General features: G+C 43.7%; 1 protein-coding gene across 1 annotated transcript; it reads right to left on the bottom strand.

Annotated features, from left to right (window-relative positions):
* Positions 1 to 22,607: 22,607 nt before the first annotated feature.
* On the bottom strand, positions 22,608 to 66,234 carry Onecut2 (one cut homeobox 2). Its single transcript, XM_051200957.1, has 2 exons — positions 64,652 to 66,234; positions 22,608 to 22,969 (listed from the first exon to the last, which is right to left on the bottom strand). Exons 1-2 carry the CDS (start codon positions 65,883 to 65,885, stop codon positions 22,683 to 22,685), a joined length of 1,521 nt encoding a protein of 506 aa, XP_051056914.1. The 5' UTR covers positions 65,886 to 66,234; the 3' UTR covers positions 22,608 to 22,682.
* Positions 66,235 to 72,089: the final 5,855 nt, after the last annotated feature.

Raw genomic sequence — 72,089 nt, 5'->3', positions numbered from 1 at the left:
AACATAGATGCTGGGCCCAAATGAGAGTCCTCATAATTTGTGAAAAGAAAAAGGAGTCTGTGCTTGTCTTGTAAATAAGCAGACAATGAGTGCTGCACTGTCCGGACTCCTACTGACAGGATAGCTCTGGTGGTGGGCGTTCTGATACTCTCTATGGCATCATCGAACGAATCATTGAAATTCAACTGCAGTACCAGCACATTTGAAAGAAGTCTGATGAAAATGCAAAGTTTATGCTGTCTCCAGTGACTTCAGCTAAGTAAAATAAGCCTAGAGGGGAAAATAAACCATTTCCTAAAACTTCACACAGGGAGAAATAAAAAACTTTCAGAAGTCACAAGCAATGATGAGTATTTCCAAAATGGAGTTTGATTAGGACCGTTAGAAGCCAGAGGTGGTTATGAAAACTAATGGGCAATTGGGAAGTGCTGGGTACTGTAATCAGCTCTGGAGAGGGAGTGATAGAAATGCAAATCCAAAGCTGCCCCTGGATCCCTTGGCTAAGTGCAAACACCTAGAGGCAGAATCAATTTTTCACTGTTCGATGATAGCTGCCTTTTCTATAGGGTGAAGGCAGAGGGTGAAGATGCTTTCAGGGTTCTTGGGAAATAACAGGCAAGTAGATGATAAGCAATTACTGATGTTGCTAACACACACTCCTTAGCTTCTTTCTCTGGAGAGGGGTTGCTATCCTGTCTTGGTCACAGTTGGCTACCCCAGCTACTAATTAGTTGTGATTGTTTTCATGCTCAGGAGGGAGGGAAGACAAATACAGGATAGTGAGCCCAGGGTGGGCATTTTCAGTGTTGGTCTGGGGACAATAGGGAGAAGTCTGAAGAGGCAAATGAGAGGGTTTTAGTAACCAGCTCTTCCTGCTTGAGAAGTTTTGGTGGGCGTTTGCTCTAGATCACACTGTGTATGAGTGTATGTATATGTGTGTGTGTGTGTGTGTATGAGTGTGAGTGTGTGTGTACATGGACAATATTGATCTGATAACTATGTTTTTTTTTTTTCTTAAATTGAGGGTGAAAGCAGAATTAGGGATGTGGACTCTATTATAAGGGAAGAGGAATTGAGCCAGGTCACATTTCCCCAAGACAGAGCACCTTGCTCCCTTGGCCAAGCTTGAGAAAGCCTAGGGGCCAGCCAGAAGGAGGCAGTGCATCTCCTGGTCACTGAAAACAGGCTTTCCATCTCAGGGGAGAATTACGGTGCTTTGAAGACCTGAAAATCAGAGCTAAAGATCCTGAAATATGGGGGAACATGGTACAAAAGGCGGACAGGAGGAAGGATCTCCCACTTCCGTGTGGAGGTGTCACGTGGAGGCTTATATGCTGAAATCGTATACAGAACAAGGAGGAAGTGACAGTCTTGTCCAAGTGAGTAAGGACAGCATCAACAGTACATGGGTGCTTGTCCAGTGGGTTTCCAGATGAGGCAAAGCCTGCACAAACAGTCTCACTCGGCAAGGACCAGTGGGCTTCAGGACAGCGCAGAATACTGCTGGCACCGCGGCCTACACTCTCTTCTCTCTCCTAAGTTGATGATTCTCTTGGCAGTTTTTAGTATCACTTTGTCAGTATAGTCAGGCACGCATGGGACAGATGTGCTCATTCCTGAAAACCCAACGTTTTTCTCAGATATTTTCCCCTGAAACTCTTTGGGAACTGATGATTTTCAGGAAATACCAGCTATCACACCAGATCCTGTGAACTGTGCTGATTCAGTTCAGACAGAATGGAAGACAATGGAAGTTAATGGGTGGTTGAAATATAAGCTAACTGTACGCAGTGTATGGTAAATCTCTGTAAATATGCTCTGTTATGTTTTGAATGATATTGTAGTTCATGAAAATGTCTGACTGTATTTGTCAACTTCTAGTTTTGTAAAGACAGGATGTATTTGGCTTGATATTCAGCCAAGCTGCAAAATGATAAGTATTGTTTTTGGTTTAAAGATGGTTTGATGTAAAAGTTGGGATAAAAACTATTTGACATATTTGTTTTTTTACTGGAGGTTAAGGTTGGAGGTTGGGAATAACCTGTTAGTACGGAAAACATGCCTCCTCCTCCAACAAGACCACTCTTCCTCCAACAAGGCCATGCCTCCTAATAGTGCCACTTGTTATGAGCTTATGGGGGGCCAAATACACACAACAGCATAAGTAGCAATTAAGGAAGTTCAAATGGAAACGGAATAAAAACCAGGATCTCTGCAAATGAGCCTGTATCTGGAGGACAGCCCAAATCCACATCAGTCTCTAACAGCCTTGGCCACCAACCTCCTGATGCTGATGTGTAGTGCTCTAAGTGGGGAATGCCCCCATGGTCTTGATCATTGGGATACTTGATCTCAGTTGGTGGCATTCTTTGAGAGGTGGCCTTGTTGGAGCAAGAATGTCACTGGAGATGGGCTTGAGAATTTAAAGATAATACCATTGCTTGCTCACTTTCTCCTTTCCTGCTTGTGGTTTATGCTGGTTTGCATAAGAATGACCCTCATAAGCTCATATATTTGACTGCTTAGTGACCAGTGAGTAGAACTCTTTGAAAAGATTAGAAGAATTAGGAGGTGTGGCTTTGGTGGAGGAAGCGTATCACTGGGGGTGGGCTATGAGGTTTCAAAAGCTCAGGCCAGGCCCAGGCCCAGACCCAGGCCCAGTCTCAGTCTCTCTCTCTCTCTCTCTCTCTCTCTCTCTCTCTCTCTCTCTCTCTCTCTCTCCCTCTCTCTGCCCCTCTGCCTGCTGCTTAAGGATCAGGGTTAGCTCTCAACTACTTTTTCAGCACCATGTCTGTCTGCCACACCTGCTGCTGTGCTCCCCACCATGATGACAATGGACTACATCTCTGACACTCTAAGCAAATCCTCAGATGTTTATTTCAGCAGAATTGCCTTGGTCGTGGTGTCTCTTCACAGCAGTAGAACAGTAGCTAAGTCATGGTTCAAGATGTAAGCCCTCAGCTCCTGCTCCAGCCTGCTACTTGCTGGCATGCTTCCCTGCCAAGATGGGCCCTTATCATCCCTTTGGAACCATAAGTCCAAATAGACCCTTCTTTTTATAAGTTACCTTAGTAGTGGTATTTTACCACAGCAGTAAAGGACATAATGCATAGGTGGTGCCATGGAGTGGGCTGTGACTGGCATGGCCATACTGGTTTTTGTTTTGTTTTTTGTTCGATTTTTTTTTTTTTTTGAGGAATTTGGAAGACTTTTTTTGGAACTTTGTGCTAGAAAAAGTAGTTGAATGATGTAATCAAGGCTTCAGGGGTAGGAGCCTAGAAGGTAGTTCTAAGAACAAAGCATACTGGTGTGGGGTGGGGTGGCTGGGTACAGTTTAAGAGATTTCAGAGGGGAATAGAATAGTATTAGCAACTGGGCTAAAGTTCTTCCTTTATTGTGGTATTTTGGAAAGGAACCTGTCTGCTTTGTGCTCCTAAGAAGCTGCCTGGGGCTAAATCTAAGAGCAATGCATTAATTTCTGTGGCTGAGGAGATTCCAAGACAGCCTAATATTGAGTCTGTTATGTGGTTATTAGTAATCACTCCTATGTGTGTCTGCAATGTAACAGAGCAAATGATGCAGAAGGAAACACAAAATAAACAGTTTAAAGAGAATGAGAGTACCAGGAAAGGTAATGTTGTAGCCATGAATTTAGCTGAAGGATATAGAAGATTAAGTAGAGGCTGGATCTACATTAGAATAAAGGGAAGATCTCACCCATCTAAGTTTCCAATTTAGGAAAGGAAAAGGTCTAGGGACCTTCTGTTCTTATAAAGTAACAACAAGCAAAAGCTTCTGACAAGGAGGCTCAAGGGGGCCAGGGTCCATCCTACCTGGTAGTCGAAATTGGCAATGTCATGAAAATTAAGGGGTTATAGTAATTTCAGATTATTGCTGAGGCCAGGCAACTTGTGGCAGGGAAGTCCTTGAGAAAAGATCCTGGGAAGGCAAGGAGCTTTGAAAGAACATTGTCTGGTGGTGTGGAAGTGAAGCCTGGGTTTTGTTACTGACCCCAAGATATGGGAGATGCCAGATTCATGAGGCATCTGCCACTCAAGCCTGTAGTAGCATCCTTGGAGGCATTATCCCTCTCCAGCTGACCTCCATTTGGTTCATTGTCCCATCTCTGCCTCTATATTTTGTACTTTTTAAAATTTCTTGTCTCTTTAGCCTTTTTTTATTAATTTTTTATTTTACATGTCAATCCCAGTTCCCTCTTCCTTCCTTCCTCCCTCCCTCCCTTTTACCTCTATGCACTCTGACCATCCTCCTCTTCCATCCCCTCACCCCAATTCCATATGTAGGGCAATGCCATCCAGGTGGGGTCATGTAGATCTGACAGGTCATGTGAAGTAGGGACTAGGGCTTCTCTCCTGTCTCTAGGTTAAGGCAGTTATCCCTCCATGGGGGATGTGTTCACAAGGTCCTTTTGTGCACCAGGGATACATCCCGGTTCCACTGTCTGAGGTCCCTTAGACTGCTCAGTCCTTCTGGCTGAGACCCATATTCAAGGGGTCTGAATCAGTCCCATGCTGGACTCCCAGCTATCAGTCTGGGGACCTGTTAGCTCCTCCTTGTTCAGGTCAGCAGTCTCTATGTGTTTCTGCAACCTGGTCTTGTCCTCTCTGCCTGCATCTGGGTTCTAGTTCAACTCAGTATTTAGGTAAGGGTGTTTGCTTCTGTTTCCGACAGGTATTAGATAAGGGCTCCATGGATAATTTAGTTGTTGATTTCACTATCTGGGAAGGGCACTTATGGTAGCCTTTCCACGGATGCTCAACTTGTTAGTTGGCGGCAGTCTTGTAGGTCTCTAGACCTTTCTTTAGGTTCAGTTTTCTCTTCAAACCAATATTGGCTCCCTCTTTTAGCCTTTTATAGTCTTTTTGCAACCCACACATAGATTTTCACATTCGCAAACACACACACACACACACACACTATTAAAAAGTTGATGCCTGCTTGCCTGCCTGTCTGTCTGTTTGTCTGTCTCCTCTCTCTCACACACACATACAAACACACACACACATCCAACATATAGTTTTCTTTTTGTTTTTTACTCTGTGTTGTTATTGTACAGAACTACCCTCCCAGCCAAACAGCAACCATCTTCAGGAGTTCCCCTGGGTCTGTTTTCCAAAGCTCATGGCAACTCAGCATTTGGACTCTTTACTTTCTTCTGAGTATCCAGTCTGTGGTCCCAACTGAGTGAATGAATAATGGAGTAAAAGGAGGGCATGGCTACTCTTAACATATGGAGACATTTTTATTGTAGACATTAGGGAGAACACAGGCAGAGGGAAGAGCCCTGGCTGAACATGGCCAACAGACACCTGACCATTAGAGAAGGAGTAGGGGAGGGCCCAGGCCAAGAGACCAAGAGACCAGCATAGCCAAAATGGTTATGAGTTATATGGGGATCAGGCAGGGGGGAGGGAGAGGCTTAGGGTTGGGTGAGGAGTGTCTGGAGCTGTTGGTTGATGATAAAGGGATGATGTAATCTCTTCTGCAACTACTTCCTGCTGAAACAGGGCTATCAATGTCAGGGCCTAGGAAGGCTGGGAAGGGAGAGAGGAATGCAGGCTGGAGGACATCTGTTTTTGCTTGTTTGTTTGTTTGTTTGTTTTTGTTTTTTCTTGCTGCCCGGGGTTTTGTGGATCACCTGGCACCAGTGAGGTTCAGGCTGTTTTGGAGCCATCTGTAGATTTGTTCCAAGGACACTGGTGCAGGCAGTTTGGGAGCACTCTGCAGTTGATTGGAAATTGCTGGGACAGATATAAACTCAGAACAGAAGGTAAAGTTAAGGAGCTTAGGAGGAAATTCTGGGGTGTACATTTGAAACTTCCATGCTCATGGCCCTGGTAGTTGGGGGAAGAAAGTCCCAAGACCAGGGGAGAGAGAGTCAGAGAGAAAGAGAGATCCATTTTACCCTCAGGAATAGACTGGTAGGGAAACTTAGGGATACTTATCTGGAGTCCATTTGTCCTGTGAGAGGTGGATCTATGTTGACTTCCTAAAACTCACATGAAATTTTTAAGTTTACAAAAAGAGATAAAAGTTCTAGATACATTAGTATCACTACTGTGTGTAATCTGTTCTGAAATTCACAGTGTAGAGAAGGCCATAGACTCACAATTTGAGTCGTAGTAAAAGTGTGGGATCCAAACATGATTCTGGCTCATCAGGGTTGACAAGCACCTTCAGCAGCCCTCCATTTTTGCCATGTAGTTCAAGCTGACTTTAAACTTGAACTCGTCCTCTGCCTCCCTGTGACTAGATTACAGGTTGCACCAATACATCTAGGAACTCAAAACTTTTGAGTGGCTACAATTAGCCACCCAGTGAATATGTGTTGGTTATGACTAAATTGAAGCCGTCGGTTCTTGGCAGTTTGTATGGATAGTCTTTATGGGAACTACAGACACATTTTTAAAATTCTTCTGTTAGCTGCATTCCTGTTGTCAAGGCTAATTCTTCAGTGAGGTGGAATGGTGCTCCCTTACTGTCCAGCATTCAAGAGGCTGAGACAGAAGAAGTGCTATAAGTCTTTATTCCATTACTATATTATCTAAGGGTCTGAAATGTCTTTAAAAAACAAACAAACAAAAACCCATAGAACTCAAGGGAGAGATCAGGGGCCATCAATATTGATGGATGTCTGCTGTAACCACAGCTTCCCATTCTGAGCAACAGTAGTAGGTCACAAAGTGAAAGGGTAGCAGATGTGGGAGATTTTCAGTGGTCACTGGGCTCAGTCTTGATGTAAGCCAGGAGGGGCTATGTGATGCTTCTCCTTGTCAACAAGTGCCTGACCCTGACTCACCCTGGTTTGTGGGGGGCTGCTTTTTTTTTTTTTTTAAATTCTAACCTGTATTGGCCCAGTCTAGATGATATCTGCTTTGCAAGTCTGAAAGTTGTAAAGTGTTTCTTCATAAAGTGATTTCATCGTCCATGATGACAACATTTGAGAGATTCGACCCATAAAGGTATGGGTAGGTATTGTACAAAAATAAATGAATAGATAAATGAATAAATGACAGGGAAAAGAAAATAAAGAAACAAGGTTTTGCTGTGTTTGGAAAATTTAGCTGAGTATTTGAATCCATGGGAAATCTTTTAAAACATACTGATTGTCGTGGATTGTAAAACATGGCCACAATCTAAGCCTTCTCTTGGTAATGTGATTTTGCACCATTCCCCACTAAGGAGTCGTCCCATGTCTCCCTTATGAATCTAGGATGGACTTTGGTTTCCTCAGTCAATAGGATATAGCAGAAGTGACTTTACCAGGGCCCCAAGGAGCTTTGGGTGCTTCCTTTGACCCCTGGAATGTGGCTGAGCCCAGCTAGCTAGGAGATGAAAAATTAGACTTTCCAAACTAATGCCACCCTAGTCTAGCCAGACCCCAGTCAAACAGAGAACTAATGGCAGATACATGAGTGAGCACAGCCAAGATCAAAGAACCACTCAGTTGGGGACAACTCATACTGCCAGCTGTTAGAACTGTGAGCTATATATTTTGGCAGAATCACAGTGCACTGTGAGGGCTCCAAGTTCCATATGTGTTGGTCTGTGTGCTTTGATTCTTTCATAGGTGACAATCCTCCTCTTGAGTTGCCACATGTGATCTCACCTGTACAAGGGCAAGGCTAGACAGAACAGGCCATCTCTCAAGTTTTAATGGGTAAAGTATAAGAAAACTGACAGGCACTCTTAAGCGTTCTGTGATCGATAACAAGAATGACAGGTTAGTTGATCATTGAATGTGCTGTGTGTCCTGAACCAAGTAGAAAAACTTTGCTGTTCTCTATGAAACGGCAATGAGAGGAATGGTACTTAGTCCTGTCAATCAAAATGGAAAGAAGGTCCTGCAAGATGGCTCAGCTGGTAAAGGTACTCGTAAACAAGCCAGAGGACCTTAGTTTGATCTCTGGAATCTGTATGCTGGAAGAAGAACACACACACACACACACACACACACACACACACACACACTAAAAATAATAAAGCAAGCAACTGAGACATGATCAATGAATTAAAGCAGTTTATTTGACATTAATTGTAGAATTTACAGCACTACCATTTAATGATAGGAATAAAAATGGAAAGAATCCACTGTAAGCAGTGTTGCAGATCAAAACATTAGGATGGGTAGTGAGTCATCTTGAAAATGCAATCAACATTCAAAGAAATCTATCCTCCAAAAAGAAAGGAAAGGGGACTTATGGAGGGCTGAACATACGATGAATATGATGAATATTCATTCTCAATAATGAAGCAGGATGCTCACTCTCACTGGGATTTCAGGGCAACCACTGAATCTATACCCTGTTGACCATCCCTGGAAAATCTTTCAGCCCAGTGTGACTTAGTGTGAGAGATGGGATAAAAGCTGGGTATAGTATGCTTAGAAACAGAACTCAGGGAGAAAAGAAGGCTGTGATCAGCACTAGGACTTTATTTCAAAATAGGGAGGAATATGTTTTCATGATTTTCAACACAAGAGGTCTTGGTTAAAGGGACTTAAAGGAGGTTGATTAAAATAAAGTTCCCTCCTCCAGTTTCCTGGAGATAATAGTTTCACACATGACTGGGGTCTCTTGGTCTCTCTGAGTCCAGCTGGAGATCTAGGAGTTGGGTTTCCTCTAAAGGGCTAAGAGTCCTGGAATGGGCACCCAGGGCTGGAAACAGAGCCAGGACTGTAGCAGCCACACCCCTCTTCCATAGCCACAGCCCTCATGACACAATGGATATCTTCCATTTTCAAACTTTAAAAAGAGGTGGGGCAAATTCTCTCTTCACCCCTATCTCCCTTTCATGACAGTCACCTTTACGTACCACCATAAAGCAACCAAAAGACTAGAAGGAAGGACTAAAGGCATGCGGGGACAGCATGTGAAACTAAATAGTAGTTTTTAAACCAAAAGTAAACACACTGGGGGCCAAGGTCTAATGTGAGAGTTGGATCATGAGAACCAAACTGGATAAAAGAAAATATATTAGAACTTGTTTTCACTTCTCTTTGGTGGGAGCGGTAAGAATTCACTGAGCAAGAACAGAACGATTCTGCAGATCTATGCTAATGAAGTACTGGCTTGGTAGAACTGTTCAACAGGAAGAATGGGAGAAGGGTGGGGAGGCCTTGCTCATTCTTGGTAATCCACTGAGGAAATAGCCCAGAACTAACTAGGATGTTGGTCAGTTCCTGAGCCCCCTGGCCTGTGCAATTCTTTGGCATCATGGACTTGTAAAGAAGACACTGAACTGTTTGGGGGGACTGAGAGGTAAAGGAGAAGATTTGTTGATTGGACATGGGGATTAAAAGCAACCTAATATGATGGTGTGGTACCACTTCAGTTCCAAACTTCTCAAGCCTGGAGCTTGTGTTCTCATTCTGGGAAAGCCAATAAGTCAGGTGTTTCATAACCTTTCATGATAGGTTACTGGCTCACACTGTTTGGGCTTGTGTGACACAAAGCAACACAACAAAAAAGGGGGAGGGGTTGTATTTTACATTTCAGGAATATTTTCTAATTATGTGACTATCTGTTGGCTGTGTAGCCTGTGTATACTTAACTGTTCCCCTCAGATAGCAGACTCCCTGACCTTATCTGAAAAAGAACCTAGATAGTAAACTGAGTCAAGTTAAATGCCAAATGTAGCCAAAGTAAGGGAATTGGGAGAGTAGCCCCAGGTCTACAACTTTTTTGAAAAGGACTTTCAAGCAGAAATGAAATAGGCCTCAGTGGACCTGAGTTTTTGGTAGACTCAGTAGCCGTGGTTCAACCGGCTCCTAAACACAGTTCACAGTTTGGGTAACCTGCCTGGCACCTCTGAGATGCAGGAAGACAAAGAATCTTTTTCTTGCCTGTACACTTTCAGATCTAAGAACTGTGAAGCTGCAATCACTTAGAAATAACAATGCTTGAAAATCATACTTTTGATTCTTAAGAAATTGCCTCAAAAACTATAGCTGTGCTAGGTAAATAAATGGTATGCAGAGGGTGGCTGGGAAGCCTACTGATAGCAAGAATCTCCTCCTGGCTTAATGAATAACCGAGTCACTTCCTGGAGTCAAAATGGAAGAAAGTCCTTCAGTGAAGGCCCAGGCTTCCCTTGAGTGGAGTCTGGAGTGGGTGGCTACTTAATGACTCATAGAAAATGCAAGATCACCAAGTTCCCTCCTTTCCCTTTCCTGTATGAACTGAGGTATGCCTTCATGTTGAGGTTTACTCATGAGTTCTTAGATCATGGGGCGCTAAGAGATTGAGGCTGGAAAATTTGGGTTCAGGTCTCCTGAAAACTGATGGGCATGGATATCTTTTCCTAGTACCCCAAACCTACCTTCTAAGCCCAGGCATTACCATTTATTTCCCAGGCCAGGTTCACACACTTCCATAGGAGGACAACCCAGGCCAAGCATAGGTAATTCTGTGGTTCTTGTGTTTCCAAGGAAAAGGACATTCATTGGCACAAGATTGAGTAAAAACCCTTTAATAACAAAATAACATTCACAATGTAGCTACTTCAGTTGTCTGGAAAACTCAGCTTACACTTGATTCAACGTATCACTTTCCACAGTTTAAAAAAAAAAGGAAATAAAACAGCATAACAAAATATACCTCAAATTTCATAAGACAAGTCTTCTTGGCAAATTCTAATGAGCCAGACCCTGTGTTGCTTGTAGTTAAGGACAGACATGCTCGTGTCTCACACACCCCTTGTCTGCTTTGGATCAAAAATACATTAGAACGTTGTAGATACTATAACATCTGCATCATAAGGAACAGTGTGCAGGCTTGTGAGTGTGCAGAGAACTTACGGAAACAAATAGTGACTTGACTTATTGCAGAAGAATAGGTAAAGCTTTCCGGAAGATTAAACACTATTACAAACAACTGGCTTACAAAAACAGATTTTAAACTTTTTGTATCCATTCCCATCTTTGTCAGATTAGTAAATGGAAACAAACAGACAAACAAACAAACAAAAAGACTACATTCCAAAGCTTTCGTTATCACAACCTACTTGTAAGGCCGTTCCTTTGCATCAGTAATGAAAGAACATCTCCACCATACTCACTGACAGACACATGTAATGCTTTGTTGTCTGTTGGTGATTTCCAATATTCTGCACAGCTGTTCCCACCGTTGGTTCCTCATCTTCCTTCTTTTCTGCAGAACTGTAGAACCTGGCAGTTGGTTTGGCTTTATGGGGAGCATACTGGTGTAGGAAATAGGTATGAAACTCAAGAATGGATCTCAGAATCCAAATGCAAGAATATGTTTGCCCAATCCACTGGGACAGAAAATACTTGTTGAGATAGAGAGACTTCCAAGCCTGGGGAATTCAAACCAAGATGGTTTTCCTCAATTGGTTCTCAAAATTCTTATACTCCCCTTTAGTATATAGGCATGACTTTGTAAAAAGGAATCTAGAGTAATTTCTGACCTTGAGGAGGAAAAGTATGACAGGGCCATGTATGTGAATGTTCAGGGAATGACCATATACTTTCGTCCAAATAACTGGTGGGGTCATCTGTGAAAGTGTTCCAAAAGGCCAGAGATGAATTCCTGGTATTGAAGCTGCATGCATTTCAACTGGGAGCTGACAACAGAAGCCTAGAAGGAGCCAGTGCCCACGGGAAAATCCAGGAAAGAGAGACCTAGATGAATTAGCATTGTTGTATACATGGCCCAATAGATCTGAGGTCATGAACATAAAACTAAAACTCCTTTTAGTGGAAATTAAAAATGCAGAGGTGAGTTGCTCTCTACTGCTCACTTTCAACTCTCTCAGATATAGTGATATATCTGGGTTATGAGGATTCCCTAGTTGTGGGGTTCGAGTAAGCTAATTCCAACTTGGATGACTTTTCTCATTATAAAATTCAAACCCAATTCAATCTGACTCATTTTGAAATCCCAGCAGATGTAATAGTATTTTCAAGGTAATACATCTCCCAAGAAAACCAGTATTATCACTGTCTGAGGCCAAACTGTGTACATTTTTCACAGTTTAATGTATACACAACTGTTCACAACTGCTAACAAATGATAGGCGCCCATGCATAAATAATGTTCATTGAACCAAAGGGGAGGATCTAGTACAAAATGAAAAATGCTGCTATTAAGACCACAATGCATCACACTGCTAAATTTTTAGCTTCATGCATAAAATTATAGCACTGATTGGCAGTTGCTAATTATAATACTACACTGTCAACACAGAACAATTAGCACAAATGTAGAAAATAACTTTTTTTTCCAACATAGCAAATGAACACAGATTGTTTCTTCAGCAAAATATGAAACTGTAAACTTTGGGCTCATTCTGCAACTTTCCCCAATCCAGAATAAATAAAATCCAAGGGGTGGGGGAGAAGAAAAATAAAAAAGAACATACATTTCCTTCTTAAGCGCACATTTTCATCTATTACAAAAGCACAACCTAAACTGTATAAAGCTTTTTTTTCTTTTTTTTCTTTTTTTAAATCACAGTTACCAAAAGAAACAGTGAATAATTTATTACATACGCTATAATAACATTACTCTAAACACTATTATCTATGAGGTATATCTGAGAAAATTCGGTAAGGAATTGCGCGGTCTGCATTGCCAACATGCCCAGGTTCATATTAAAGCTCTGGAACCGTGAGGACTAGAAAAGGGGGGTAATGGGGGGGGGGAGGCAGAAGGAAGAGACATAGAGAAGGAACCTTTGGTGTTAGTACAAATCTTGTTCTTTGCAGGGTTGCATTGCAAAGCACCGCAGTACGATAAAGCCCACCAATTTACTGTATGGAGGCCCAGTTGAAGCTGAGGTATTCACAGGAAGGATTAAAAAAGCACAGAGAGGTCCAGACTGGCTAAATCGTTGCTTTGGTTCAAGCAAGGCACTCGTCCCGTGGTTATGTCACACTTTGCAAGTGAAGCATGAGGCTGGGGTGGGGGGTTGCTGAAGAGGGGTCTGCCAATTGAGATGTTTTCTGTGTTCAGCCTGGCATTGCGCTTTCTGGGTTCGCTCTCCTAGGGTCTGAATGATAGGAGGGCTGGGAACTACTTTGCTGCTTAGTGAGTTTGTTGTCTCCCAGATGTTCTGAGAATGTTTGCTTCCCATTGGAATTTGGTGATCAACTGCTTGGAAAGAAGGCCTTACAGGCTTGCCTTGTATATGGAGGCCATGAAGTTTTAGTCCCATCTAGGTGGGAAAGGACTTTCACATATACCAGGGTGGAGCTTGCAAACTTCAGAAAGAAGATAATTGGCTGTACATGGTGTCCCACCATTAGGGAACATAGAGGCAGGAGGACTGAGCATTCAAAGCCATCCTTATCTATACAATTAGTTTAAAACTAGCGTGGCCCACTTGAGACCCTATCTTTAAAAAAGAAGCCAGGTGGTGGTGGCACATGTGTTTAATCCCAGCACTAGGGAAGCAGAGGCAGGCAGATCTCTGTGAGTTTAAGGCCAGCCTGGAGTACAGAGTAGGTTCCAGGACAGCCAGGACTGTTTCACAGAGAAACCCTGTATTGAAAAACCAGGGGAAACAAAACAAAACAAACAAACAAACAAAAAAAAAAAAAGAGGAGGAGAAGAAGGAAATGAGAGAAAGGATATGTGTTTCATAGTCTATAAGTCTGTTGTAAATTCTTCTATCAGCTAGACTCTGTTGGTGTATGGAACTGATGAGTTAATTGATCTTCCCTTCTTAGCTTTATCTAATAATCTCTTAAAAGCTCAGTGATAACTATTATGTGAAATGTAAAATCACAGTATTCAATAAAGAGCTCTGTAGACTAGAGGTAGGAATTTGTGTATATATACCTAAATCCCACTTGAGTAAAAGCTAAAAAGGATTTACTGGCTAACATTCCAACCACATTGGTGAATGATCTTAATAGTGATTTAGTCATTTAACAGAGTCTAAAGAAACTTAATGGAGTCTAATTAAGTTTTTGAGAAGGGAAAAAGGAAAGAAGTAATTTTACATAAACATTATTTAAACTGTATATTCATACTTCTGATATTGGGATATTTTTCATTTACAAGGAATACATCTTAGCATCACACTTGTAAGTAGAATTAATCTAGAAGAGAAATGGGAACACTGTTAGGTAAAAAGAAAACAAACAAACAAAAGAGCGGATAGCTAAAATATCCTACCAGAAATTATAAAGTTCCCTTGTTTGATAAATAGTGACTTTAGAATAGCCATAGTAATTAAACTCAGTGGGTCGAGATTGAGTTCTCTCCTTCCACTGATTACAAGCTTATTTATTCACAAAATTTTAAGGGTGTCTTCAAGCCATCTTACTGTTTGGGTCAATATGTTTCCCTGGGCAGAACCCCTGAGTGAGCCCTATAAATTCAAGGCTGGCCACGTTACTAAGCAACAGATCATGCATGACTCTGGATATATAACATAAGATGTAGGTACTGAAGAGTATTCTTAAAGGATGATTAATCCTTTAAGCTACTAATCCTATCAGTACTAATCCATAAGCTATACTTTCTGATCATTGCTAAAGAGTTATTACCTTCCTACTTGACAGCATGTGACCAATGTCAGGCAGAATCCACAGAGCATCATAGAATAGACAGGACATAGGACCTTAAGCCAGGAAGCAAGGGTTGGCTTCAGCTCTGGGGTTACTGGACTTAGATAACTACTTCAACCTGGTCACAGTGGGGGATAGGGTAGTGACTGAATGCATCCTAAGGTCCCTCCCAGCTCTTCTATTCAATGCTTATTTCTGTAGTTGCAGTAGCTCAGCACTCTCCCCTGTGACAGCTCCAGAGAACAGAGGTCACAGCTAGGCCTGCAGGCCACCTCCAAACAGCCTTCTTCCCAAATTGGAACTGGAACTTTAAAGAATCCAGTGACAGCAGCATCCCACCATGCATCCTTGAATGTGTGGGAGGGAAGGGGGAAGCAGGCAAATGCAAGGGACACAGAAAACTTCCCTTTCCAGGTTAGCAGCCGCCTTCGTATACATCATTGTTTCTTTGGGGTGTCTGAGCTGTGGCTGTACATACCATATGTCAGAAAGAAGAGTTCAAATCATAAAAGAGCACAAGCAAAATGCAGACCGCACAGAGAAAGGAATCTTTGGTATCTTTGGTGTCATCAACACGATTAAAATTACAAATGGAAAAAGTCAGTGAGGTAGCCTTCTTTGGTTCTCACTACAAATAGAAAAGTTTTTCCTTTTTTTGGTGTTTTTGGTTTTTGTTTTTTTCCTTTTTTTTTTTCTGCATTTTTTCCCCTTTTTTGTTTTGTTGCTTTACACGCACACTGAGTTCTTTCTTGGAAGCAGCTAGTATAAGGGTTCTCTGTTTTTTTTTTTTTTTTTTTTTTTTTTTTTTAATTTATGTTTCCAGTTTCCACATAGAAGCCCCGAAATCCGGGCTGTTGATGTTGGATCTCTGCTCGAGTGTTCTGAAGCAGATCAGTCTGAGTAGTCACTGCTTGTCCATAAATCTGCTCTGTTGTTCTGACAGCAAACAAACTGCAGTGCTCTCTGCTGTTTTAAATAACAAACACAAACTATACAGTGCATCTGTCACAGATGCTGAATAAGTTAAATAAATAAGGTACAATAGAAAGGCTCTGAGGGGCCCAGTAATTAAGAGGTGAAGTTCGCCTGGCACCCAGTGGCACTGTGAACTTAAATTAAATAATTTAATAACCATTAAACCACTTTGAAAGTTAATCCAAGAGGAAAAATACCCCCAGATTGTTTTTTCATTTTCCCCGTAACCTATGTTTCTTCCCTGTCTGTAACAGAAGTTCACCACTTTGTGAGGCCGACTCCCCAAGAGGGGTACGGCAGCTAGGGTTTTGCATCTCAGATGCATCATTGCTCTACTTTTTGATAAATAAGAACGCGAAGTAAAAATCAAACTAAGGAAAGAGAATTAAATAATTACCCAAAACCCTACATGCTAGTATACAAGAAACTAATTTAAATAAATTAATTGTATTAACAGCTGGTCAGGTCACAGTTGAAAGAGACACATTAAAATATATCTGAGGGGTGGGGATGGGTTGTCTTCATCTTTGCTTTCTTTTGATGGGCAAAATGGGTCGTTTCTATATTCTAAGTTAAAATAAAACAGCAACATAAAATTTCTAAAATTTTATCACATTAAAGACCACTTCGATGTGACAAACATGAGGGAAAAAAACCAACCCTCCCCCCCAACTAATGTATCCATAAGACCATACCACTATTGTTTCAACCTTGGAAAACAGAGCCCACTTTCTCCCACTGATTTGCATTTTGCTATGTATCCCCCAGCTGCCCACCCCATTTTGTTCTCTTTCAGGTCTTTGGATTTAGCTATAGTTGTGAGAGATTCAGAATAAAGCTATTCAACCAAAGTCATCAAACATCTAACACAGACAATTAAATAATATTCAATGTTTCATTATAAGTTGTTTGTCTTGGCTGGACAGACTCAAATGAAAGTAATTTCAAGTATAATGATGAATGATGATGTGGGTTATTTTTGCTTACATTTCTGTACTTTGGTTTTCAGCATTACAATAAATAATAAAGACAAGGTACATTGTCAAAGTATCACATACATGTTGCATGATGATTTGAAATTTATTTATTGTAACAGATTACAATATATATATATATATATGTATTAAGCGTGTCTGTACACACTTGCATGTACACAGTCTAGATACCTTTAGGCAATGAATGTGGATGCAAAGTCAACTATGAGGATTGCTATTGAAATATGTATCTAGATCTGTATACATCCAAGTCCACAGACTGTGTAAGTGTCAGGCAAACTTATCTACCAAGATCTATGCCATGAAAAATGCCTGTTGCTAAAAATGGAGCCATATAGATGATTCCCATTGAATGACCAAACCTATGGTGATATATTTTTTTTTTACACACATTTTTCTCCAGTAAAATGTGTAAACTGCTTTATGTCAATCAACCTAACTCAAAGGCCACAGAGGGAGAGCCTAGACTCCACCTTTCACTTCCCAATGACTGATAGTCATTTGGGTAACTGAGGCTGCTGAGCACTTAAAGTCCTGTGGACTCACAGCATAACCCCTGGGCCTTAGTGAAAAGTTTTGCAGCTGTATATGTATATGAGAGCTTATGTTATTTTAAGAATTAGGAGGTTTTTTGTTTGTTTCATTAGTACTTGGGACTTTCTAAAACAAACCAGTCAACCATCTAGCCCCTTACCTAGCAAAGAAACAAAGAGTAGATAGAAAGTAGGAATTAGGGCATCCATAGTTCAAGCCACAACCTGGGATACTACTCTTCTTAAGTGGGAATTTATTTTTACTTACTTTACAACTGGACTCTCTGGTTAAGCAACTGCATGGAACTGTTAAGCTATCCAGCTTTGCAAACCATCAGAAAGGCTCTAGCCCTTCTCTCACTTGGTGAGGCCAGCAAGTTTGAATCAGAGAATCAACAGAACAGGAAACAGTCAGCTCTGATTGGGTAGGGATCCAGAAGTGGTATTGTCAATGAAGTATCTGGACCATGTAGTCAACATTAACCACAGCTACTATCTACTTTCCTCAGTTTTCAATAGATTCTATTATTCATTAACAACCTTGGAACTTAGTCTATTTGTAGATTTTGAAAATTTTCAATTAGACAAACTCCTGAAGACCCATCTCCTTCAGACATGTATTTCCATGATATTTTGATAGTATCAAGCTAACAGATACATCCCTATATATTTTTGAGAATGGGATAGTTGCTCTCTGTACTTACCAAATAGTGCAAATAGTGACTACTTGTTTAAAAAAAATCTATTCAATTTTAATTTACTGGCACTAAGTATGGATGCCCAACATAGAAAGTATCTGATTATTTAAAATTAAATTATTAATGTTTGGTTTTGAAACTAACTGCTTGTCTTGAAGAGAGAGAAAAATAGATAGAGAGAGAGAGAGAAAGAGAGAGAAAGAGTCTGTCTGTCTGCTTGTCTGTTGGTTTAACTTCCTAGTTTTTCTTTTGCTTTAGTTGAAGTGGCAATGAGATTGGATTTTCAAAGCAGAAGCTAAGAGCCTTTAGAAAAACAGGAGCTGTGTATGCAATTCTGATCATTCCTTCTGGGTAAGACTAGCTTGTACTACTATGTGGCACAAACTAAATGCTCTACATCATGGGGAAAGCTTTTAAATACTGAAATAGAATTTTTATTATTGTTGTTGTCCTTTAAAAAAAGAAATATATTGACTCTCCTTTAGAAGAATTCTGGGAATGAATGAATTGAATTTCCATTATTGAAATCACACTGAAAACAAAAACTTAGTTATGCAAAGGCTTAAAGAAAAACACCTTTCACTCAGTAGTTTTGAGCATTTGGATTTCTGTCACCCCAAGAATGTGAAATAGGGTTGTAAACTATCACTTCATAGTGCCCAACTGTTGCTGATGGCTGAGACAGCCTGGAACTTTTCTTGGATGGACTCTAGGCTATATTCAAGTCCAAATGGTTATTTTATCTGAAAGTATTAATTTAAAATAAAAATGTAAACGCTTTGGGAAAAAAAAACCCTGAATTAAATTCTATACCTTTCAGTATAACACATTTTTCTTTCAGATATATAGCAAAATGATACTTTGTACGGCTCAACATTTTGACACACATGTGTATAGACACATGTACATATATATGTGTATGTATAAGTAACTTTTTTTAAAGCAAGCATTCTCTTTGATATGATCCGAGATATGTGAGACATTTATCAAGAGTTCTGGAGGGAAATTCTTGCCTTTTTTTCTTCATGCCATCATCTTCCAAGGATGTAGAGACCCAAATGCTGTTAATTAGTGTGTCTGTCACCAACCAAAACAAGACACTTGGTTCCTCAGCCTATATTGAAGCAGAAGCACCATTCCCATTGGCCACAAGTCACAAGGACACATTTAGTGTTTGCCCGAGTTAAAATTCATCTGACCAAGATAAAATGGGAGCAATCTCTGCAGGAAATATGCCTTTCTCTTGGTCATTTGACCAAGGGTCCATGGATTATAAGCACGGGACAAAGGGAAACAAGGGAAAAGTGAAAACCACTCCTAGGCAGGACAGATTACAGAATGATACAGAGCCACATTCTCTCAGCTCTAGAAATGATGCCCCATACACAGGATAGCCCACATTGGTCTAGAAATGATGCCCCATACACAGGATAGCCCACATTGGTCTAGAAATGATGCCCCATACACAGGATAGTCCACATTGGTCTAGAAATGATACCCCCTATATAGGATAACACACATTGGGCAAGTTAAAAGATAGTACAAGGAATGGTGTGGCTCTCCAGGATTGAGCTATGTGCCCCCATCAACCCTGTTCCACCTCAGTGGCAGCTATGATTGCACTCAAGCTTGTCAATACAAATTGGTAATTGCTACCCTGAGGACACCTGATCAACCTATTGCAATAGGAGCTAGACTTCCCCATGACAAGTCCTTGGTGGGTCTGCTCACTTAGAAGAATCTAGACTATCCTGATGGATAGGGCATCTACTGAAAAGTGGATTTCCGGGTGCTCTATTCTAAGCAAACAGGAATGGAGCACTAAGTATTCCTGGCCATGATAGAAGATGAATTCAGCATTGCCACCAGCATTGGCTCTGAGTTAATCTGGTGGCGAAACCTTGCTTATCATGGTTGAGACATAGAATAGAGATGACTAAATACAAATAAAACCCATTTATATCATGACTCCATTCATCAACAGATTACATGTAGAAATGTCTAACCTTTTCCATAAATTAACACAGAAATGTGAATACTGCCAGACAAGCTAATGTCAAATTAACTCTGAAATGATATGAGAAATGAGAACAGTTGTGAACCGAATACTCAGTGAATGAAGCAGATGACAAAAGATGGCACGAATTTGGACAGCAAAATTTTTGGGTTGTCACCAATGCAGGTTGGTCTATATATGTACTCATACATTTAATATATATATATATTTATATCTTTCTTTAGAAATGCAACTTTACAGCTGATTTTTTTCTTTAAAAAGCTAATAGAAAAGTAGAAACTGTCAATTTTTTTTTACATGTTCCCCACCCCCAAATGAAGCCCTGTTACTATGTGGCAATCACGTGAAGATGAGGTTGTAAATTTCTCTATAAATTCTTTGGTTCTGTGGCTCTGGAGAAGACTTATCACCCAGACTCCTACCCCTGACCCTTGCTCTCCTCCCCTCCCCTAATGATGAGACTCTGAACACAGAAGCAACCAACTCTAAGGGTTAAGCAAGGAACATTCAAGTGACAATAATAGTATTTCCCATACTCTGCTGAAGAGAGAGGGGAACATCGTTCAGTATCCCAACATCTCAAATTTGAAGTTCATGGAACCTTTGGGGGATTCCATGTTGAGTAGTAAGAAGCCATAAAACAAAACTAAAGGGAAGCAATAAAAATCAAACAAATGGCCCTTTCCTTTTGTTGCTCAAAGAAACAAAATCAATTACCTTTGTACAGATCAACGGCGCTATAAGTATTTTAGCCAGGTAAAAGAAGGTAATGAACTGAGACAAAAGGTGTGAGAATCCTCATCTTTGGTATTGTAGCTGTTGAGGTTTCTGTTGCTCTGTTCCATGTTCTTTTGAAAAACTGCATAGGCACAAATTAAAGACAATCTTCAACTTTAAGATTACCAAGTTGTCAAATGAAGCAGCAGCCATGGAGGCTTTTCTGGATTTTGATTCTTGTCTCAACCCTTTCTTTCAAATCTGCTTCCAAAAAAAAAAAAAAACAAAAAAACAAAAAAACCAACCAAACAAAAAAGAAGTCCCAAGAGGTCTGTTTGAACACAGTGTGTCTTCGGTGTTTTTATTCTAGCGTACTTTTCTTGTTGGTGGTGATTTCCAGTGATTGGTGGAATCATTTATTCAGTTAATGGGACAGTTCTGTTTGTTGCAGAAGTAGGTGCAGAAAAAGTTTCTTTGGTTTCAAATAAGTAATTCATACAAAAGTCAGTCTTAAGTGTCTGTAAAGAATCATTGCAGTGTTTGGCTTGCTTTGAACACCCCATGGTGCCCACCTGGGGCCATTCACTGGTAAGTATGCACATAGTGACCTTTGTAATCTCCCAGAGTTCTGTGGGCCCTCTTCCACTCGCTATGGGAAAGTGACAACCAGAGCTGGCATGATGAAGCCACTGCCTGGATGCTCGGCGAATGTCATTGACATAGCTGGTTTGCTCAGCCAGATGGTGAGCCCATGACAAGAGCCGAATGCCACTCAGAGTTACAGAGGTGTTCTGATCTCTAAAAGTAATCACAGTATTTGTAGGCTAGAAAATGGCAGGTAATAAATGTCTTTGGTTTGCAGTATTCTCTGCTTCTTTGGTGTGCTGTGTTCTTTCCAGATTCAGTCGGCTGTTTTACAAGGATGAGTCAAGGATGAAAGAGAGTTAGGAAGAGGCAACAGGATGTGGCTTATTAAACTCTTTCTTTCTAAAAAACAATAGAAACACCCCAACTAATGGGACGTCAGAGGAACAACACAAATCAGCAAGAGTGAGTATGAACTCAATGGTAGCCCTAATGCACTTAGGAGGAACTGGGTGGCTAGTAAATCAAGGACATGGTAATGATCTAAAAAAAAAAAAATCTAGATATTTTTAGATGATGTGTTTGCTCCTGTACTGTAACAGTTAAGTTGGCCTCCTGAGTGTGTATCTGCATTGTGTACAAACAGAATTTGTAACAAACTGCAAAATGTGCTTGAAGCCATATTCCCAATGATTCCCTAATGACTTCTCAACAGTAAAGGCAGATGTAAACCGCCTTGTCAAACAGGATGCATTGAAACCAGAACCTTCCTTATTTCTGTTTTATCTTCGTTGTGCTTGATACTTTGAGCTCAAGTGAACTGATTTTTTTTCCCCCAACGGATCCAAAAGACCGTATGAAATTTCCAGGAGGTAAGGAAAAGGAAAATTGTAAACTGAAATCAATGTAAAGCTTTCTAAACTATCCAGTGAGAAGATGCCTGAGTTGGAAAAAACCAGGTCCTTGGATTTTTATTGATTTTCATATTTAAAACTTGTGCTCAGTAATTACCATTCTGACTTTTTTTTTTTTTTTTTTGTAATGTTATGGCTGAGAATTTTAGCGTATTGTGATATAAAGAAGCTAAGCACTTGGGAAACAAATGAGGTCTTCCTAGTTGTTAAATTCTTTTCATAACATAGTACCTTGGAATCCTAAACTGCATGTCTTTACTCAGGCCAAATTCCCATTATCACTCATGGGCAATAAATTCAAGAGGGTGACTGGGCCTGAGTGGGATTGTTGACTCTTACAGCAATACTGAGCTTGGTTGACACTATGCTCTAATTCACTCACTCCAAGAAGGCCCCATTTGGATTTCTGGGTTGCCTAGCGTGCTCAGAGGCTACTGTCTGGTTCAAAGAAATTAATTTTCAGCGTGCACTTGGACTCCATAGCCATTTAAAACAAAAGCAAACAAAATGAACACCTGGCCTATGATTACAGCTAGAATAGAAGTTTCAAGAGAATTGTGCTTTCAAGTCACCAGTGAAGGGCCCCAGCTAAGACTCTGATGTCTTTGTTGTATCTTTGTTTTGTTTTGCTTTTTTTGGTATCTTTTGTCCTCATTTGGAGGTGACTTGTGCCCAGGTGAGAGTCTTTGAATTATGCTTTGGTACAAGTGCTGGAGGTGGATGACGAGCCCCCCGTGCTTAGGTCATCTTGCCATTTCTCCAGGCTGCGGCGCCGGGCATTCATGAAGAAGTTACTGACAGTGGTCAGCTCCAGGCCAAGTTGCTGGGAGATGGTGATCTGCATTTCTTTCGAAGGGCGCTTGTTCTCTTTGAAGATGGCAAAGAGCGTTCGTCGTTGGAGGTCTGTGAATACCAGGCGGGATTTCTTCTGGGAGTTGTTCCTGTCTTTGTTAGGTTCTTGCTCTTTGCGTTTGCACGCTTAAGGGAAAGAAAAGAAAAGGGAAAGGAGTAAGTGGTAGTATGAGGACCCAACAGGAAGGTGATCCATTGAAAACATTAATGAAATGGTATAGGGGATGGAAACTGTTAAGCTTTATTGTGTAGATTGCCCGACTGTCAATAGCAAACCAACCTAGTTTATCTCCGTAATGGAAGGCCTCAGTGAGCAAACAGAGTGGGAGAAAGGAAGCCAGAGTTGCTTTACAGTCTGGTTTGGATCTGACTCAACTTACTTTTCTCTTTTATTTCCATCCTCTGTACACACTTAATACTCTCTCTCTCTCTCTCTCTCTCTCTCTCTCTCTCTCTCTTTCTCTTTCTCTTTCTCTCTCTCTCTTTCTCTCTTTCTGTCTCAACTCTGAAGCCAGTTATGGTAAAGAAGGTGAAGGAAAAGCCCCAAATTCACCCTCTAGAACTGTTCTCAGATAAAATAAAATAATTTAAAAAAAAAAAAAAAGAACTGTTCTCAGTTAAGCTGCAATCACTTCTGGAGTTAAAGTTCACCTCTCTAAACACACACACAGGCAAGGCTTCAATTCACATAAGTCCAAAAATTGTAAACAGGATGAAGACAAGGTGAAAGCATCCTGACCCAAATGCTGTTCATCCAGACATTTAAAAAGCAAAACAACAACAACAACAAAAGTCATGGGAAGATGTCACTTTAGCCAGGTCTGTTTTGGTCACTTTAAAATGAAGCCAATATAGGAAAAAATGTGTGTGTTTGTTCAAGTGGAGGAGGTTAGGTGTAGAAAATAATCCAAAGTTGCAATGACAGCCTCTAGGCTCCTAAATATGTTTATTACTATATGCTTTGATTTAGTAGATGTGAGAAGCTACATGTGAATGACATATGTGAACAGGACATAATTTTACCCATCAGTGTCTCTCCCTTAGTCTGCAACTTCTTAGAAGGCAGTGAATAATTGTGTTTGATATTCTCCTAACTTACTCTTTGGAGCAGGGATATAGCTTACACTTGGCACAGTGGTGACAAATGGTATCTTGACTCAGGAATTGGGTCCTTCCTCTGAAACTTTCCAAACTTTCTGTACTGCTCTCAAGAATATTACCTTCCAAGCTTCTGACAAATACCTCACTGAGCTCTCAGCACTCAGTGACTTTTCTAGCCCAAAGTTCCAAAGTCTTTCCACAATTCCTCCTGAAGTATGATCTTAATATTATCAATAAAAACCAAGAGTCATATATCAGGGTAAATGCTGAAAGATCATAGAAGCAAAGGAGCAGCTACAGTCACCTCTTACCTCTCTGGATCCTGAGAGTGAAGGGACCAAGATCCTGTCTATGCCCAGCCCTCACACTTCCTGACTCTGCTCCATGTTGCCACTTCCTGTCTCTACTCTATATAGACCTCCAGACCTCTATGGTTAACTAGTGGCTAGTTCCACCCTCTGATTTCCAGGAAAACTTTATTTGTCAGAACACAAACAAAATACCCCCCCTCAAGTCACCGTGGTAAGGTCTGTCACAGCAATATCCCACTCCTGATACCAATTTGTCTTAGGCATTGTTGTAATGCTGTGATAAACACCATAACCAAAAGAAACTTTGGAAGGAATGAGTTTTATTCCACTAACAGTTCTAATTAACAGTTCATCATCAAAACTAGTGAGGACAGGAAGTCAAGCACGGTGGGATCTGCAGGCAGGAGCTGGTGCAGAGGACATGGAAGGGATGTTTCTTAGTGGCTTGCTCTTCATGGCTTGCTCAGCCTGCTTTCTCATAGCACCCAGGACCACCAACCCTGGGATGGTACTACCTACAGTGGGCTGAACCCTCCCCCCACCAATCACAAATCAAGAAAATGCCTTACAGACAGATCCTATGGAGGCACTTTCCTCAATTGAGGTTTTTTTCATTTAAGATGACTCTAGCTTGTGTCAAGTGGATATAAAACTAGCTGAGAGCCAGTACACATGGCTCTCAGAAAAGTGACTCACAAGAGCTAATAGTGAAGTTTATATAAGTCACCATGTTGGGGCATGAAAACACAGGTTACCATGATTGGGAGTGTTGCATAGCCTCAACAGTGTTATTTGGGGAAGGACAGGGAAGACAAGGTTCAGCAGCCTCCTCTACAGTCAAATTCCACTGGGTACCTCACCCCAAGGAAAGTAATCACTGCTGCTGAGTGGTGAATGGGTGCCTTTCTGCACTTCTCAACATACTAATGAATAAGTGTGCCTAGACTTTAGTTCAGACATTCCCACTTGTGCAGCATTCTTGAAGAGTTTAGGATCTGCTGTTGTGTAGATGTTTATATCTTATATACTTTTTACCACATTCGTATGCTGAGATCCTAGTCAAGGGCAACATTAGGAGTGTGGGGTTTGGGGGAGGTGACTAGTTCATGAGGGCGGAGCCTTTGTGACTACTGCCTTTATAGGAATGTTAGTGGATGCCTTCCAAATGTGGGAGGATGCACTGTGGTACCTTCATCTGTGAGCCAGAAAGCAGGCCCTTGACTTTTTCCACTTTCCAGACTCCAGAACTGACAAAAATGAACCGTTGTTACAATATAGCTCATGGTATTTTGCCATGGCAGCTGGAATGGACTCGAAGAGGATTTAACTCAAGGACAACACTCTCAAGGAAAATGCTCTGCAAACTGAACCTTCTCTCACCTAACTCGCGGATGCTATCTATGCTCCATGCAGAAACAAAAGGACTCACTCTGGAGGTAAACAAGATGTGTACCCTCCAAGGGCGGCAGGAGTGGAGGGACCTGATGGGAAACTGCTGGGGCATGGCAGTTTTGATAAATAATTTCTTCCAGACTTGTCCTTCTCTCATTAAAATAAAGAGGAGGAGGAAGAGGAGGAGGAGGGAAACAAGCAAGCAAACAAAAAGAAACAAAGAAAATGAACCATATTATCATCTGGAGGTAAATATATCCACACAAGAACTTTTCTCTTGGAGGGTTTAGCGTTTTCTCATGAGGGGAGGTTCCCTGGCAAAGTGATTTCAGACAGCAGTTACTGAGCCGTCCTGCCATACTAGCCTTGGATAGTTTCCTTGTGCACACTTCCTTGTTCACTCCCACCCCTGCCCACCCCACCAGGTTCTCATGGCTGGCTGCATTATGTGGGTTCCTGTCTGGCTGCCATAAGCACATGTCCATCTGTCATGTCATATTCCAGTCATCTATCAAAGTGATTCTGAACTTTAGGGTGTGCAGAAATCAACAGATGTGGATGCAACCCGGCTCAGGGGTGGGCTGCGATTCTGCGTTACCCATTAGCACCTAGGTGTTGCCTCAGTCTGAATTACTTGTTTTCTAAAATCTCCCAGGAGCACCTGCTACATGGAAAGCTCTGTGGCTAGAGGTGTGTGGGTTCAAATTTTGACCCCTACTTCTAAGGCTTGGGATCTCAGAGGACTTAACCTTTCAGGTCCTGTATTCTTCAACCAGATAAGGAAATCACAGTGTCCCTCTCCATGAATTGGATTACCCAGGCAACTCTGAGCTAGACACATCAGGCAGCATGATTGGGAAGAAGTGGACATCTAGATGATGAAAGTGATGGTCCTGAGGCCAAGCTTCCTCCTTTCCTCTCAGAGAAGTTATTGCAAGCACCTGTTTCGAGGGGGAGGGGCCTCTATGCAGGGCAGTACTTAGTCTTCTTTCTCCAGGGATCCTGTGGATACTATGCTATACCACTCCACTCCCCACAGGCTCTTCTGAGATGTTGGAAACTGGCCACATGCTGCCACTTCAGGTCCTCAGACCCCAGCCCTGCCCCAACCTCCTGGGGTGGAGCCTTCACTGGAGGATTTTTTTCCTTATTTAACTTTTTTATTTTAAAAAATTATTTTTCATTTTACTTACCAACCCCAGCTCCTCCTCTCTCTCCTTCTCCTGTTCCCCCCCCACCCCACAACTCTCCCCCTTCACACCTCCTATCTACTCAGAGGAGGTAAGGTTTTCCCTTAGAGAATCAACAAGCATAACAAGTTGAGGCAGGACCAAGTCCCTCCCCTCTCTATCAAGGCTGAGCAAGGTTTTCCACCACAGGGAATGGGCTCATCTGGAGGATTCTTAATAAATAGTCATGCACAATTATTACCTGGTAAAACTTGAGCAAATGGCTTTTGTAAACACTGGCTGAAGTCCTCTGTCAACTCACCCCCCTCTGGATTAATCGCCTAGCCCTCAATTTTCATACCAGTATTGATCACCCTTCAGATAAGCCTCTGTTTGTGTTTTTAGTATGGTGATTACACTGTGTGGGAGAAGTCCACACTAGTTTGTCAGATTATATTTGGTGAGATACAGACAGATAAGATAGATATTAGATTTATATACTTAGAAAAATATTAAATGCTTAAAATGTTCAGCACTGCAGAGAAACAATAGATCAATACTTTCTTCCTGTGCCTCTTCCAATTGTTTCCTAATGTCTTCAGATTACAGACCAGCACATGCAATGTTGTGGTCAATGTACACCAAGTGAAGAAGGCCAAACGAATGCTGGAGCAGGACTGAACTTGTTCAGATTGTTATTAGCTGGTAGCTGGCATCTCATGATATTTACTCACAAAGTCAGCTGGCCAGTGGTCCAGGTGTGGAGAACACGTACCTGTGGAGTGCTTAGCCATACGTGGGGCATCTATATTGTGGCCCTCCCACCCAAGGGTTGAGAAACATAATAGAAACATTCTAAGAGCCAGAGATTGGGGAAGAGTGTGGCAAAACAGTGTCTCTGAACAGGAGAAGACCACTGTCCTCATGAGCTCACAAAAGCTGTAGGTGCCTGCACAAGCTCAAGCCAATCAACATGCCAGCGTAGCTGCGACGAGGGCTTTCGAGCCTCATCCTAAGCTGAGGTGCTACGAACGGCTGATGGCTGCCAAGAAAAAAAAAATGTCAGTGAAATGACTGCTAATGATATTCATCTGTACTCATAGATTGGCGCCTAGCCCAGTTGTCATCAGAGAGGCTTCATCCAGCAACTGATGAGAGAAGACACAGAGACCTCATGGCCAAATGTTAGGTGGAGCTTGGGGAACCCTGCGCAAGATGAGGAGGAAGGATTTGTGGGAGCCAGAGGGGTCAAGGACACCACAAGAAAACCCACAGAATTTACTAACCTGGGTTCACAGGAGACTGAAGCGACAACCAGGGAGCCTACATGGGACTGACCTAGGCTGTCTGCATGTATGTGACAGTTGTGTAGCTTGGTCTTCCTATGGGACTCCCTAACAGTGGGAGCGGGTACTGCCTCTGACTCTTGTACGAGCTTTTGGGACCCTTTACTGGGTTGCCTTGTCCAGCCTTCAACTTGATATGCCACGTTTAGTTGATATCCATGGGAGGCCTGCTCTTCTCCAAAGAGAAATGGAGGAAGAGTGGATGAGGTTATACAAGGGAGGTGCAGGGGGAGGACTGGGAGGAGAGGAAGGAGGCGAAACAGTGGTAAGGTTGTAAAACCAAACAAGCAAATTAATTAATTAGTTTATTAAATTTAAAGAAGAGTTTTCTTTAGTGGTGTGATAAGTCAACCTGCTTCAGTGATGGCCCCTCATCCATGTATCTATGGGCAGCACTGATAAGTCTCAATGAGTTATAAAAAAAATGAGGACATGAAGTTGGGGGAGACATGTGAAAGGGAGGCACCTGTAAAGAATTGGAAGTGGAGCTAGGGAAGGTATATGATTGAAATACACTGTATGGACACATTAAACTCTCAGAGAATAAATTATAATATTATGCCGAGCAAACAAAATACAAAGTCAGTGCTCAGAAACAAAAAGAAATAAAGCTTTAGCTGTTTTGAACATCTAAAAAAGAGTCAACAGATGGAATGACAGGTGGCATGAGGTTGTGAACCTCAGTATTCTTAAAACGAGTCACAGAGCCAGCTATCCCCGGAGACACAAGTAGCCTGTAAATGGTTCAGGTATTGTTAAGATAGTATACGCTATAGTCAATATGTGCCCATTTCTGAATGGCTAGGAAAATGCCAAGTAACTCCCTACAACAGAGCAATGTATCAGAGACCCCAAATAACAGCAGATGTTCACAGCCGGTGTTGATGGAGTTTGCCAAAGCCTAATGCTGGCTAGTCCTTCCCAGCTTTCAGCTACTTGAGGGGAGTTTTGCAATGGAGGGTAGGTCCAATCTCATCCTGACTAAGTGGATCTGTCCCTCTTCCTCCCTTCTCTAGGGCAAAAACAAAACAGGGAGGACATAGGTGAGTCAATGAATGTTCTCCACGCTAGTGAGGCAGGTGTGAATCAAGGAGGCTGCCAGCCAATTGTGACTGTTGCCACCCTCCGTGTGTGGAGCACAAGGAAGTTCAAAAGCTCATTTCTAACTCAGAGATGGGGTCAATCGTTTGTTTACCTACCATGAGGTGACCTACCCATGCCACCATGCCTTTTCCCCTTTTCCAGAAGAATTCCATTGACGCAACTTGGTAATTTTGGACAGAAAAGAACCCACAGATCTGTCCATAACCTGTGACTAATAACAAAGGGCAACAGCCAACTACCTTCCCACAAATGCAGGCTCATTGATAGACTGAGCTTTTAACCATTTGTTTCTAAGGGAGGTTCTGGTCCAGGAACAAACCAACTCTCCCATCTCAACATGTCAACTTGCCTTTTACCTGATCACCACTTTATTTGTCCCCTTTATGGTATTAGTAACATTAATAAGATGAAGGCACTGTAAAGCCAGGATGTGATACTTCCCCATAGAGGATCCTTTTTAACCAGGAGGTAGAGATCAATTCTCTCCAGACTCATCGTCTTTCCACAATCTCCATTCCAACTCCCTTTACAGTCTTATTTTCTTGGTGGGGGAGGGTTGCTAGAATTATGGGGTCTCAGCTATCCTCTGATACTCAGGTCTTTAGCTCTGCCCATTGGTCATCATGGGCAATATGCAGGAATGTGGTGGTCAGAGACCTGAGGCAGAATTTATTAAGCCAGAGTCATTTTGCATTTGTGGAAGACATTAGGCGTGTGTGTGTGTGTGTGTGTGTGTGTGTGTGTGTGTGTGTGTGTCTGGCTCTGAAGTCAGGTACAGGTGGGTGAGTTCATTTGGGTACCACACTTCACCTAGACTAACGATCTATCCCACAGGTTCAGTTCCTTTGGTTTTTCCAAATATCTGAACACTGTTTTGCTTTGCTTTTAATACAAGATCCATGTAGTCCTGGCTGGCCTGGAAATTGCCTGTTTCATCAAGGCTATCTTTGAACTTGTGGCAACCCTCCTCCTGGCTCTGCCTCTGCTGGAATTCTAGGCATGAGCTACCATGCCTGGTCACCTGAACATCTTTTACCTCCTGTAGCCTGGGTCTTTGTCATAGTCATAGCTCTTTAGGTTCCTTGTCTAGTCAGAGGGTGTCACTTTCATAAGGGAAGAGAGAAAGCCAGAAAAAAAATGAGAACCAACAGAATCAAAGTTAGTACCAAGATGTGCTGTTGAACTTTCTTTCCACACATTTTTTAGAGTAAGGTAAGGCAGAGGTATATCCATACCTCAAGAGGGAAAGATGCAATGCAACAGAATTCAAGCAGAGGGTTTTATTATTATTATTATTATTATTATTATTATTATTATTATTATTATTATTAAGGAAAAGGGTCATAAAAGGGTGAACGGGGAGAGAGAGACTGCTTCCAGGGACAGGAGCAGCAGGAGAGAGGAAAGAGAAGGGGAGGGAGATGGGGGTGGAAGAAAACAGACAGGCAGAGGAAAAGAGAGAGAGGGAGAAAAGGAGAGAGAGAGAGAGGTGGGCAGGGCCCTTTTAAAAGGGAACATAGTGAATGTGCACAGGTGGTTCTCTTAGTGGTTGCAGCTGAGGGCATATTCTGTCAGAACCCCAAGGGCAGTCCAGTGCAAATGCCTAAAAACTAACAACAATGGATTCCCATTTACAGTTCATAAAAGTTCAGTGACCTCTCTTTGTTGAGGGTGACAGTCAGCAAGCTCAGAAATTCCCTTCTCGACCTCCGTAGTGACTAACTCCGAGTCCCCCTGCCATTCTGCAACAGAAATTCCCCACATTCCTGGATTTTGTACCATGAATTCAGATCCCCATTGTGTGCCCTTCTTGTATTGGGCTGAGACGCTCTTTCAGCCTGGAGCTCTGAGACAGAATTATTAATATGAAATATCACCAGAATCCCTATGTGGTGGCCTCATAAAACAGGAAGAGATGGGTTTTCATCCTTCCTACACTAGCAGCTTCAGGGGATGTGTGCAGGGAGAATTCTACCTGTGAATTATTTGCTGGAGAGAGTGGCCTGAGCAAGCCCTTGGTTCCAAGCGACAGCAAGATGAATATGATTCCAGGGGATCCCAGTGTCTGCATATGATGGTTTATCCCTTCATCTCTGACCTATTTTTCTTCCAGACTTGTTTCTGCTTCCCTTCCATTCTCACTTGTTTTTTTGGGACTGTCTTGTCCATCCTTGTCCTCCAAGAACCCAGCTGTCCTTTCTGTCCCTGCAACCACACTCCCTCCTCCCACCTCATCCCCCAGCTCATGTGTCACCTCCAAGTACAACATTGCTTCCTGTGTCGATCTGGTAAAGAGTCTTCACAAATGGCTTTTTCTTTTAACCCTCTCTCCTCTGAAACCATGAGCGCATGCACCAAAGAGAGGTAGCTACAGTTTGGGATATAGTTTAAGTATATAGATGCATGGTGCTGTGTATTTAGAGGCAGGATCTAGTGGGAGGGCCTGGGATTATTAAGGGGTGCCATCAGAGTAATTAATGTCATTCTTATAGGATACCCATTGGTCTCACGCACCTCCCTCTAGCCTCCTCCCCTACTATCTGATTTCCCTTTTCGTTCTCACTTGTCATAAAGCCTTCTGCTCTATACTCCTTATTAAAGCCACAATGACACGAATACCATGTGACCAATTCTCCAGTAATGAGTTAAATGCATCCCTCTTCTTTGAGAAGTGCTCATCCTAAGGTATTTCATCATAAAAAAGAAAATAGAGGTCATCACAGAGAGCTGAGATAAGGCAAGAGAGCTCTGGCTGGGTCAGCAAAACAGTGTCAGCCAAAGATGCTCAGGGCTGGGTGAGGGGAGCTATTCTGATGGCTGGTGATGAAGGGCTGCGCTTTAGCACCATCAGGCTAGATGAAGTTTGCTCAGGCTTTGGAAACTCTACCAACAAGTCAAGGCTAGCTATACGAGGAGATGGGATGGTCCAACTCCAGCCGTACTAGATCACCCCCAGTTGACCCTGTAGCAGACTGCAGATGCTTGAGTAAGGACAGCAGAGATGGGCTAAGTGTGGCCTGGATCAGCAAAACAGCCAGGCCAACCCACAGACTCCTGACCACAGCTAAATGCTGACTTCTGCCACCTGCTTTGTGGTTATGTTATGCAACCTAATTGCGGCGAGAGACAATGGACACTAAAGCCAATGAAGACCTCTGCCTTTTTGCTCATGGAGGGGAGTCCAATGCAGGGTAAAAGCTGCATCTCAGAACTGGGCACTTCCAGTTCTTCATGGGCCACTTAGTGGCTGCATTTCCTTCAGCCTGAGTTTCTGTACTTACTGGGGACTCTACCTCTACCACCCCAGGACATTAAGAGGTTAGCTGTGGGGCTGAGGAAATGACTCAGTCAGTGAAATGCCTTCTATGCAAATGTCAGGACCTGAGTTTGGATTCCCAGACCCCAGGGGTGGGGGTGGGGGACCAAGCACATCCATGGTATCATTTACCCCACTGTTAGGAGAACAGAGACAGGAGGATCCTGGGGCTCATTGGCTAGCCAGCTTAGCTGAATCACTGAGCTCCTGATTCAGTGAGAGCCCGTCTCAAGACACAAGGTGGAGAGCAGTTGATACCTGAATTCAGCATCTAGCTTGTACACACACATGCATACATGTTCCCACATGCACATGCATACACACACACACACACACACACAAAGACACACACAAGTGATGCTTGCTGTCACATTCAGTACACAGATATTCAGTAAATGTGACTCCTGTTTCTCTTTCACAGAGAAAAAGGAATGTGGGTTCCGAAGGTGAGGTTTATTTAGAGTTCACAATCTGAAGGGCTGGAGAGAGTTCCTTGGTTAAAGGCATTTGCAGTGCTGGAAAACAGCCCATGAGAGGCCACTCATGGTGGCCTGTCACTCCAGCTCCGGGAGCTCTCTTCCAGCCTCTGTGGGGACTCCCAAAAATGTGATAGACACTCAATACAGAGACATAAACACACATTTTAAAAAAACTTTTAAAAAATTGATTCATGTTTTTAAATGATTTTCTGAACCTTACATGAACTTGCCATAGGGCTAATGGCAAATAAAAGTTTATGGTTTTGGTTTCCTTGCTTTCTCATTTAGTTCCCAACACCATGGAAAAGATAAGATGGAGGTGTACTCTATTTTTTTTTTTTTTGCCTGTGTCAGAGGGCCTAAAAGGCTCTTGACCATAGTTGTCTCCTATTACTAATTTACGCTCAAATACATTCTATGTACGATGGGTCTCATTAGCCCCTAAGAAGTAATGCAGCCACGCTCTATTCACCTTCATTCAGGAATTACTCCCCTGAAGAGTTTATTATGATCTTGCCAGGACAGAGGGTGGAGGTGGGGGAAAGAAACCATCACCGGTGTGGATCTGTCGACACCTGCAAGTCTATAGGTCTGAAGCTGGCAGGAAAATCCTTTTCCTTTTCAGCCAAAGAGCCCGAAGCTAGGGATGCTCCAAAGAGGAGGGAGAGAGTGACCTTCAGCAAGGGGGCGCATCCCAAGGGAGAGCCGGGGAGCCTGGGCTGGAAAACATCAATGGCAAAAAACCTACATGTGCCTGTGCCCTTCTCTTTGTACGTTCTACGGGCTTCCGAGAAAAGAAGCAAGGCAATTAAGTCCCTTCACTTCTGTGCTTTTAAGAGGTGACTCTCCAACACTGACAGGATAGCAAGCTAACCCTTCCTCTGAAACTAATTTGCACAGTCAAGAGAATAAAGGGGTTCCTCGAACCTGAACAAGGAAGTAAGTAGAACTCACATTTGTGTACATATTTAATGTTCAGTCAGCCATTGATGCTGGTAGGCCTTAGTCCTGCACGCTGCTTGGGACAGCAAAGGGACAGGTGCCAACACACTGCTAAAAGGACATGGGGAGAAGAGACTGATGCAGAGGAGACTTGGTCTCAGGCTCCAAAATGTCAGGCTACCAAGGGCCAGTTGAAGTCACCTGAGTGAGGGAAGGGCTTACTTCAGGCACCGGGCAGGTGGAAAATCATTATTCTATTAATTTCTGCCACCTGAATTTAAGAAACTATAAGTAGTTTTCAAGTTACTGGCTTAACAATAAGGTGGGTTACGATCCAGGTCACCATAGACATATTGCTGTGAACTTGGTTCTTGAAAGCTAAACTCATAACCACCTCAGTTCTCTCAATACCCTTGGTCAGAGTCAGATGGGAAGTATACTGGCTTTGTCTCAAAGGAGGAAGCTGGCTTTCCTTAGAAACTGTCTCTATAGAACTGACACCAACCCACTGAACCAGCCATATCTAAAAAAACCAAAAAACAAGAAAACCCCATCTACCTGGGACATGGGGTGTTCATTGTTGCTAGATTCCCTTCTTCTCACACTCTTCTAAGTGTGGGTCTAGCGAAAGCTTGACAAGAAAACCCTCAAACATTTGTCAGATTATCCCTGCCTGATGCACGAGGCACTTGAGGTGCTAGCCTCAGAACAAATGCAGCCTATTAGAGCAAATGTAAGTGGGAGGAAAGAGGAGCGAGAGAGAGAGAGAGAGAGAGAGAGAGAGAGAGAGAGAGAGAGAGAGAGAGAGAGAGAGAGAGAGAAGGAACATGGGACCTATAGAGGGGTTGGGAAGACAACTCAGTTAGGGAGATTGTGATCACCCAGTCTGTCAGCTGCTTGTCTTGCAAACATAAGAGCATGAGCCTGGCCCCTAGAACCTGCATAAAAGTAAGCAAGGCACAGTGGCACACACTTGAAATCCCAGTGCTGAGGAGGCAAAGACAGGTGCATTCCTGAGGCTTGCTGCCCAGCTGGCCTAGACTACATTTGGAATTCTAGGTCACTGGGACACCCTGTCTTAAAAACCAAGATGGATGGCACCTGAGGAATGGCACTCAAGGTTGGCCTCTGGCTCTCAAATATTTGCATACACATGAACATTCTGGAGTCTAGTTAGAAGGAATATCCTTAACTTCAGAGATTCGGGAGGCCAAAATGGCTTGGTGCTACCCACATGTCTGTGCTATGCTTTGAGCTGAGCTACTGACCCAAGACACCTTTCTTAGCATGAGGGTGTTTCTGGCCTTACCCTCTACTGCTCTTTTGGAAAATGTGGATGACAGATGATGAACTTGCTCTTTCTTCACACCCCAGATTCTCTGCTTCCGAATGAGTGCTGGGCAGGCTATCAGCAAGCTGGTTTTGATAAGCATCAAAGCAACCCTGCAATGTCCATTTCTCTTCCAACAAAAGACGGGCAGTACAGGGGCTGACCTCTGTTCCAATGCCTCGGGGACAGTCTTCGGATAAAACTAGCTTGATTTCCTGTCCTTATTTTTTATTTTTAATGCAAAGTCACTGAAAGTCTGAGACAAAAAAATGTGAGAGCCCAGCTGTCTGCCTCTTCACCAACAGGCTCCGGTGGTATTCCAGAAGGTGACTTTGTTTCGTCTGGTACTAGCCATTGACAGGTAATGGCAGAGCTTTGAGAATGCAGCTGATCCAGTAAGACAAAGGGCTATAGGCAAGTATGAAATGCTGAAAGTGGAAGAAAAGTTTCTCAAGGGATGAGCCCTCTAATTGGTTCTCTAACACCAAGCAGTCAGCCCTGAAATCATATCATTCAAGTGATGCTAAATAGACTAAGCAGGCTGTATTTATGTATTTGGGTGTGTGTGTGTCTATGTTTGTATATGTGTGTATGCTAAACAAATAAATGTTTAAAAAGATGCAGGAAAACAGGGAATACAGTAGTGCCACTGAGGCACAGTACCACTGTATATACCCACAATACTGAACTTCTATGAAAGAGGCAGGCTGGTCTTTCCAGTAGAAACACAGTTTGTATTCTCTACTTGAAAATAAAAATAACTTGAAGATGCCCTTCAAGTTACTAAGAATTGAATGAAACACAAACGCTCAGGAATTTGATACTGCCCTTAAACAGTGGGCCAGTGTGCTCTGTGATAATCTCATTGTGAACAGTCTCAGGAGGTTTACAGCATAACACAGCATGTTTGCTGGAAAAGTTACACTAATGGGTCTATAGGTGGGGAGGTGTGGATGGGGAGGTGGAGGTCTCTCCTTTCACATCTCAGTGTGTTTAAAGACAATTTCAGCACCAATGTTTCCACTTTGATGTGAATAACACAACCTCTGAGTTGAATGCACATTGCATCATATATATCAAATATGAAACATATCTATCTCTACAAAAAAAATCAGAAGGAAATGCTTTAGTAATTTTAGATGAGGCCTTCGACCCCACTACTATCCAACACTATGTTGGAAAAGTGGTCATTACAGTGAAATAAACAAACAAGCAAGCAAACAGATACAACATCGAGATTTAGAAATTAGTGAAACTGGTTGATTGCAGAAGCTGTACAGGTCCCGGATCTTTCTTTGACAGTTATTTCTATTGGCAAGAAGTCATCTATTATTGCAGCCACTCCATGAGAGGCTGTTTATAATTAGTGACATCAAAGTCAAGAGAATTAAGCAAATTACTTGCAGTCACATAGCAAGTAGCAGAGCTGGAATGAAAATTAGGGTAGCCTGCCGGATGGTGGTGGCACATGCACTCAGGAGGCAGAGGCAGGCAGATCTTCATTAGTTTGAGGTCAGCCTGGTCTACAGAGAAAGTGCCATGAGAGGCTCCAAAGGAATACAGAGAAACCCTGTCTCAAAAAAAAAAAAAAAAAAAAAACCAACAAACAAAAATTAGGGAAGTCTACAGCCAGGAATAGTGGCAGATGCCTTTAATCCCAGCACCTGGGAGGCAGAGGCAGAAGGATCTCTGTGAGTTAAGGCTAGCCTGGTATACATTTTGAGTTCCAGGAGAGACAGAGCTACAGAGAGACCATGTCTCAAAAATAAAATAAAGCTTAAGAAGGAAAAGAAGAGAAATTAGGGCAGTCTGACTCCAGACTGGTTGTATTTACAGCTGCTCTATCCTCTTTCTCCAAACAGAAGCAGGACCTTCATTACACGATAATCTCATTTTTACCTAGAAAACCCAAGAGCCCCTGAGACAGATTATTAGGACTAATAAGGAATTTCAATAGGATGACCAGTAACAATATAAACACAAAAAAATCAATACTGTACCTATATATTAAAGAAAAAACTAAGAAAGTAAACAGACTGCTAAAATTAATACAAGAATTTAAAAAATTATTAGGCAGTAGATAAAAATCAATGGTGTTTTGATATAATGATACATTTAGAATACTAAAAAGCACTATGATTCAGGGAGAGGGAGGTGGGTCCATGAGTCAAGCACTCGATGTGCAAGCATGGGGATCAGAATTCGGATCCCTAACATCCACATAAATGCCAGGTGCACGTGGTAGCCTCTTGTGAGGCAGAGACAGCGATCCCTGGAGAAAGCTGGCTAGGCAAATCAGTGAGTTCTGGATTCAGATGAGAGAACCTGCCTCAGTATATAAGGTGGGATGAACTCAAATAAGACACTCTACTTCAGCCTCCACATGCCATGCTCATACACATGCAAACATGCATATGCTCACATACCATGTACACATACACATGTCAAAACTACTATCTATAGCAATATCAAAACAAATATATAGAATCAGTCGAACACTGTGTATTGGCAAGTCTCTGGCAGAAATTTGCCGTCTCTTAGAGGAACTGTAGACGATCTAAGTAACTGGAGTGGTAGATTTGGTTCCGACAAGAGTTCAGTTCTTTCCATATTAGTTTATAAATACAATGGTACCTTTAATCAGAATTCCAGTGCCTGTTCCTTCCTCCATTCTTGACAGTCTTTGGACTTTAATCAGTTAATTCGGGAATGTACAGGAAACAATAAGGTAAAGAATGTCCAAGTTCTGAGCTCCCTGAGTCCAGTCCAAGAGAGGAAGGAGGGATTATGGGGGGGGGGTCAAGATCATGATGGGGAAACCCCATGATCTGAGCTAGTGGGAGCTCATAGACTCTGGAATGACAGCTGGGGAGCCTGCAAGGGACCAAACTAGGCCCTCTGAAAGTGGGTAACAGCTGTGTGGTGTGGCTTGGTCTGTTTGTAGGACTCCTGGCAGTGGGACCAGAATTTGTCCCTGGTGCATGAGCTGGCTTTTTGGAGCCTGTTCCCTACAGTGGGACAACTTGCTCAGCCCTGATGCAGGTGGAGGGACTTGGTCCTGCCAGGTTTAGTTGACTCCCCTTTGGAGGCCTTATCCTATCTGAGGAGTGGGAGGATGGGGGAAGGGGACCTGTAGTTGGTATGCAAAATAAATTTTAAAATTTAAATAAAAATTTAATTTTAAATGCCCAAGCTGCTCTTGACAAAGCCATATTGTACCAACTACCTGGATGTTCAGTAAGGCACATAGTGCCGCATGGCAGAAGGGAAATCATTCAGCTCTAGACCCACAGAACAGAACCAAGAGCACAGAGAAAGATTCAGACCCATGAGAACTTGATTAATGACAAAACATGCTTGCAAGCCTCCAGAGATTTTCCGATCTCACTGTGGGAACACTGGAATGACAGACTTGTGTGTGTCCCTGTACCAGCATATCTATAAATTCTGAATATTCAAACAGACCTTTATGTGCACACAGTAGGGACCTTATGTGCACACAGTAGGAACTTTACCTACTGAGTCATTTCCTGCTGCCCACCCCAGGCAAGGTGTGATTTCAATCTTTTTTTCATTTCTTACACAAAACACAGGTTCTGTACAGCTCACAGACCTTAGTGTGAACATTTAAAAAAAATGAAATGCTCAGAAAAATAATACAGGATAATATCATATAATCCTGGGGAAGATCTCTTGAGACTCAGTAAGTATTAATCCAAAAGAAAATGATCTATTAGGACCCATTAAAATTAAGAATGTCTGTTTACTGGAGACAGTAATAAGAGCAGAAAGGGAGACATGGCTATTTGCCATACATGTTATTGGCAAAGGGCTTGGAGCCAGAATATATAAAATCTACCGGAAATCAATAAGCAAAACCCAGACATCCTAATATGAAAATAGGCAAGGGACTACAGTAGGCACTTCACAGAAGACACCTGAGTTTCCAACAAGTATAAAAAGTTATAAGAAGTATTACTAATCTAGCAATACAAATTAAAATGTCAATCACACACAAACACCACAATGACAAGAAATGTGTAAGTCTTTCATCTTCAAGATCAGCAAGACTCCAGCCTGTAGGGAGCTGACTGGACTATGTTGGGAATGTACCTTTGGAGAGCTCTACAGTATCTGCTGTGGGTGAATACATGGGGGCCCCATGACTGGCAGTCTACTCTTAGACAAACTCTCCTTCGGCAGCTTGTGGCAGGCACAGGCACATGCCCCTGGGGGCCCTTACCACTACAGTTCAAGTCAGCGCCACTTCCAATTGCCACAAATGCCAGCTTGTGGCATTTCCCTGCTTGAAGCCCTTCTCTGTATGCCAGACCCTACCCCCACCCATAGACCAGACCCAAGTGCCCCTTCTGTAATTCTGCAATCAATGAATAATTAGGGTTAACAGATGAACTGGCTTCTTTGTGTAGGACATCTCTGAGAGAGGTGTGTGTGTGTGTGTGTGTGTGTGTGTGTGTGTGTGTGTGTGAATGTATGCATGCTTGTTATTTCCTTCTTCCTTTCTTAAACAAACTTTATTATTTAAAGAGGCATAAATAAAAACCACATGCCAAAACTGACCAGGCCAAAAATTTCAATTTACACAACTCAGTGAATGGCTGCAGGGTTAGAATGGGCATTCAGAACAAAGGCTGTAAAACTTCATCTTAAGTTTCACACTCAGTAGCAAATACATTTTATGCACTTAGCCACCACCAAACCCCCCAAATCCATAATGTGTGGTTTCTATGGCATGTGACAGAGTGTCACAGAAGGTCAACCTCTGCTTGCTGACACAGGGAGTGTACCTCATGAAACAACTCTCCTTGGGTTTTCTGTCATTTTCCCTCTGTTAGTGCCGTGTTCTCAACCTGTGGGTTGCGACCCCTTTGGGGGTTGATCGACCCTTTAACGGGATCACATATCAGATATCCTGCATATCAGATGTTTACATTATAATTCATAACAATAGCAAAATTGCAGTGAAGTTGCAATGAAAATAGCTTTATGGTTGAGGGTCAGCAAAACATGAGGACTGTATTAAAGGTTTGAAGCACTAGGAAGGTTGAGAACCACGGCATTAGTGTTTCGTAGAATCCCTTTTCTTTTTCTTTATTTTTTTTTAAAAACACGTTTATTTATTTATTTATTTGTTTGTTTGTTTGTTTTTTACATTTCAATCCCCGTTCCCCTTCCCTCCTCTCCTCTCACTACCCCACTTCTCCCTCCACCCATCTGCACCACAGAAAGGGTAAGGCCTCCCCTAGGAAGTCTAAGTCTGTCCCATCATTTAGTTGAGACAGGACCAAGGCACCTCTCCACCCTCACACTAGTCTGGGTAAGGTATCTCTCCATATAGAATGGGCTCCACTAAGTCCATTTATGCATTAGTGTTAGATCTTGGACCCATGGTTAGTGGCCTCATATATTGTCCCAGTCACACCACTGTCACCTATATTAAGGGAGTCTAGTTTGGTCTTATACAGGCTTCCCATTTGTCAGACTTGAGTCAGTGATCTCTCACTAGCTTGGGTCAGCTGGTTCTGTGGGTTTCCCCATCATGGTCTTGACTCCTTTGTTCATATTATCACTCTTCCCTATAGAATCCCTTTTCAAAAAGACTACCCATCCAAAACCGCACTGAAATATACACTTGTATACACTTAGGGTATACAGGCATTGGGAGTACCCAGAATCGTGGTACTGAAGATCAGAATGCAAAGCCAGCCACACTAGTTAGCACCAGGCAGTGGTGGCATACACCTTTAATCCCAGGACTCAGGAGTCAGGTGCAGATGGATCTCTGTGAGTCCAAGGCCACCCTGGGTTACTCGAGAGTAAATAAGTCTAAAAGAGAAACAGAGCTTACACCTTTAATCCTAGCACTAGGAAGGAATATAAGGAAGAAGCAAAGAGTCTCATGTAAGGTTCAGTTTCCAGTCACAGGGAAGACAGGATCTCCATTTCAGCCTTGGTAGAGGTAAGAGCTACTGGCTGGTTGCTTTGCTTTTCTGATCTTCAGGAAAGTTTTTATTAAATCATAAACAATATATCACCACATATAATGACTCTGTTTAAGACTGTGAACAAACTAAGAGTTCACTAACAGGACAATGGATTAATTGTGGCATACTGGTTTGATGGAATGGCTTTAAAAAGAAGGGATAGCTACTGCATGAAATGACATGTAACAGCATTAAAACAAAACAAAAGAACCTTGACATATAAAATATACACTTGGAAAGTCTACATCTATAAAATTATTGTTAGAACCAGTAAAGTGTCAATTATGGTGGGTAGGAACACATGCATGAGTGTTGAGTGTGGTGAGACAAGAGCAGGACCCCTAAGCTGGACTATTGAGGATGCTGCTCCTGAGAAGGAGTTTTGATAGGGAACATCATTCCCTCTAGAGAGCTGGCAATAGACAATGTGCTCTAGAATTTAAGTATGTATTTGTATGTGCTGTGTATGTTCCCTCTGATATTAAAACTTCTGTCTTGGAGGAAGCTTGTAAAGGCACAGAATATTAGAAAAAGTCAAACAACAGAGTGTCCTAAGGGGAGCTCCTGAAGTTCAGGAAGTAAACAACTCAGAGGCTTCTGGAAGTCTCTAAAACTGAACAGAAACACTAAGCTCCTCCCTTCACAAGCATAGATTAGCAACAAGGATGGCTGTGAGAGACTCTCAGATAAGCCAAACTTCCTACAAGAGGCTCCACACTGGCTAAGTTTCCTGGAAGAGGCTCAGACCAATGGAACCATCCAGAAAGGGCACTCTCCAACTTGTTGAACTGCCTGCAAGCAGTGCAGTGAGCTCCAGGTTCCCAGCTTTTGTGAGCGGCCACCCATACTGGGGTGGGTTCTTGGTGGTGTCATTGAGTCATTTCTGCTCCTATAAGTAACCCCTTACCCATATTCCTGTGAGAAACCTCAATACAGCTCATTGTTCACCAAGCTGGAATTGTGGGAGGTGGGGGCTCTTTTCTTCCGTCTGTTGTTGCTCCCTGTAAGCAGATGTTTATGTGTTTTCCCAGGAACAATGTCACACACACCAATGTGTCATGTACTTCAATCTGTATTTTACTTCACAATGCTACATTTGAAAAGGCTATAGCTTTTCTACATATCAGAACTAATCTATTAAAAATGGAACAGAAAAATGACTTCTTCGCAACTGTAATGCATGACTACTAAAGACCTTAACCAAATGGTGGAAAGGACAAATATCAAACTTTTCTTCTTGAGGAAGACATGAAGATTGGAATAAATGGGACTTTGACCTATATGCAGTCGGAAGATTAAAGTGATTTATAAATTACAGCCTGTCCTATCATTTTCTGGAAGGGTAAGGAAGGCAAAGCAAACAAAGATAGGAAGAAAAATAAGCATTGGCAAAATGAAATACCATTTTAGCAAAGGTCATTCTTCCAATCATCATGGCCTCTCACCCTCTAGAACTGTAGCTCAAATAAACTCTTCATGGCCATGGTGATTTATCACAGCAACAGAAAAGTAAGGGATGCATCAGGTTTAATAAAATGTCGTGGAACCATGTATGATGGTAGACACTTAGAATTCTACCCTACAGGCTGAAGCAGGAGGCTCTTCAGTTCAGGCCTAGCCTGAGTTATATAGAAAGTTCTAGGGTAGCCTGAACTTATCTCAAAGAATCAAAAGTAAAGTGAACAAAGCCAAGAACAACCTCAACCAAACAACCAAAACCAATTAGAATGGGAGGAAACATTTTTCAAAATACAAAGGATTTGTATGCATAATATGTGAAGGACATAGAGAGAGGTTAGTAGAGGACAAAGAAATGGGAACAGGACATTGTCAAGAGGAAATGTATATGGCAAGAAAGCATGTGAATATTTCCATATTCACCAGAAATCATGAAAAGTAGCAAATAAGCCAGAAAGAAACCACAAGTTTAACACGTTGACTATGACGAAGATAAAATGGCAGGTATGGAGAATCACCCCTTAATGTCTACCCCTGGAAGCATCTCCACACACAAAACACAAAAAGTGTTCATGCAAAGTGGTTTGTCAGATCAGTAAAAGAACTAAAGGATCAATATCTTCTCATTTAGTGTAACCTGCAATTACAATACCAGAAACCTGGGGCAGGACAGTATGTTCTAGGCGAGCTGGGCCAAATGGGAATACCCTATCTCAAGCAAGATCAGTAATAAAGGTAGTCTAGACCATCAGTACAAAAATGACTAAATGAAATTGTCAATTCTGCAGTAGACTGTACTATTGACTGAAATTGGGAGGGTCTCTTTCTAAGCAGAAAGCTGATAGACATTGTTTTAAAGAAAGTGAGGAGTCCTGGAACAATGTGGGCTCTGTGAACCCCCTTATATTAAAACAACACACACATACATAATAAAACTTCTGCAAATACATACATAGGCAATTAATTGCATGCCTAGATTGGCAGCAACTTTTTCAGCCCAAACAGAGGTTCCTTGGAGAAGTAATATGGGAGAAAGGGATTAAAGAGGACAGGTAGAAAAGAATTTATTGAAACTACTGACTTTTTGATTTTTACATGGATAAAGCTGTTTATTTTTTTTATGTGTATGGATGTTTTGTCTGCATGTCTATGTACCGTGTGCATGCAGGGCCTGCAGATGCCAAAAGAGAGCACTGCATCCCCTGGAATGGGAGTTCCAGGTGTGGTGAGCAGCCATGTGGCTGCTGGGAATTGAACACATCCTTTGGAAGGGCAGCAGATGCTTTTCGCTACTGAACCATCTCTCTAGCACCAAGGACAGGATTTTGATGCAATGCCTAGGTGAACTGAAAAAGAACAGAAATATTGCAGTAGAACTATTTTCTACTTTCCAATATTTAAAAATTGAGCACTCATTACAATATGATCACATTTTTCTTTATGTAAAATGTATTATATATAACATAAAATTTACCAACTTACACACACACACACACACACACTTTCTGGCAGACAGAGTCCCTTAATGTAGCTAGCGTAGGCTGCTTTGAACACTTCTAGCCTACCAGTGCTGGGATTACAGGCACACACCACCACACTCAGGTCCCATCTTAACCACTTTAAAGAACACAGAATCACAGTGTTCTCCGTGTGAATATTGTACAGACTTTTTCGACTTGCAGAACAGAAACTATAGTGCACTAAGCAGTTCTCTTTTCCTTCCTCCCAGCAACTGCCATCCTATTTTTTCCCGTTTCTACACCTCTGTTTTTGTTTTGTTTTGTTTTTTGGAACAGGGTTTCACATAGACCAGGCTGGCCTTGAACTTGCTATAAAGTCAAAGATGACCTTGAATTCTTAGGTCACCCTGCTTCCACCTTCCAAGTGCTGAGATGACAGTCACACAATACCTACACTTGCTTTCTGCTTTCTGTTTCTCTGAGACTCACCATGCTAGACACTCTGTAGTAAATTTATACAGTATTGGTTTCTAGGGACTGGCTTATGTCACACCATGAATCAGAATTTCTTCCTTCTTTCAGACAAGCTCTTATTCTGTAACCCAGGCTAGTCTCTAAGTCACAATCCCTTACCTCAGCTTTCTGAGTACTGGAATTGTTGGCATGAGCCACTATTCCTGGCGGAATATAGACATGCATGTACTGCATGTTGCTTGCCCATTCAGTTGCTGCTGAATGCTCAAGTTCCACATTTTGCAATTAACATGGGTGAATGTGCACATGTTTCCTGGGACGCTGTTTTCTGTTCTTTTAAAGTATGGATCTAGAGGTGCCATTTCCAAGTAAAATATGAATTTGAACTACCATTCTGTTTCCTTTGCAGTTTCAGTACTGTCCATTTTTACTGATGATGTGCAAGCCTCCAATTTCTCCACATCATTTCCAACACTTATTTCCTACTGTAGTTTATTTTTCTTTATCTAGAACATTCATGCTAATAAGCCCCAAAACTTCTTACTAAAAGAACAAGACACCAGAACTTCAAGAAGGAAAAGTCTAGCCTGGCCGTATGCATGCATGCTAAGTTCAAAGCATGGCTGCCTTACACCCGGTCCTTACTCCAGGCTGCAGAAGGAACTAAAGCAATGTTCACATGGGTAAGCTTCCTGACTTCCTGTCTCCTGTCTGCTGTCCTGGATGCCTTCTTAAGCACCAGCCTTCACTGTGAGCTTCTCTTCTCCCTTCCCTCTCTCTGAACATCCCCAGGGCAGGGACCAGGGTGCAGCTGTAACCAGACCCCATCATAGCTACTGAGCTGTGCAGGTGGATAAGAACTAATGGCATTAGGCGATCACTCAGGGAATACAACTGTAATTACCCCTCGGATGCTTTCTCCAGGATGACCACATACAGAACACCAAGAGAGGAGAAAGGTAATGAATCATCAAGTGAATTAACTGGAAGCTGCTCTAATTAGTGTTGTAATTTTTCATGAAAACGCTAATGAATATGAAATAATGTGGCCATGAAACCACTAGGACAATTAATGCTTGGGAGTAATTTGGGGTCAGGCAGGGATTCTGGAGACTGTTTGCACAGGCTGGGAACATTGACAACTCAGAGGCCATGGCTTCAAAATCTTACACAAGCAGATTAGTTGTTACTTTAAAAGAGAAGGAAAAAAAAAAAAAGGCAACAGCTGTATTTTTTTTCCTTGATAAGATTCATGGACATGAAAACAAAGACTATAGTGTGAGCCCAAACACAAGCCTTTCAAAGCCGGTTGAAATAGATTTGGCCAGCATGGTTAAGAGGCAGAATCTGGGCCATGTTGAAACCAGCAAAGCTGTGAAAGAGGGAGCCATTCTCCCAAGCACCAGTAGCCCCATGACCTGCTTGGTGTTGATGAACGTGACTCTTTATTAAGACCCCACTTCCCATGCTGGAGTCATTATTCCTAAGGATGAACTGAACCTTGTTGTCTCAGTAGCAATTACTATACGTCAAGTGGAGCACATTGGCTCAATTGGCAGAACACTTACAAAATGGAGTCAGTAAGGATTCAGCTTAATCTATTGCACACGCATTTGACTCCTGGGCTACAAGCACCAACTAGGCCAAAAGCTCTAACTATAAAGTGGTGAAGGGTTACTGGGAATGTAAGGAGTGGATTCAGTGGACAATGTCCAGTCTGGAGATCCCATTCCTCTTTAATGACAGTGACACTCAGGTAACTCAGGAAAACAGATGTGTCCAGGTGTAACAGATGCCTTCACTAAGGACACCAGAAGTGAATGTGCCAGCATGGAGCGTCCTCACAGTATCTCTTTCAATCTGCATACCAACTAAAGTAAGCATCAAAATCTCCTGGGTCTTTAGAGGGGGTAAATGATGTGCTTGAGGTTACAGAGATAGTGACGGTGGCTGAGAAAAACTGCAAGTGACTGCCATGTTCATGTTCTCAGTGACAGTGCCAAACAACACATACACAACATCACACACACACACACACACACACACACACACACACACAGGCAGTCTCTTGTTCATATTCAGAGAAGCTCTACAAGGTTAGCAATGACTATTATTGGTACTAACAATTAGCAATCATTTGCTACATGGTAATTGTCCTAAGCATCTATATACCTTCAGTCACTAAGGTACTCTACCTAAGCCCAGGGATAAATAAAATAAGCCTTGAAGAGCCTGAAAGACTGACTATTCTAATGAATTCTAAAGTGTCCAAAGGGAAAGCAAATGTGCACTTCTTCAGGATGATTTTCAGATTATTAATCCAGTGCTTAAGGGATGCCAGCTCTCCAATTACATTTCTAGCACCAAAGAGGATAGATGGAATGGTTATCTCAATAAGATCCAGGATAAAAGAAACATGTTATCTGTCCTCAGTAGCAGGGTAGGTCCAGAGACAAGGCTACCCCTGTGTCTCCTTTCCCAAGACTGAGGACATTGGGATTCACATCTCTTGTACTAAATAAGAGTTCTGTAGGGGAAAAAATATTACAAATTATATTCTCAACTCTAAGCACTGAGTAGGCACAAAACATAAGTCTGTGGAATTCTGGGGTAAACAAGCTTAATATAACAAGGTAGCATTTGCCTACTAAGGGTAATGCCTCTTCACACCCATGGTGCACTGGGTAGCTTTTGATAATTTGACACAAACCTAAAAACACCAGGGAATAAGGAATCTTAATTGAGGAACTGCCTCCATGAGATTGACTTCTGAATAGTTTCTTACTTGCTAACTGATGCAAGGCCACCCAGATCACTATGGGCAGGACCATCCCTGGGCAGGTGGCCTGGGCTATATAAAGGCAAGTTAGTAAACAGTGGTCCTTTGTGGTCTCTGCTTCAGCTCCTGACTCTATATCCCTGCCTTGAGCACTCGCCCTGACTTTGATGATGGATTTTGGCCTGGAAGCCAAAAACAAAACAAAACAAAACAAAACAAAAAAAACAAAAAACAAAAAACCCTTTCCTCCCCAAGCTGCTTTTAGACATGATGTTTATCACAGCAACAAAAAAGCAAACAAGGGTGACTGGGAAAAGGGAGCTGTGTATCGAGCTATAGGTGCTATTTCATATGTATGCAGAACCAAGTTATTTACCCAATGGAACTCAAAAATATTTTCCAATTTAATTTTAAACAGACCTTGAAGTAAAGAGAATTTAATTATGTGAGTAACATGGAGCACAGTGAGATGTCCGTCAAAATTACTTCTAGAGGTTTAAAGTGTTTTCCCTTTTCAGACAATGTAGTTCGAGCAGCTGAAATAGCTATGCTAGTACCATGTCCATGTCCTGGAATACAGGTCTCGGAAATCAATGGGATCACCTCTCTGAATTAAGTATGCACAAATGAGAGCAGCTGACATCCATATAAATCAGCTCAAGTAGCCCTCTGTGTACCAGACCATTAAGAGACAGGCAGAGAAGAAAATGCAAATGAAAGTTATCTGGGGGCATGCTTACTAATGGAAGACATCCCTTAACACCTGCATAGAGAACCATGACAAAACACTCAAGTGTGTGTGGTGTGTGTGTGTGTGTTTCAATGCTGCTTTCCACTTTTTTTTTTTTTTTAAGCATGATCCAGAAGTAGAACCTAAAAACAAAACAAAACATGAGATGCTTTGTAGCATTATAAATGAAAATGACTTTTGGATATTGCCTCTAAATGGCATCTACAGTCATTGCAAACCTTTGCACAGCATTTGCATCTTTGTTTTGACTGTATCAACGCAGAATAATCACAACCTAACTCCACAGTTAAAGAACTGTAAAGTACCTTCCAGCAATAAGAAATCCCACCAACATCCAGAGCACACTAGAGCTGTGCTCAGGTCACACATTTCCTGGGTGTTGACTAACTGTGCCTTAGGCACTGTGGCAGGCTGAGGAGGAAATAAAGCAGGGCAGATCTTGGGGTCTCTGGCTGTTGTGACCTAGTAGGGAGGGCCGCGAATGTCCTACTGCACCCACAGACACGGTTGTCTTAACAGATATCAAATGCTTCTGCTTCCATGTTCACCTTCTCTTTGCTGCCAGCATTAGTGCTATTCTAGTAGACATTCCTTGACATCCATATGCACTAGGAGAGTATTTTCCTATGAGAACACACCAGCCGAAAATGTGGGTCATGAGGCAGAGAACCAAGACCAATTTGAAAGCTTCAGTCTCTCACCTTATTGTGTACCCTTCTGTACTTTTACCATGTAACCAAATAATGGATTCCCCTCTAGTTCTGGGCTCAGTTGTTTGACTTGCTTTCATCAGTGGGATAACAGAGATGGTTGTCACTTGAGCGTTTTTAGCTCTACCATTATATACATGGGCAAACCCATTTGGGACCAGCCTATATTAGCTGGTTCCTGCAGATACATGAGAAATAAGCATTAATTATTGGTTCCTACAATCTGATGGTGATATGTTATGTATATTTACTATATGACACACCTTCAATAATGTATGTACTTCATGTACTTGCTCACTCCTCAACACCCAAACACATCTTGCCTCTTGAATCATTGTTAGGCAGGTGATACTCTGGGGAAACCATGGAGATGCATCAGTCTGCTACCTGACAGTTACTTCATATGGATCATGTCTAATACTTGCATGTGCTATGCAAGGTGAACATACTACTCCCATTTTATAAAGGAGAAAACTGAGGTTCAGGAGATTGAGTTAGAATTATGCAAAGGTAGAGTTATATACCTGAGCCTGTCAGATTCCAAACACAAAGATATTTCATTACATGTGCACCTTGCAGCTCTCACAGCTTCTGTTTTTGGTTTCACTATTTTTTTCATGAAAGTTAAGAGCAAATCCTACCCTACAACTCCATATTGATATTGTAAATACAATAGTGGATGTGTGCAATTAAATCTTTAAAATTCACTAATATCAGAAGGGGAGCTGCTGGACATTAGTGGCACACACCTTTCATACCAGTCAGTACTTGGGAGGTAGAGGCAGGCAGATCTCTGTGAGTTCCAGGCCATATCCTGTCTCCATCATTTTACCATATATATGATTAACTTTCTCCTACTCTTAATTTCCTGCCCAGCACTGTGCCAGCAAAACTACATTCATCCTGGAAATGCTGAACTGGAATCCCAAAGACATCCTGTAGCCTTATTTATGTATTTGCTTATCAAAATATAGTAAAAATGAGATTAGTCTTATAAACAGAAAACTGTGACCTCTGGCTTTGTTCTTTTCAGGCAAACTAAGGCAACAGCAGTCGAAGAACTTGCAATGTATCAAGTTATGGTCATTTGAACATAAGTTCAGGTTACTGATAATTAAAATGATTTACAAACAAGTCCCTCTGATTTGCTAGGCAGGCTACTGGCTCTGCCGCTCTAAGGTGTGTGCATTTCCATCTTTTTATTAAGTCAGAACAGCTTTGCTAGTGAGTGAGCCAATGTGAGCACTATTTTATCCTCATTAGACTGGTTCATGTCTAACTGTGGGTTAACACTGACTTCTACTTTTACTTATATAAGCAATCATTTCCATCGACAGTCTTTGCACTTCTAGAAAAGAAAACCTGTTCTAAAAGAGCTGGTAGAGAAGGGGAAAGGGCTGGGACTATTGCTCAGTTGTAGAATGCTTGCCTAACATGCATAAGATCACTGAAACTTGTTTCAAGGTAAGAAGAGTGTTTATAGATGGGGTCAGAGTTGGGCTCCAGAAAAATCACTCTAAGCATGGAACATGGATGACAGGGCATAACACAGGAGACAAGTCAGTGAGTTGTTAGTGATGCTGGGAATAGTGCTGATTGAGTAGATGTCAGAAGTGAGCAACAGACATAGATATTTAAACATTGTAGTCCACATGGCTAATTTATGGTTGACTGAAGGGCAAAGAAAAAAGAGGAACAAAAAATCCATGCTAACACTTTTGAATTAAAAGTTTGTACATGTATTGTTATTCAAAGTCAGAATAAAAGTCTCTCAAATTTGTTGATGGTTGAGCCATGCTGAAGGATTAAGTTGATGAGTTCACTAATCGCCCCCAGACTGATAGCTGGGAAGCCAGCATGGGACTGACTCAGGCCCCCCTGAATATGGGTCTCAGCCAGAAGCACTGAGCAGTCTAAGGGACCTCAGACAGTAGAGCCAGGATGTATCCCTGGTGCACAAAAGGACCTTGCGAACACATCCCCCATGGAGGGATAACTGCCTTAACCTAGAGACAGGAGAGAAGTCCTAGTCCCTACTTCACATGACCTGTCAGATCTACATGACCCCACCTGGATGGCAGTCCCCTACATATGGAATTGGGGGGGAATGTGAGGGGAGGGTGGTAAGGGTGCATGTGAGAGGGCAGAGAGGATAAAAGGGAGGGAAGGAGAGAGGGAGGGAAGGAGGAAGGGAGAGGGAACTGGGATTGATATGTAAAATAATAAATTAAATAAAAAAATGCTTTGACTCCAAAATTTAAGTTCAAGGACAAGTTACTGGGGAAAAAGATTTCTATTTTTGTTTCCACAGAAAATGAAAAGCTGTGGATTCCTTCCAGACTAATGTGGTTTGATCCAGCCAGACCACCTGAAACAGAGTACCAGGTGATCCTACATCCAAAACAGCTGGACAAAGCAGCCTTGCAGACTACAGGCAGGATTTCTGCATCTTCTTAGAATCCCCCATGACAGTGCCCCTTACCAGCAGGAAGTAGTTTGGAAAGAACGATGCCCAAATTCCCAAATATTGTCTATAAATGTTTGTTTTCATTTAAATGGACTTGGTTATAATAAATAAATAAATAAAAAGTTGATGAGCTCACTGTAAGATAAATCGTGCTTGAGGCCATTTAAGCAAAGATGGAAACAGGTTCCTGGAACCTGAGAGAGGGGGAGAGATACCAGTGCTAGAGAGACCTGAAATCCTTAGTATAGGGAGATATTAGCCACATTGGTAAGATCTTCCAGGGTGAAGAAACACAAATGGCCAATTAATATTTGAAAAGTGTTCAATATCCTTAGCCATCAGGGAGATGCAAATTAAAACTGCATCATGGTTCCGTTTCATCCCAGAATAATGGCTATTGCGAAGGGAACATGGTAACAGATACCAGAGAGGCTACAGGGGACAGGAACCCTTATGGACTGCTGATGGGAGTGAAAACTGGCAAGGCTGTAGCAGAAATCAGGGTGGAGTTTCCTCCAAAAAAACTGAAAATAGAACTGTAGGAAACCTTGAGTGTGTGAGGGTCTAAGTGGGTGTGTGTCGATATTAGCTGGCCATGTTAAGGACCCCAGAGCCTCCTTAGACTCATGGGTAATGGCAAAGCCTCCCCACCCCTGGGGTGAGGCTCAGAGGGAAACGGCAATGCTTTCCCTTCTGGTCTCTGTGTGGATGTTGATAGTGTGTGCTGGATATTTACAGCCTAAAGACTGTTCCATATAGACACGGCTCACACTGAGATTATCCAAACCTGTCTCCTTGATCCAGTTGTAGGCCACAAACCCCACCTCCACGTTCAGCTGTTTGTAACAACACTGCCTCCCTGTTCAACTCTGTGTAGTAAACACTGAACATCCGTCTGAGAGCCCAGACCACCCAGTCCCAGGTTTTCATCTGTTCTGTGAAAGGGTCTATTGGGGAGGAAGGTGGAGAGCCTGCAAGAGATGGGGAGGGAGGGAAAACAGTGAGGAGATGAAAAAGAACAAAGCGTAATGATGTGCATTTATAAAACTGTCACAATGAAACACATTACTTTGTATTCTCTCTTAGTGTTTAAGTTAAAATATTAAAAGAAAGAAAGATCCTCAATTTTGAGTATGATGAATGAAAAAAAAATCAGTGTAGGGAAAAGCACTGCACTTAAGGGAGGTGGGGAAGGTATACCCAGATATAGTAGGAGAGAATGGGGAGGAGGGAGGGGAGGACGGAGAATAGCAGTATGTTAGAAACCAGTGGGGGGGGGGGGAGTTTAGGGATGAGGGCAGCAACAGTGTCAGTGCTGCAGAGAGACCAGGTTATAATAATATATAACATATGATAACCTGAGATGTGGACTTAGTTACAAAGACAGCAGTGGGACAAATAGGAGCAGGTTTGGGATGTAGGAGTGGCTGGGATCAGACTGCCAAGGGCTGAGGCTAACCACACAGGCAAGAGACACATTGAGCCACAGCAGCTCTTTACAGGCATGGGGGAAAGAAATGAAGGTGGAGTTGATGGGGTGCATTTTAAATAGCAGACAGAAGTGTGGAGCCTGGAAATGCTGTAAGGGAGAGATAAAGGAAAGGTGGAACCCCGAGGAGGGAGGAAAGCCAGAGGCTGAGAACAAGTCAGAGGATTTAGCCTTCAATAACAAGACCACTTCTCCCTCTTCAGAAAAAAAAAAAAAAAAAAAAAAAAAAAATGGAAGAAAGGACCAAGGGTAAGACACTAGGGGTAAATAAAGACATGCTCTTGTACCTTGAATGTGACTTGAGAAGAACTTTACTTTGGTACCCAGTAGGAGGCAAGTGAATTCATGAAAAAAATTCTATATATTTTAGAGTTAGAATTCTAAGCCGCCATTGAAGCTATTTAATTCCATGTATCTTTTCACATGTATAATCAAAGACTATACAGAAAAGGCCTTACTATGTGAAATCTTATCAAAGTATATTTTAAAAGCCATACTTTGTTCCCAACAAAGACAGTGAATTCAGTACTCCATCTTACAGTGATAATACCTTAGAGAGAGAGAGAGGGAGGGAGGAAGGGATGGGGGAGGAAACGAGGGAGAGAGGGAGGGAGAAGGAGAGATTTTAAAGGGTCTGTGCTGACTGATGTTTTACTAGATAACCCAATACCTGCTTAGAAAGGGATAGCTGAAAATTGAGATTACACAGCTTGAAGAAACCACTTTAATCAAAGCTTCCCACATGTACTCAAAACTAGTTTTTAGATGTGATCAGTTATCTTCATAAAGAGTCCCCTAAGTTTCAACATGAATTGCCAGAGGAAAATAAACTCATGTATTTTGCTCTTGGTCTTCTTGTAAAGGAGTCACTCTTCTGTCCCCAGACTCTGCCTCCCCAATAGCCACTTAATAATAGATTAGGTCAAAACTGGGGTCCCTTGAAATAAAGCAAAAGAAGGCTTCGAATTTTGATTAGTTTGGGGATATCAAGGGGCATTTCACTAAAAGCCAGAGAGATGCATTATTGACCAATGGCACTCACCTGCTGAGTCACAAAGGACTGTCAGGGTCAGAGGTCAGTGCCTAAGTCAGTTCTCACTCTCCAATGGGTAGCCTTGACATCTTGGCTCTTTCTGTGTGGTGGAACATCAGCTAGTAAATGTCTTCTTAAACACAGCTCCACCACCAGGGTCACTGAGTCACCAGTGACACAAGCAGCTAAACTTGGACTCTAGGTTTATATGAACTAGTGTCCCAAGATTGGATCTCTCTGAAACATCATTGCTGAGTTTACTGTGAGAATGATGCTTAATGTGATGAGACTTGTGTTTTCAAAAACCAGAAAAGCTTGCAGGTGAAGAGCCAAAGTGTTTATTCATGCATATACCTGGGGGAGAAGGGCAACTAGGCAGTAAAACTTAAAAGGAACCCTAGATCTTAAAAATGTGGTGAGAGTGTCAATCAGTAAAAAGATGACAACCTCCACCTTGTCTTCTTGCACAGATGCCCTGCTCTTCCCCTTTGGGAGGCAAGGTGAGTTTTTCTAGTTTGTCTTTTAAGCATCTCATCCAGCATGAGGGAAATCTGAGGCCTATTTTTAACTCTGGGCACGGAAATCTATAGGATTGGAGCTACGTTCCTTCTAAAACTTCATGCCAGCACACCTCTCTGATCTAGGCTGAGGGGCCCACAGCCAGGCACAGTAGCTGAGGGTGACTATGGGGCGCTGTTCATGGTGCTGAAGCTCTTTAGGTATTCCGCTGCAACCCACCCACAGACACGGGATAGGGGTGGGGTAGAGTGAGGCTCCTGGCTGGGGTGGACTTGAAGAGACTTTGGAAAACAGTTGCATCCCATGGAGCTATAGCCAGATCCACCCTTAGGCTTCAAGTCTACCTCATTGGCTCAAGTCTTTGCTTTTCTCTTCCTAACCCTCACCATATCCTCTTCTCTTCAGACTCCTTTATAATATTTTACCTTTGCACATCAGGCATGGCATTCCCTGGTACCATCAACTGTTCCATTCTTCTTCCACGGGTAACCATTTCTCTTTCATCACACACACATTTCTTGTTTTCCCTGCCATTCCACCCCAAACACCACCCAACTTAGAAGGCTAGTGTTACCTCAACAGCTCCATGGGCTAAGACCTCGCTCCAGGCAGAACTGTTCATTGGTTTCCTCCTTGGCAATGCTTTAGAAGAAGCAGAGGCTAGATGCTCAAATGAGCATGGAAAGGTCCCCCTGTGATATATCTAGGAAGGTAGTGTTTGCAATAGGCTGCAATGTGAAAAGTAAGGAATGGGACACAGATACTAGAAAGGAAGTGAAGGAAGTGACCTGGGGTGAGGTAAGGTGAAGAAGACTGTTGATCAGAGACTTCCAGCATGTAAAGCTGTAGTTAGTAGTGTCTGTGTGGCAAGCCTTAACTCTCCTGCTCCAATCTGTACTTTCTGTTTGATCCAAGTAAGGTCTCCATACTATATTTCTGCTAAAAGCATTGTGTGCACAATTCTATTTACTGTAATGCACAGTAATGGAGGGAACATAAATAGAATATAGAGGGTTAGTGTGTGTGTGTGTGTGTGTTTGCTTGCTTGCTCACTCACACATGCGCATACACGCTGGTGTTCAGATCAAAACTGTTTAATCAGCAATAACATGATTCAGCAGTTGGGAAATGTAAACAAATGAAACTGCTAGCTTTGGTCAAAACCCTGAAAGGACCCAAGGACTATGCCAAACTCCTAGGAAGGCAATGCCAGTAAGAGGCCCTCTCCCTTGGACTAGGGGCAGAGGCTGGCTCCATCACAGATGACCAGTGTGACCTCTGGCTTTTGCAACACACACACATTTGGGATGGGGTTAATGGCACTTTTCAGGGAGCTCCAATTGAGTAAACAAAAAAAAAATGCCTTACCCTGTTCTAATGGATCACATTATTCCAAGGTCTAAGCCTTCATCCAGGCCCCTGCAGCTGCTCTGCAGGTCAGGCTACCAATAAAGCAATTAGCCAATGAGAAAACTCCTCTTCCCAGAGGAGTCCAGGGGGTTTGGCCGCAGTTGCTGTGCTTGGCTTTGGGTTTTTAAACAGACAATTTAAGTCAGTCTGAGCCTCTTACATCAGACTCCAGGACAGTGAAATTGTGTGTTTGCTAAGAGTGATATTTTAAGGGGCTAGCGCCTTGTTCAACACAGCCCAGAGAGTACACTGCTTCCTGTTCAATTAATCTGAACCATAGCTGAACTCTGCCCTTTGAACTCACTCAGCAGATAAATACATTAGTTCACCTAAGGAATCATTAATATTTTTCAATCACATAAAACAAACACAAATGTCTAAAAAACAACCCAGGAGATAGCCAATTGAGAAGAGTCCATGTGCCATGTTGAAGAAAATAAATAAATAAATCACAAATGGAAATGGAGTTACAGAACAAAAAGGGGCCAGTAAAGAAAGGATGGGATTGTGCCAATAGTTCAAGGGACAAAGGGACTTTCATTTTCATATCTGCAAGCAAGAGGAACACTAAGCCACGCGTAGCAACTTCCCCTTCATCTATAGTGCTCTCCTAGAAACCTTGTACTTTATTCTCAAACTGGCTTCTATCACTTCCATCAAAGTGCATGGCTCTAAACCCCCACTTCTCAAGTGGTTTTGGCATCCATGATCATATATGGAGTTCAAGATATTACATTTGTGGGGACAATTCTAGTCTTGATTTTCTACAAACAAACCCAAATAATTATTGTGGCAGCAACAGTGCTTTTGCATGAAGCAGGTTAAATGAGCCTAGTTAGTGGTTTGATTGAGATCACCTTACATTGGGAAATGATGCTCCTAAGACATTGCTAGTGTATGCATAGAAACTGATTTTCATTTGTGGAGAAAGTGGCTGGGGGGAGAGAAAGATGCTAAATGCATCTAATTTATCTTTATCTCTGCATGTCATCTCAGAGTGATCAAAACATCCCCAGCTGTGTCACTATACATTTCAGTCTGATTTAATTTCACTTCCCACAATTCTGCCTCTCACCCCCTCCCCTTCCACTCCCCTTTTCATTTTTGTTTGGCTTGGAATGTGGGCTTAATGCCCAGCTATCCTAGATGAGAACACTTAGAGGAATATCATAAGCACGAAGGGTAAATCTATTGAACGAGGGTCTTTAACTATGTGGTTTCCTTAAAGGGAAAGGTTGGATCAATAGGATCAATATGAAAGGTTTCCCTGGCCCTGCATAAAAGGGTAAGGGCTTCTCTTTTCACTGGTTTAACTTTACTCTCTGACAAATGCAAATCAATGGATCTGTGTTTACAACAGATTCCCTAACAGACTCAGCTTGGGCAAAGCCCAAAGCCTCACTCTAGGAGGTGGGGGAGACCAAGCTGCCCCAGGGAGATGCTGGAGGGAAGAGTGGGGAACATGCTGGTAATAGTTACCAAACAACAACTGGCTTACTGCACACCCAGATCTCACTGCCTCTGACCTCTCCAAAGAGGGGGGCAGCATGCAAGACAGACAGGGTCCTGTAAGAATGTCGAGGCAATATAAAGCTGGTGTTCTGGGATCTGGTGAGCTTCCTATCAATAGGGATCTAAGAGGCCCATTGCACAGAGGTTATACTGAGATACCTGCAACTGAAGAGTCTGAACGTCTGAGCCCGGTGAGTGCTCTTTTTGCCCTTTCCTAGGCGGTAACTGGGTCTTCTCAGCAATGACAAGGCAAACCACAAAAAATGGTGGGTCCTTTCCCCCATAATTTTAGCTTCCCCTTTAAAAATTAGGTGCCTTCCAGAAATTACATGATTTCAAGTCAATACCAGTTACAGAGAAATTATTCTTCTTCCTACAGGAGAAAGTATATGTATATTTGATTACAGGAGCCAAAGTCCAATGCTGATTAAATTACACTGGAGGTGTGCTTCCAACCCAAACAAAGTCTGCTTTTTACAGAAAGAGTAATGGATCCTCTAGTATTGAGAGAGGAACTAAGGAGGAATGCAGAGCCTCCTAGCCCCTTGGGACAACCTGTGTGGGATTTTTATTCATAGCAAGCATCCACTGCTTCTAGGAATCCCACTTTCTGAGTGAGACAATCTCTGCCACCTCTATGCCTTGTCCATAAGGAGTCACAAGTCTGGGAAAGCCAGTCAACTTCCCTGACTCCTACTTCTCTACCACAACACACCCTGTGTGATCTTTACAGTCTGTTTTGCCTGATGCTTGGGAAACATCTCCCTCACAGGCCCTAAGCTTGGTTGAAGGGAAGGCTAAACTGAAAAGCAAAGACTGTTCTGGCTCCTCTGCATCAGACAGGCTAAAAGCCAGCACAAGACTTCTCTGGATGCACTCAGCCCAAAAGAGGAGTTACTCCTTGAAGGAAATGGCATTCCTCAGTTCCGGTGGGGAGAAAAGAGTCACCAAAAAGGTGAAAACAAATCCTACCCAGAGAGTGTGTGCAGATGAAGTTTATGCCCAAAGGTGCCCCGATCTCAGCCTCTTCCCCAGGGCCATTTATCCAGATAATTATTTCTATTTATGCCCTCTTTGTTTCTCTTCCTTTGGCAATAACCCAGAAACTACATCTCTCTGCTTTTCCTATGAGGTTTTCATTTCTCTAGGGCTCTCCCCCACCCTCACGACAGCACTTTTCCCAAAGATATTTTCTGACAACCCTTACCACTAGCCATGCCCTACAAAGTAGTTTCTTCCCAAGAGCTCTCCTCTAGTCTCCTGTGCAAGTGGGTATTTTAAAGCCAGAGAAGTTGAATTCCTGGAAAGCAGCTCTAGGGTCCTGGGCTCTCTGGATGGTCCTGACTTAAGAACTGTTGCTAAGACATTATCAAGACAAAGGGAATATGGAACGAGCAATTTAATCCTCACCCTTTACCTCAAACCAGCAACCCCACCATTTAGATTTTAAATGGGGTGGGTGGAGTAATCTAAGACTCCCACTCAACAAAAGCTTACTTAGCTTGGGGGGGGGGTAGGATGTGAATCCATCATCCAGAGCTTGTGGATAGTGGGCCAGTTGCCTTCCATTCCAAAAGGAAACCACCAATGCTTTCCAGGATATCTGTTGACCACATGGCTTTTAGGGAAGGGGTACTTTGTGATCTTCAAGACTGAGGTGTTCTGCAGGGGCTCCCTTGTTTTAAGAGATGCCACTGATGGAAAGATAAGAAACAACCACTTGCTATTTCCCACATTTCAAGCAGAACATAAGATTTATATCTCTCCCCACACTCCCTTTTTGAGAAAGTAGGAAAACACCCCTTTGAAGGGAAATACTAGTTTTCCAAAAATCATATGTATGTATGTATGTATGTATGTATGTATGTATACACATATATATACACATACATACACATATTCAGCTCTTGCCCTCTCTTTAGAAAGTTCCCCTCAATACTTCTTCTCAAAGAACAAGTCATCATTTAGCAAAGAATGGGATTAAGAGTGTAGCTCTTAGTAGACTTCCTAGGGGAGGCTTTACCCTCTTCAAGGAGCAGATGGGAGGGGGGCGGGAGGAGAGGAGGGAGGAGGAACTGGGATTGGTATGTTAAAAATAAATTAATTTTAAAAACGCAAAAGAAAAGAAAGAAAGAAAGAAAGAAAGAAAGAAAGAAAGAAAGAACGTGTAGCTCTTCCCCTTCACTCATAGACCAAAAGGAAAAGTTCGAGTTTTCTTATCTGGCGGTGGGAAAGTGTGGGGGTGGGTGTTCTCCTAGTTATTTGCCTTGGCTAAGATCCTAGCCACGACAAAACAGAGGACAAGGTCCTTCCACTGGCTGACCCTGTTGGTCCACGGCAGAGCGGGACATTCTGAGTGATGAAGCCCAGGCGTTTGTTACTGAGGCTGAGTTTGGCAGTCCAACTAACGCATCGGTCGGTGTAAAGTCTGCAAGTAGGACTTTTAGTGTTGAAAACAGTGCGGGTGCTAGGGGTGGCATACACGGACCATAAAACCGTGATGTTCGCAAGCAACTTTACACACATCACTTCTAAACTTTAGCAATCGGGTAATGAATTTCAAAATTAAGGGGCTTTCCAGGACGGTTTTGATGTGTGTGTGTGTGTGTGTGTGTGTGTGTGTGTGAGAGAGAGAGAGAGAGAGAGAGAGAGAGAGAGAGAGAGAGAGAGAGAGAGAGAGAGAGAGAACTAGCCAGGGTACCGTTGAAACAAGTACGATGGTCAAGGGCAAGGAGAACCAAAGTCCCCTTTTTTGCCGCCGGGCCACCGATTGAGTCTCTCCAGGGAGTGCAGAGAGCGTACGGCGCGACGTGCACACAGGGATACGAGGATTCGAGAGTAGAGAAGGGGGCCCAGAAGACCTGACCAAGGCTAAGAAAACCTTGGCGAGAACGGAGCTTGGCTCCGGCGGCTGCTCCTGGGAGGAGTTGCGGTTAGACCTGAGAACCGGGCCCCAGCTGGCGAAGTGGCGTGGCCGGAGCGCCAGGGATCCTGGGCACTGGCGAGCACTCTTCTGGGAAGAGCACGCCGCCGTTGGACTTACTGGAAACGCGCCGGATCAGGTTCCAGATCAATGAAATCTGGGTCCACACGTTTACGTTATTGTTGCCAGCATTAATGCTCTTTTAATCTTCTAAACATTATCAGCATCGATCTCCCTCCATATACACATTTGTTTGAGAAAGTGACATAACCACACGGTGGAAAGCCTGGAATAAAAATAAATGCGAGGCCCCTCTAACCCACTGCCCGGCGGCCTGGAATACTTCACCAGCTCGGATTCACTCCCTCGTGTCCTGCCTCCTCCGCAAACTCCTACCGATTGCAATCTGTGTTAGAAAGGCGTTCTTTGGGGACTAGGGACTTGAAGCACCGATACCGACACCGGTAGTGATCTGGTTATTAATCCCATCAACCAGCGCGCTAACAGATCAGTCTGTTCTGCACCGACATGTGTAAGGTTTGGCCTCCCGGCTTGGGTCGCTGAACTAAGTCCCCGGGAGTGGCAGGCCTGGCCCCGGGATGGATAAACAAGATGGTGGAGAAGGTTAGGTGGGGGACAGAAGGAACTCTAAGGTGAAGGCCTTCTTCCAGCCCTTCAGTATAACAAAAACCACTCTCCCTTGTCATCTAAATACCTGTACCGCTTGGCTGGAGACGCGTGCCTGGGCAGGAGCCATAGGTCAATGTTCCGTCCATACCACTATGGTGAGCATCAAGTGGGTCCGAAGATGTCGGGTTGGTTAAGGGTCTTAGACCACTTGAACTGAGTGGGCTCCATCCTGTCTGTCTGGGGGCTGCTTCCTGGAGAAGGCCTCACTGTCTTCCCGCAGTTGGCACTAGAGCCCTGTTCCGGGAGCGCCAACCTGGGAGGCCGGGCTCCCAGGAGGCAGAAACCTCAGCTATGAAGGTAATAGCAGCTGCACTATTGTTTCCTGCGTTGTAAAAAAAAAATAAAAATAAAAAAGCACCCCCATTTGTAAAGTCTCCGTTTTTCTCCACCTGGCGATGGACTCGGACTCTTCTTCCCTGAGGTCTCGAGGTCCCTCCTAGTTCCCTTTCATGCACGGTGCAGAGGCCCCTGAGGATCAAAGCCCTAGGAAAGTGTGCTCAAACCTGCAGGAGTTTGTTCTCCGGGCGGGGTAGTAAGAACAGCACAGCGGGACCTCATCTTGGGCCACTCCCAGCCTATTTGGTCAGAAGCAATGGCTTGCTGTTCTCACCACCCAGTGCACATAGTAGACTTTCCTTTCTCTGACTTCCATGTTGGGACTCTCTGATCTTCCCCAGCATCCTCCCTTGTCCTCTCTAGAGCAATCTGGGCTTGGCTGTGCGGGTAGCAGGGTAGCAGAAAGACCGGGAGCGTGCATGGGCAGGTCGGAAGACCCAGTCTTCCTGATGACTGAATATACTTGACCTAAAGATAGCGCTTGAAAATGGCGGCCAAACCAAAGGTTTTAAACTCAAAGTCCCCCCGACAAGTCTCAAATATATATATATATATATATATATATATATATATATATATATATATATATATAGAGAGAGAGAGAGAGAGAGAGAGAGAACTATATGAATGAATGAACAAGAATCAAGAATGGGTGGCCTGATGTGGCCCCAGGTCGTGCTGGGGTGGGACGGCCATCCTGGGGAGTCGCTGGCTTGCTTAACCCCAGGGTCCCAGAGGCCCGGGCTCGGCTGCTTCCCAGCGGGGTTTCCCATCGATCAATAACAATCAAAAAGCCTCCTTTTTCTCTGTGTGCTTCTGTTCCCTACTCTACCGAGCACATAATACCTATTTACTTGTCCCAGCTTTTGCCGCGGTGTCTGAAGAGACTGATCTACTGACCCCATCCTGAAAAGCCTTCTATGTAATAATAACCACTCGACACACTTGTAGTTGCTGATAAAACGGCGAGATAAAAAGGCGAAGGCTCTTGTCCCTTTTCACCTAGGGTAATAAAACAGACTCACATTTAAATGTTTGAGCAAAGCCTGGTCCGCAGCGCACTTCCCCCTTCGACATCCCCGCCGAAAATCATTCCACACGGTCTGTGTCTGGAAAGCTTGCCTCCAGGAGCCACCCGGCAACTCTCCAGGAGTTTGGGGCTGGGAGACTCAGGTACCACACTCTTCCTCAGGCGCTGTAGCAAAGACTCATAGCAAGGCCAGACTTAACTTACAAGACCTACACAGGAAGAACGCTGCTAGCGTTTTCAAACATCCTTGTCCTTTGCCCGACGGGCGTGAGGGGGCGGCAGCGATCCGAGATGGGCCAGAGTAGAATAGCTGTCATCCAGCCTTTTACTGTACCCCAAAGAGCAACTGCCAAGTTCCTTCTAGCTCCTAAGCACTGGGAGTCAGCCGAGGTCGGAGACCCCTTTGAGCTACTACTCCTCTATTGGGAAGAGGGGGATCTCAAACAAAAGAGTTGCTACAATGGGAGCTTCCTGTTCTCACAGTTTTATCTTTGCTAGGGGCCTGGAGCAAATCAGAAGGAAATGTGGGAGAGGATGAAGAATAAACTATTGGACAAAAAAGATAAAGTCGACTTCGAACTCCAAAAGTGTTCGCAGCCCACTGAATTTGAATGGAGTTATCTGGAACAAAAAATCTCGGGTTTTGTTTTTTTGTTTGTTTTTCTTTACTCTTGCACATTGACAGGGGAGGCTACTAAACAGTGAACAAAATCCAACAGTGGCCAAAGGAGGGGGTTGTAGGCGGAAACACCTCCTCCAACCGAGCAGCTACCTAGTCATGCTAGACAACCGTAGGATGCAACCGACAAGCCATGTTCGGAGGTGGAAGAAAGTCCTAGGGGACTGGAGTGGACACCTGAGCTAGCAGATCCAGAACGCTAGTGAGCAGTGAGCCCCTGATTCGGAACCGCGCGAGCCTAAATGCGGGTTTCATGCAAATTAAGGCCAAGACTAATTGTTCTAGAGCACGAAGCCTTTCTTGAGAAGTCTTCCAGCCAGACTTGCAGCTGGATATTGTATGTGCTCACTAGTGGGAGGTCTGAGCACCTTGCCTTTCCTGTCTGGGTCCGCGGTTCAGGCCTGAGAGTAGAGAAGTCGTGGTACTCTGGGAGAGGAGTCTGTGTGTACAAAAGCTCGCAATTGAGTCAGCCTCAGCCCAGGCTGCGTCTTTCGCTCTTGCACCCACCGCCCACACCGGAGGTTTCAGTGTTCCTAGAACAATAGAGGGCTGTACCTCGCCTCTTGGCCGCTAGAGGAGGCACAGAGAGCCGTGCCCGCTCCAGAACAATGTAACCCGCGCGTTGACCGGTCCCCTGCCGTGAGCTGCTAGCCTTCCCTGCCACGCCGCTACGCGCACTATCAGCGCCCGCTTAATGCAAAGGCGGAGCTTATAGCCTGCTGCAGCCAAGAAGCATTAACTAACTGGCATCTTAATTTCTCAGCACCCATTTCCGAGAGCTTAATCTCTCTTGAAGTCCTGTCAGACATCAGCAAATCCTCGCAAAGGCGTGTAGCCCAGAAAAAAGCTGCAGGCGAGTGAGGCATGGAGCTCTTTACTCCGGTGTCTCTTCCCAAAGTGACAAATGTGGCACCCCAACCTTCGTCTTTGCACCCTCTTTTTCTGTGGTCAGTGACACTAGAGCCGGCCAGACTCCACTCTTTCGTGGGTCATAAAGTCCTAGGGCTAACACCAAAGCCTCAGCTAGGATGTGAAAGAGGTGTTGTACCTTGGTCATTAGTTCCCAGGGTGTATCTCCTGCCAATGACCAAAGAAGTTTGCTTGCTTTGGTTGGGAACACTTTCTTTTCTAAGGAGACGCCGCCCCCCCCCCAACAGTCAAAAGCATCTACATAAGGAGACTAGGCACCCTGGAAAACGGAAAGTGTCCTACGGAAGTTCAAGTACATCGGTTTTGGCTAAGGGTGGTTTTCGATTTGCATGAGTTCAGAAAACAGGGCTTATAGAGGACAGCAAGAGCCCGGATCCCGCCTCCTGCTGTAGGAGGAGGGGAAAGGTTGGCACACTGATAAGAGGCCAAATGAAAAGGAGGAGGGGGCAAGGAAAAACTCAGAGGCAATGAGTGAGAAAGCAAGAGAACCAAAAATGGGAGAAGAGAAAGTGAAAATGGAAGAAAAAGAAAGAGAGAAGAAAGGGGACATACATAGGAGAGAAGAGGGCATAGCTAAAGACCAGAGCCCGCGCACAGACCAGCCCCACAAGCAAACTGGTGCAGTTTCCCCAGAGCCTGGCCGCCAGCTGCCCCTGATCTTACCTGCCAGACGTAAGGCAGACATGCGTTGGAACTCGGGCTCCTGCAGCCACTTCCACATCCTGCGAAAGGTCTCCCTGCCAGATTTGAGTTTACTCCAGGGTTTGGGATTCCGGAGCAGGTCGGAGAGAGTCCCCTGAGACCGGCATAGAACCCTCTGTGCGAAGATCGCCTGTGGGATGCTGTAGCGCTTCAGCTCAGCGGTGATACGCTGGGCCACCTCTTTGGTGTTGATCTCCTCCAGTTGCCCCGACGTGGCCACCTGCGAACCCGAGGAGGACGAAGGGGGCCGCTCGCGGCTAGGAGCCAGCACTGGCCCATGGGACTGAGTGTGGCCCGGGTGGTGCAAGCCATTGAGGTGAGACATCATGGCCGCAGGCGGGGTGCCCAGGCCTCGGGACAGGTGTTGCTCGCCGCGGGTCAGCATGGCAGTGTGGTGCGCGTCGAAATTGGGGCTGAGCATTTTGTCGTGGCCCGGCGGACCGTAGTTGGGTAGGCTCTGCTGAGCGTTGTGAAGGCCACCCAGTCCGTTGCCCAGCGGGGTGGCAGCCAGCGGAGACAGGCTCTGGCTCATACTAGGCATCTCCTTGTAAGGACTGTAAAGGTTGTTCATGGACGGAAGCCCGCGCTCGTCGCGCATGAGGGTGAAGCTGCCACTGACGTTGCCCGACAGACGCTGATGGTGGTGGTGGTGGTGATGGTGGTGGTGAGGGTGGTGATGAGGGTGCGGGTGGTGAAACTTGTCTGACACGGTGGAGATAGGTGGCAGCGGCTGGAGCGGCGTGAGAGTAGTGTAGGTGTTGCTCATGCCCATGCCTGGCGGGGACGACTCGCAGGACATACTCATGGCGTGGTGCAGCGGGATGGAGAGCTCAGGCCGGTAGTCGCTGCCGTCCAGGATCGAGGCCATACTGGTGACCATGGCCGAGCGCGACGCCGCCGCTGCTGCCGCCGCCGCGGTGCCCAGCTCCTGATGCGCGGTTGGCGGCGGCGGCGGGCCACGCAGCGAGCCAGCAGCGCCGCGGCCCGCGTGGTGGGGGCTGGGGCTGGCCAGCAGCTCCTGCTCATGGCCCGGGCCCCCGCCCCCTCCCCCTCCGCCCCCGCCGCCGCCCCCGCCGCTGCCGCCGCCGACCGGCCCGTGCAAAGTGCCCAGACTTTCCATTGTCAGCTCCGGGTTCATGGCGCAGCCTTCTAGGTCTTTGGTGAGGCATCGATAGGCGGTGTAGGCAGCCTTCATTCAGTCCATCGGGGCCCGGGGGCGGTGGGAGCGGCGGGGGCTGCCGGCGCGCTGGTTAGGCACGCGTGGCGTGGTTCGGCCACGGGGCTCGGGGGCGGGCGCGGGAGTGCGGGAGTGTGTGCCGGGCCGTGCGTGCGGGTGTGTGCCCCGGGCTGCGGGCGGGCGCGCCCGGGGTGGGGGTGGGGTGGGGGCGGACAGGGCGTGCGTGCGGGAGAGGGGAGGGGGTAGGGAAGGAGGGAGGGATCACCGGGCCCCGCCGCTTGTGCGGGCGCGCTGCCTCGCCATGTCCGAGCCCACTCTGGCGCCGACGTCTTCTGTTTGGGTGAGCGGGAGCTGTCCAGAAGGGCTCTGCCGCTTGCGGGAGCAGCCAACCTATCCTCCCGGGCCCGGGGCGGGACCGTGCTCGATGGGCAGCAGGAGAAACCAATCCGCAGCAGGAGCAGCCTCGGAAGGCAGACCTTCTCGGAGCAGCTGCCAATTGATGTGGAGGGGCGGGGCCGAACGTTTCAGGTTTGGCTGACAGCTCGGTTCGCTCCCCCCCCCCATTTTTTGCTCCTGGAACCAAGCGTCAAGGAGAAGGGAGGAGAAGGGGGCTGCTGGAGCGAGAGAAAGATGCAAGAGTGCGGGGTGGGGGGCAGGGGAATTATGTGAGAGATGCTGCTTTCTGTTCCTCACAGGCAGCTGCTGGTTGCTTTGGTTTCTTTAGTCTCACCTCAAAGCTTTTCTTCACTCTTGCAAGCTTGTGGTACCGTAAAAAACAAACGCGCGTCTCCTAGCTAGCCACTTCCCGAGAGTTCCTTGCCGGGAGCTAGCAGTCTAGCTTTTAAAATGCAGGCGCTAATGTGTTCTAATGCACGGTAAATTTCCGAGACTGGGATGTGCATAATCTATGGGGGACAGCAGCTAGACCGCCTGGGCTGCCTAAGAGCTGCGGCCGCCGGCGGCGGAAGGTTCACATTGGCGGCGGCGCAAGCAACCCTAATGCATGCAAAGTTAACACAATAACATCGTTTAATTACTGGCCACCCCATTAAATCTCCCAGTTATGAGGCTTCAGAAGGACCCTTCTACATTGCAAAACAAAACTAAAATTCCAGAAGCTGCGATTTCGAGATGACCAAATGCTTGCTCCTTCAGAGAACAGGGAAAAGGGGGGGGGGGAGTGTAGAACTGGAAGCGGGATGGGGTGGGGATGGGGGGTTGCGGGTGGAGTTTTACTGATATTCACAGCCCCACAAACTTCTGGAGGCAGAGTATGCAAAATAGTGGGAACAACACCCGTGTATCTTTCCTTTACACACACACACACACACACACACACACACACACACACACACACACACCGTTTATCTCAAATTCTGGAGAGAACTGTCTACCCTAGCTTACTGCCATGGTGAGACTCCGCTGGCATTTGCATTTTCAACTCAGGTTTCTAAAAAGATTCGAGCCTGGGGCGTTGACTACGAGGGAGAATGCTCTTGAAAGCTGTAGCTTTAAAATGTACACCTTCTTCTTCCTAGAATTCCCGTTGTTTGACAAACCCAGGTCGGGAGGTCGGAGTGGAGGAGGTAGTAATTTCCGCGAACTGTGTGGGGGTTGAGTGGTGATAGAAGACAGCCAGAGAGGCCAACATCAGGCACTGAAAGCCTTAAAAGTAACAGATTCTTCCAAAGCAGGTTGCGCTCCGTTTGCCTCCGAAGATTCAAGCTAGCTCGAGGTTGCGCAGATGTTGCCTTTGTTTAAAGAGACAGTAATTAAGGACAGGGTGGACATAAGTTTGAGAAGCGTGACCTATTTTCTTTTGATCAGCTGTCAAAAGAAGAGCAGGGGGTCTTCTTAAGACAGCCCCCTCCGACCATTTCCAGCTGTTAGAGAAAACTTGGTAAGAAAACAAGGGCAGCCCGGAATACTGTATGTGTCTTCTTGGGACTAAAGAATGATTTAATTCATTTGGAAAATAGTTCTTTTTTGACCTTTTTCTGCGGGTCTCTTCTCTTTTCCAGCTACAGACGCACCCCACCACCACTCATGAATGTACGGTGATGTTATTCATAGATCAACTTTATTGAGCTCTGGTCAATATGTTGCCAATTATTCTTTCAAATAGCATCCTCTGTGACATCAAAGCTTGGGTAGGAAAGCAGCACACCCCAGTCTTCGCCAGATCTCTAATTTCCTAGCTGTTAACATTTTAAGCTTCACAAAAGAGACACATAAAAATAATGCAGTTTTCTGTGACTTTGGTTTTTCCCCCGTGTTGCCTCCTTCACTGTATCTGTAATGGTTGGGCACAGGACAATTTGAAACAGTTTGAAAAACAAACCTTGTCAAACAAAAGTTCTCCAGATAGCAACCTCCCTTGGTCCCACAGGGCTCAGTGACAGGACCCCAAACAACAGGGAAGATCAGGGCTGGAAAAGGTCTCTCTGATGGACTCCAATGCTGAAGGTAACTTCCAGTTGCTGCTGCCCTGGCTTCAGGCTTAAGGAATAGCCAGGGAGCTCCTAGGCTGACGCTGCACACAAACAGAACCCTCAGCATATGCATTTCCATTTAAATTTTTTCAAAATGATAAACTAATTGCCAGGCCACCAAGGCAATTCTGCTCCTGGGAATTGTGTTTCTATGCTGAGAACAGAAAGGTGAGATGCATTTTCTCACTGCCTTGCTCCTGCCCTCCTCTTTCTCCCTCCATTCCTCACCCCCCCCCCACAATCAATATTGACGATCTCAGGAAAATGATGAAATTGCATTGGGCTTCTTTGTATATAATTTCATTGGGTTAAATTAAAGCAGATTTTTTTCAAGGATGTTTTTCTAATAGCTTTGATGATTTGTATTCCAGCTCAGGACCTGATTAAAGGGAGAATGAAAATGCTTGTTTAGTCAGCACCCTAATTTTTTTTTAACCGATATGGGTTTTAGATGCCCCTCTCTCTTCCTTTCTAAAAAAGGGAAAACTATTTTCCACTTCAAGATAATTTTAACAGTAGCAATACTAATGAGATTTTGGAATATGCTTTGGAATATTCTGGTGTTTCCTTCTCATTAAGTCTTTACTAAAACAAAAGGGAAGAGCTACTTTTTAACCCTCCCGTGTTTAGCCCCACGCTCTGCTCAAAGCTTAACAAGTCCTTTAGGTCAGGGGTTTGCCTTTTAATGTGAACTTACACTCTGCTCTCCCTCCCTCCCTCTCCAGCATTTGATTCACAAATAGTCTATGGAAATGTAGTGCCAGGCAAGCCGTTTCTGTTAGAATCAGGGAACTGCATCAGGCTTTGTGTCAGGACACAGAGATCCACTTCGCGGTGTCTCACATCTGCAGGTCAGATATCCTTCACAACCAGAAATGTAAATGAGTACAGATAAAATAAATGTTCCACCGCTAGATTGGTTTTTTTTTTTTTTTTTTGCACAATAGGAGAGAAAAAACATTCAGAGCTTAAGTTAGAAATTGCATGAAAACATTGAAAAATATTTACTGTTAGTTTTTCATTTATAGTTTTCATACTAAAACTGGGGAGCTCGATTAAAACAGGAACGCTATAAATTATTCACAAAAATATGAACAGACCCTAAATCAGTGCAATCTGGAGAAGATACCAACAGCGTTGTTTTAACTTAAAACAAAACAAAACAAACAAAACCAACAGTAGCCATAGCCTAGTCTAGAAAGGCATGGGGCTAGAAAAACATCCAAACACTCAGTATATACCCAGGTTTTATGTTGTCCCCAACACAATTGTGCCATAGCTAGGTTTATCAGAGCAATACCAAAGGGGGGCATAATGGTGGGCTGTTTTGGACTATTTTATTTTTGCCCTTCCCCAAACCATCTGGCGTGTGAGTGTAGGGGTATTGATCAGGGTGTGTGAGCTGCAGACCCCATGCCAATCCATAGCCTTCCTAGCAATCAGCATCGCCCATGAATTGCAGCTGTCTGTGTAGCTCCGGGACAGAAATCTTCACACACAAAAAACACCCCCCCTTATCAAACACATCATCCATTCCTGGGTAAGTCAATATCATTTCTTTGTCATTGTGCGAGGGAGGATTATGCAGGAGAAAGTTTTTGTTGTCTCTCTCTCTCTCTCTCTCTCTCTCTCTCTCTGTGTGTGTGTGTGTGTGTGTGTGTGTGTAGCTGCTACTGCTTCTGCTTCGACAGCCTTTTTTATTTTTCTTTCTTTCTTTCATTTTTTTTTTAAAGGAAGGAGAGCAATTTTCTAGCCATTGAATGGTAATGGTTTTACAGCAAGGCCTCAAGCGTTTATATGAATCGGACAACAAATGGTGTTTTAATATTGTGGGGGAATTTCAAGAAGAGAAAGAAATTCTTATGTTGCTGTACACAAATAATAATAGTGGTAATAGAGGCTTCCTTTCAACGCTGGAGGATTTTCTTCCCTTGTCTCAGAGTCTCTAGTAATGAAGACCCGGCAAGTCTCTGTGATTACACGTGTAGATGCACTGTGGGTGTTTGTGGCAGAGAGGGAGCCTTCAGAATTGTGGCTCGGTTTGATATCTCCATTAGCTTCAATTTTCTTCTGTCTGAAAGCTTGGGCTGCTTGAACACAGGAAGAAGAAAACTAAAAGTAAAGCAGAAGCCCAGCTTAGGTCCTTTCAGCTTCCCCCACTGTAAATCCACTGATGCCTTTCAAACGGCTTGCTGGATCTAGGAAATTAAAATCATAATAATAATAGTAATAATGATAATAATTTTTGAAAGTTTTCTAATGGCTGAAGCCAAACCCGTTCTTTGGGGAAAAAACTCCTACCTCTAATGGACCATGTTAAAGTATTTCTAGGTGAGCAGACCCTTCAAATGCCTGCCCCTAACTGCATAAGGTTGGCAAATGACACTTTGCTCAGGGGAGCAGTGAGCCGGCCTTAGTGTTTTCTACCAGCTTATCCGGCCTCCTGGGGAGAAACTAAAATTCCAGAAGCTCCCAGAGAAGCTTTTTCTTGGAGTTACAAGTTCAACTCTTAAGAGTAGAGGGTGGAGTTGGAGAGAGAGAGAGAGAGAGAGAGAGAGAGAGAGAGAGAGAGAGAGAGAGAGAAAGAGAGTTTGTAGGGGGTGTGTTGGAGAGTAGGAGAGGGACAACTACCAACCCAAAGAGCATGGACACTTGCTTTCAGGGACTGATAATTCTGCAGAGACAGCTAAAAACAGAATCAGACTTCAGCTGAGCTGAAACACCAGTAGATCCACCTGCTTGGTTTTTAAAGAAAGCCAAGGACTAGGTGAGCCAATCCCAATCCTTCTCTGTCCTCATAGATTTGGACATAGATTTGCTAAAGTTTGGTGTCCAGTTTCTCTCTCAGTCTCTATCTGTCTTTCTCTCCAGTCCCCTTTCTTCCCTGCTGGAGGAGTTCTAGTGGCAGTGGGTAGTGAAGCCCAGATCCGAGCTGGACAGATCTGAGCTGAAGGCTCTGCCAAGACACCTTTCGTGTACAGAAGAATCCATGCCCATATCCCTCTCCTGGTCTGTTTTCTAGACTACCAACATTGCTGAAACTATTTGCTGAAACAAATAGTTTGTAAAAACACAACAACAACAACAATGAGAAGTTGAGGACTCTAACTTGCTAATACTCAAATACTTCTACGGGGGAGGGAGGAGCTTGTGGCATTTTCCCAGACCGGAGAAGGTTAGTTTTCTCTAAAACTACGTGGCACTTATAAATAAACAACTTGAAGCCTGAAAAGGAGGAATCCCCCCCCCCCCTTGACTTTAGTTCTACGGATTGCTTGTCACCTTAGCCTCAAAGCCCCTCGACCACGGTGTGGAGTCAGTGGGTAACTTCCGTTGCGCTTTCCCTGTAAAGAGGGTCTCCAGATGTACTACTCAAGTGGGCTGAAGATGAAGTTTTCCCTTTTTGTCAGTTGTCACCTTACAAAAGGAGACCGGGCGTGAGGTCCCTTTGTCCCGATCAAGTTGCCCGTGAAATCTTTTTGTTGTCTTTTCTAAAGAAAGGCAAAAGTTGCAGTTGGTTATAAGAAGGACAAATTTAGCTTCTTGAGAGTGGAGCTGTTTTTAAGTTGCCCGGAGATACTAAGCACGGGTATCACGTTTTTATTTATTGTCCCCCTAAAATCAACTATTTGTTTGTTTTAAAAATCACAAATTTTGAGGACTTAGCATTATTAATCCATCACTACAAATACCTATTGCTTTCTCAGTGAAAATGAGAGTTTAAAATACC

The sequence above is a fragment of the Phodopus roborovskii genome, unplaced genomic scaffold (assembly GCF_943737965.1).
Source record: "Phodopus roborovskii unplaced genomic scaffold, PHOROB, whole genome shotgun sequence".
Lineage (NCBI taxonomy): Eukaryota > Metazoa > Chordata > Mammalia > Rodentia > Cricetidae > Phodopus > Phodopus roborovskii.
The sequence above is the reverse complement of the archived record's forward strand: the minus strand, read 5'-3'. Positions and strand labels throughout refer to the sequence as shown.

Coding starts and splice junctions, on each gene's coding strand:
- Onecut2 (XM_051200957.1), bottom strand. CDS start 65,885: ATGAAGGCTGCCTACACCGCCTATCGATGCCTCACCAAAGACCTAGAA. Junction 22,970..64,651: donor GTCTGCCTTACGTCTGGCAG/GTAAGATCAGGG, acceptor CTTTCCCTTAAG/CGTGCAAACGCAAAGAGCAA.